At 34.5% G+C, this 72,089-nt stretch overlaps 4 protein-coding genes across 4 annotated transcripts in view; 2 read left to right on the top strand and 2 right to left on the bottom strand.

Annotated features, from left to right (window-relative positions):
- LOC128548839 (L-amino-acid oxidase-like) overlaps positions 1-6,371 on the top strand; it is a 7,383-nt gene extending 1,012 nt beyond the window's left edge. The window contains exons 2-6 of the mRNA XM_053524353.1: positions 3,277-3,474; positions 4,007-4,196; positions 4,370-4,453; positions 4,672-4,893; positions 6,045-6,371. Coding sequence (XP_053380328.1) covers positions 3,277-3,474; positions 4,007-4,196; positions 4,370-4,453; positions 4,672-4,893; positions 6,045-6,207 — 857 coding nt within the window. The 3' untranslated portion in view covers positions 6,208-6,371. The remainder of the gene's footprint in view (positions 1-3,276; positions 3,475-4,006; positions 4,197-4,369; positions 4,454-4,671; positions 4,894-6,044) is intronic.
- A 3,154-nt stretch (positions 6,372-9,525) lies between these two features.
- On the bottom strand, positions 9,526-18,749 carry LOC123553680 (L-amino-acid oxidase-like). Its single transcript, XM_053524351.1, has 8 exons — positions 18,617-18,749; positions 16,499-16,582; positions 13,920-14,138; positions 13,431-13,545; positions 12,865-12,993; positions 11,162-11,330; positions 10,476-10,630; positions 9,526-10,147 (listed from the first exon to the last, which is right to left on the bottom strand). The coding sequence occupies exons 1-8, from the start codon at positions 18,694-18,696 to the stop codon at positions 9,938-9,940; spliced, it is 1,161 nt and encodes a 386-aa protein (XP_053380326.1). The 5' UTR covers positions 18,697-18,749; the 3' UTR covers positions 9,526-9,937.
- Positions 18,750-38,769: 20,020 nt separating this feature from the next.
- LOC123528146 (uncharacterized) lies at positions 38,770-40,983 on the top strand. Its single transcript, XM_045307890.2, has 2 exons — positions 38,770-38,987; positions 39,398-40,983. Exons 1-2 carry the CDS (start codon positions 38,897-38,899, stop codon positions 40,021-40,023), a joined length of 717 nt encoding a protein of 238 aa, XP_045163825.2. The 5' UTR covers positions 38,770-38,896; the 3' UTR covers positions 40,024-40,983.
- A 23,165-nt stretch (positions 40,984-64,148) lies between these two features.
- Positions 64,149-67,604, bottom strand: LOC128549068 (uncharacterized). Its single transcript, XM_053525166.1, has 2 exons — positions 67,109-67,604; positions 64,149-66,238 (listed from the first exon to the last, which is right to left on the bottom strand). The coding sequence occupies exon 2, from the start codon at positions 65,762-65,764 to the stop codon at positions 64,259-64,261; it is 1,506 nt and encodes a 501-aa protein (XP_053381141.1). The 5' UTR covers positions 65,765-66,238; positions 67,109-67,604; the 3' UTR covers positions 64,149-64,258.
- Between the last annotated feature and the right edge of the window lie 4,485 nt (positions 67,605-72,089).

Here is a 72,089-nt window from a genome sequence, read left to right as displayed (position 1 = left end):
GTCATAGTATTATGACCTCCAGATCATAGTACTATGACTCCCCCACGTGAAGTAAACTGAACCTCACGAAGAATATTGACTCCCATAAAAAAAACGACCCCCGGTCATTTGGTCAAATTTAGTGATAACTCATGTATCTAAGGCCTAATTGCTGCATTTTATGTCCCCACTCGGGGGAGGGGGGCATATAGATTTGCCCTTGTCCGTCCGTCCGTCCGTCCTGCCGTTTGACCATTAGCTCCAGATACCATCACTTTACACAGAAATCAAAGCATTCCGCAACGGGGAAAGGGATTCTAGTTCTAGGCGCTGTATCTTGGTGTATACATTTTTTTTCAGGAAAATAACAATTCACAATACGTTCACAAAACACACCAGTGTCAATAATCCCTGCAAACTTCGGTAAGAAGTAATTCTTCAGAAAAAAACTGCAGAAGAAACTGCTAGCACAGAACTTAGTATTAATAGAAGTTGCAATACTTAGCAGTGGCAGTAAAGTACGGTAACGGCAATAATAGAAAGTAGTAGTAGTAGTAGTAGTAGTAGTAGTGGCAGTGGCAGTGGTAGTGGCAGTTGCAGTAGCAGCAGCAGCAGCAGCAGCAGCAGAGGAATAAGTGACAGCAACAACAGCAGCAGGAGAAGAAGGTAGATGTACAAGACGTATTAGTGGAAGCAGGTATAGTAGTATCAGTAGTAGCAGTTGTAGTAGTAGTAGTAGAAGTAGTAGTAGTAGTAGTAGTAGTAGTAGAAGAAGTACATGTAGGAATAGCAATAGAAGTAGCGGCACCAGTAGTAGTAGTAGTACAATCAAAATGTTAACTATTGGCAATGGGGGGTATTAGAGTTGTAGATCTAGTAAAATTGTCCGTTAGGTTTGGTGGGGATCACTTTTTAATAGATATTATCGTCGAAAGTCTTTTAAGGAGCCGATGTTTTACACGGAAAGAGTAACTTTTTTTAAATAGAATAATGTCCGGGAATCGATATTGTATGAGAGTTCGAATGTAGTAATTTCGGCAGTGAGTATTTTACATGGAAGGAGTCACTTTTTCTATAGAATAATAACCGGGGTCGTTATTCTGTGAGATTCGAAGGGAGTCATCTTTAGGGAGTCAGTATTTTACTTGGAGGGGTCAGTTTTTCTATAGAATAATGACCGGGGGTCGTTATTCTATAGAGTTTTCAAAGGGAGTCAGTTTTTTATAAGGGGAGTCAATATTTTACAGGAAAGGAGTCACATTTTCTATAGAGTAATGACCGGGGGGTCGTTATTCTATGGGGGTCGAAATACTTCATTACACCGGCTTTAGCGGAACTCTGTTAGACATAAGTTGATTGGACTCCATGATCCCAAAGGACCAGAAAATACTACAACACTGAATCCAAGACCAAAAAGCTCGTAGAACCCCCTTGGACCATCTTGCTTTATATATATGGTATATTTTTATTGTAAATGTCCCCCAAAACTGTATGACTTGTATACCACTGACATTAATTTTGTTTCCTCTCCTTTTTAACAATGGACCAGTCTAGTATACTATAATTGAGCCTCCTACAGTATTAATTATCTTCATACAAATCCCAGCTAAGGAGGTAGGTGACCTTTTGACCACGGTTTATTCAAATTAGTTGAACCGCAGCAATATTTTGTATTTCGTATAATTTAATATTTCAACTGCTACAATCTCAATTTTGTTTATCTCTGTCCCTTCAAGTACAATTTTTATTCAGGTTTGAAGTACATGACCCTCCAAAGATATTTTATATTGAAAGAAGAAGGAAAATACGGATATTTAACACTTTTCAGTTTATTTTGGTTTCATTGTTATCCGTAGAAGTATGCATAATAATAATTGATAATTTTACTAGTATGCGCGTTAGCTTTCTAATTTAAGCTTAAAATGTATAAGTCGCAGGGCTCGTGTTTCCATGGTAACGCTTTTTCTCTCATTTTTAAACAACTAGGTATGAAAACGGATTTTTCGACGGCTTCAGTGCCATTCTGTCAATAACCAACATAGATTATTTTGGTAATATTATTAGCAAAATACCAACTACTTTACATGGTACCCTTATATCTTGCTTTTTATCGTAATTTCTTATAAAAAAATATTAAATACAATTTTCGTTCATGTTAATGCAGCTTTAAAACATCTTATTTCTAACGTAAGTAATATTTTCGTGTTATTTGCAGTTATTTAAAAACAATTCACAACTTAAAATACTTACAGCAGTACCCTTCGTCTGACATTTTCTATGGAAAATCGTTCTGCATGCTGCTATTATTCTTATATAAAAGCCGAAGCTGTGTTCCTTAAATAGACCAGTGTCAACGCTTTTGAATTTTACATTTAGATATATAGGTCACGGGCTTCGTTTCCATGTTAACATCAATTTAATTCAAGAAACTACAATTTTCTACTTAAATTTGAAAAATTTTAGAGCTCAGTTTTATTATAAGTTATTGTAACAAATTATCAATGGAAACTGAAAAATAGGTACTACAAATCAAACTGCCCGATTTCTATTTGAAAATGGCCGTAATAAGTAACCTTTCACCCAGCTATATTCCGAAAAACATCAGTTACCGTCATCCATTTTTTCTTACATTCCGCATAACATTTCAATACAACTACATAAAAGAAGCAAAATATTGATCATTATTCAGAGCGAAAGACTCAAAAACTATTTCAGCAAATAATGGCTGTTAAAAATAGTTCAAATAAAAAACATGCACAGAATTACGTACTTTCAAAATAAAAGCTATTAATTTTGCGCGGTAACTGACACGTAACGTCATGACGTCAATAACGTCATTTTAAGGCAACAATGTTTTGAAGCGTTTCTGCGGCAATTTATTCATTATTTCTGCATTATTAAACCATTAAGCATCAGATCGGAGACAGGTTCATGATTTGTTTTCAGAAGAATGGATATACAAACACATTTATTTTGTCGTAAACGTTGTCGTAAATCGTCACGTTAGCTTCCGGTTGAACATGCGCACATATAAATATTAAGATAACCTACCTCCTTAATCCATGTTACTACCATAATATCATTTTACGTTGGTTTTTTTTACTTTATCATTAATTGATGGTCCTGGTCGGAAGTAAAATCAGTACTATCAATTGCAATTTAAAAATTAAATTTTACATAACATTGTAGTAAATAAAATCTGTAAAAAATAAAGGTTTTGTCTGGCACGGAAACAACATAAATATCAGAAACTATGTTTTTGCATTTATTACACTCCAATATATTATCTATATATAGGTGATCACTGTGACGACATCGCAATAATTGGAGCGGGGGTTACCGGAAGTTATGCTGCGTGGCGACTACGTGAGAGGAATCTGACAATATCAATGTACGAGTACTCGAATCGCATTGGTGGGCGCTGTTTCACAGTACAACTTCCGGGAATACCGGATGTTAATGTTGAAATGGGAGCAATGAGGTTTTTACCGGACGGTAAGTGTAATAAAACATGATTCAAAAAATGTTTGTTATTATTTTGCGGTGTTAGTGGAGATAAGAATAAATCTCAGATTATAACAAACAGAAAAAAACATTGGAGGTTGAATAATGGACCTCTGTTCTTGTTTTCATTCATGAAATGATAACATTGTTAACATTTCCAAACGTGTTGTCATCGTATACATTATTTGATTACTTACTTTGATATTCTGAAATTACATATGAGAGCAAATATTATATACTGTGAGGATCAGTCGGTTCATATAACGCAAAGACAAGAAGGAGAAACCTTATACAGAGGATTTCGACTAACTCTTACAACGCAAAGACAAGAAGCAGATACCTTCGACTAACTCTTATAACGCAAAGACAATAAGGAGATACCTTATACAGAGGAGTTCGAGTAACTCTTATAACGCAAAGACAAGAAGGAGCATATACAGAGAACAAAGAGTATATGCTCCTGAGAATACCTCTATTTCAATAAATATTTTATGAGAAGTCTATATTCTTCATTGTGTTTCAGAGCATCCTTTAGTGGTCAAGACCGTCCACCACTTAGGACTAGAAGTTGTAGATTTTGAACTTGGGGTGGGACCTAGTAACGATTCTTTGTACTATCTAAGAGGGAAGCACATGAAATACAGTGAGCTGCCGACACATGCACCTTATTACCTTCCCCCTGAAAACCGCATCGATCGTAAAACGCTTAATAGGTTTGTTCCTTAAATAATTGTAAGACGCATATTTCTCGGAATAACGACCTCATTATATTTCTATCAAATTTTCGGATATTTTTTGTATTTTGACATTCTGTTATAGTACGTCTTTTGCTTTTAAGACATGCTGAAATATTTTTCTTACTGTTTTGGTTCTTGAATCGTTGTAGATATTCGTATGAGAATTTCACTGTTTCTTCTCAAAATGGGGACGTCATTAAATCGCTTGATGGTGTGGACCTGCATATGCAAAGGTAAGTCTAAGATTATGCATTTTCGAGTGTGATAGTTTAAGGTGTAGGCGTGTATCATCAAAACACAGAAATATTTAATAAACGGACAACAACGTTATCTACAATCTACACTCTACCTGTATTGTTATTCATCTTGGTCGTATCGAATTCTCGAAGTGTCATCTTTAAGTGTTCTATCGATAATATGCCTCACTTGTACATCTCTGGTATTCTTTAAGTCGAGATCTATTTATGGCAAAATACCTGGACACGGAAACTGCACATTATCTCAGGGATAGTGCCAGTTTCCATGACGGGTTTGGACCAGATGTTGCAGCACTTAATAGTGGTCCGGTTGATCCGCTTTTGCCTTCGGGCAAAACAGTTGTGAAAACAGTGAAAAAAGGATACCAGTCTATTCCCGAGGGATTGGTTGGACAATTTCTCCAAGCCTGTGATAAGTAAGTTATTTTTGATTGGTTGTTAATATTATATTTGACTTGAAAGGAATGAAGGTAAAGATATATCATTTGTCATCGTGGGGAATTTTTGTTGTTTCAAGGAAATGGTATACTCTAAAGTTTGAATTTGTGCATGTCCAACCGGAAGCAGAGGTTAACTACTTACGACAGCATTTACGACAAACTAAATGTTTTTACATTCATCCTTCCTGGAAATTGCATTTACCTGTCTACATTTTGCTGTTAAATGGGGAATTATGCTGAACAAAATGGATAAAATACGTCGGTAAATTAAGTCATAATTGTGCTTATTTAACGCCATGACGTCACATTTTAGTTACAGCGCAAGATTAGTAGCTTTAATATGGAAATTACATTATTTTTGAACAGCCTATATTTGCTGAATATTCCCTTTTGAATGATGCCCCCAAAAAGTTGCAGCGCTTACGTGCTATTACTGAAATAGCATACTGAATTAAGGAAATGGCTGATGACAAATTTTGTGAGGATCACAGGCGGGTGTAAAATAAATGATCAAAACCTTTCTTCAAATTACATTTTCAGTTTTATTTGTTATACCTATTTTTCAATTTTTATTGATATTTCAATTATTGATAATTATTCTGATTATTAGTAAAATAGTCCATATCTTAGCAAATAATACTGATTGAAAAAACTATATAGATATTACGATAAAACCTTTAAAAATCTTCGCTCATACACGGGGGGGGGGGGGGGGGGGGGGGCATGATTTTGCGTTTTGAAAACGCAGCTGCTCATTTTAAACTGTATCCTTGAAAGTACAAGCACAATGAAGTTTTTAGTTTAATTACAAGAAGTACTATGAATATTATTGCTTGGTTTTAATAGATTTTGGTATACCCTGAAGAGAATGTAAACCACATCCTTTAATGACATTTTAACGACTATCTAGCAAAAAGGCACTAGTTCATTGCTAACTTCTTTTCTTGTTAAGCAAATTTCATTCTAAGAAGTTTATTACTGAAATTAATTGTAATCTATTCTAAAAGTCTTAGCTCATAGATATTAAAAAAAATACTGGGTCACTTAAGGTTTGTTCAGTAGTGTAAACAAAGTAATAACAAAACCACTCCGGTTTTCCTCTCTTCTTTAAGCGTACCTTTTTTCAGGCACAGTTTCTACTATAATCGTCATCTTAGAGCCATAAGGAGGAATGTTAACGGAAATTATATACTCACGTTTCAACCAACGAAGACAACAGCTGGAGTAACTACGGATGACAAGGTTAACTGGATATTTTCATGCCGTAGCATTTGTGATCTCTTCCTGTAGAATAGTTATGGTACTTTACAATACTGTATGTATAATGACATCGTAAGCAAACGATAAAAGATAAGGGTAGATTTCTCGGAAGCACAGATCACCACAAACCCAGCCACAGAGCCACATATTTGCAAAGGCCCACAACAAAAAGAAGCTGTAACGGAAAAATATTAAGAGCTCATTTAATTGCAAGATTATATCCGATACAATATAGTTACATAATACGAAGTGACTGTTTGTCCAACAAAAATTTCACTGTTGAAGAACGTGTAGGAAATTGTAAATTTAAGAGATAAATCCGTTTGATATCATGTCTTATCAGGTTATACCTTTACCCTGCTAAATTTCTAAAATGGACTTGTCCGTCATTCAATTTTGGCAATACCATTTATTATCCAAAGGGGTGTTCACTGAAAGTTTACAGACTGAATAGCGAACAGTGCAGACCATGATCAGGACTTACGGATGTGCAGGCTGATCTTGGCAGCAAAAAAGACAAATACTTTGCTGCATAAGATTTAAAAGTCAATGCCCTGGAGAAATCAACAGTTATTAGTTGTACGGGAGGTTTGAAGCTGGTCAGGAGAATATTGCTGATGGCTCGCGGCCCAGAAACCAAAAGACAATAACGTTCGATCACGTTTTAAATTGATACGGGTCGGTGCATTACAGTTCAATGCCCCATTTCATCAGTACGATAGTAATATTACATGAACAGTAATTATTCGTTCGCAGGAAAGTAGGAAATGCATTTAATGGCAAGAAAAACTTTTAACCATTTGTAATTATGAGTGATATGACAGCATCACAATGACGTTTCGCCGCTTTAGAGTTAGTGACTTTTCCATAGAGACGATAAGTAAATGATGGGAATGCTCCGAAATCTGTTATTTACATATAAACATTGATAAGTTCACATCACATTTTCAAATTTCAGCAAAATAGCGCAAGAAATAAAGATATAAGCACTTTTCCGGGTATTTTGAACATCCTTCGTATAATAGACGTTCGTCCACGTGTCTGTTTCTGTCTGATGCTCATTTTTTTTTGTTTAACCATCCGTTCGTTTGTCTGCCGGAAGGAAAAGTCACAGCGAAAATATATAATAGTATTATACATGTTAAATCAAGTTAAAAAAGCAAGCAAAGGCAAACCTTTGTGCATGCAAGACCTATTCACGGAGTACATGTACAGTCTACTGATGCAAGTAAAAGCTGCATAGATGAAGTATTTGATTTAAATGTAGCATTTCTCAAATTCAGGTAGAAGAGACAGATCGACCACAAGGGAAGGTGAGGGTGGGGGGGGGGGGGAAGGGGAACGGGACATTCCGTCTGCAATAAATCCATTATCAAGCAATCCATTACAGCCATTCGACTGTGGATACTAAGTACCAAAGGTGTACAAAGAGGGTCGCATATACAGGAAAGATAGATAAAGATGTTAAGATATAACGTTAAACTATTTGCATATTTTAATTATTATATTAAGATGCATCAGTAACAGTGTATTTTGTTAGCAAATTTTCATTTAATAATTATATGATATCTTTAAAAATTATATCTATTTTCGTGCGCTTTTTTATACAATAATAATAATAATAATAATGATAATAATAATAATAAGAAGAAGAAGAAGAAAAGAAGAAGATGAAGAATAAACTTATTTTGGAATATAATCTAAATTAACCATATTTTAGTATCAAGTTATGTTTTAACTTTTCAAGTTCTATTGGTCTATGTTGACTTAAAACTTATATATGTAATCTGGTGAACTTTTGTTTGAGATGTGCACAAATTCATATTGGATTTTTAGGAGAAATGTGACATTCAAACATGAATTTCCTAACATGTTATGAAGTTAAGCATGAAAAGGGTACACTTTATGAAACTTATTCTTGAAATTGAAACCTCAATACATAATTTAAACAACAAAATTTGATTTTATCCCTTAATGTTAAATATAGGAATGGTTGTAAATATACATTTTTGCCATGTATTGTATATGAACATAAGAACACTTCCATTTGTATGTCACTTTTTTTGTTAGAATGATATTGGCAGATAATGTTTGTCAATAAAATCAAATTATCGAGATCTCAGTACACCTGTGATTCACATTATTATTCATTAAGATTATAAATAATTATACTAATTCTACTACTAATGATAAAAAATAATGCACAGTAGTAATAATTATAATAATTATTATTGTTACTTTTTTATCATTATTATTATTATTATTACTCCATTGAACATGCTGATAAGCAGCCTAGTTTTTTAGGCTGGGGTTGTTTATTGGACTTCGAAGGGTGAACACTTAATTACATTGTTGGATCTAGCCCTTTAAAGTAACCATTTGGTTAAAAATGTTTGTCCTGAGAACTCGAAACTATGACCGCCTGGACACAAGTTAGGCACAGTAAATACTGTGCAGTTACCAGGCTGCCTTTTCAGTTGTCCCTGACCTATCAATATATTCAAAAACACCTACAGACGAATACGGTCAAGAAGCAAGGCATCATCCATTCTAACAGAATATTCTTAACTGAAGTGTAAACCTACATGTACTTAAGGTAGTGGACCCGCAATGACGATCGACTGTTTCCGTGCAATTACGTATTCTTTGTATACGACTGCGGCATCCTTCGGCCATAATAGAAACATTTTTCGTAATAACCGAAGAATTCCGAATATGAATTATATACGGAGAATACGTAAACGTACGGAAACTGCCGATTGTCATTACGGGTACACTACCTTAATTTGATGTGTTTTTAGACTGCTATCTTACGGAAAGTATTATTAGAAAGTCAGCTAAATAGAAAGAACTTGGGCCGAACTCATTGGCTAACATTGTATCGTATTTATTTTATTTCTTAAAATTTGAGCGTCACTGTGCTAAAACAAACATAAGCGTTATGTGATCAGAAAGGATCCAGACCAGTGTACATAAAAACTGTTCGTTTATTCTCATATCCATACTTTTGCTTATCAGTTTCAACTCTTGTGTATTAATATATATTGGTCACAAAGACTAGCGTTTGTTTTCGCACAGCGGTGGTCATTTACATATCAATAATAAAACTTGAAAATAAAATATACATTAATTATTGGCGCCAATAATGTATGACTCGATCGTACATGAAATTTAAAGAAACACTTATGGTAAGATGAAGTAGCCTTTGTGTGAAAATTTGCACGCACCGTTTTATCAAATATATATTATAATTACATCTAAAAGAAGAAACAGAACAGACGTTTTATTTTATCTTTATTCAGCAATCAATCAACAATTAAAAAATCAATTTATGCTACACAATTAAAATTCAGATAACATAATGTTCTAGTTTGCAAATTTGAATAAGTAGCAGGCGGTACAATGTGATTAAATTTGTCACACAATTACAAATGCATCGACATGTTCAATGTTCACATGCTTGATCTTTTTGCAACAGATTAAGACATTTGCATGTCAATTACCATCTATGAAATGAATTATGATAAGAAACGGAAGTTGTATTCTTAAACAGTTACAAAACGACTGAGTTTATAAAATTTGCATATTTGATTTATATTTATTACATGTATGTTTAGTTGGTGCATTACAGTAGCATTTCTAAATAAAAATGCCTCTTGATATGGAATTACAATCGTATTATCTGTTTCAGCAATAAAGTAAAGTTCTTTTATTGTTGGTTTAGCGGTGACAGTTGTATACTGGTCAGTGGAGACGGATGTTAAAGACGTTTGAGAACTTTCTCCACAATTTCCATTCCGCCCTGTATCCATTCATAGTGTTCACTACTTGAGAAAACATTTGACGTGATGTATACGTCATCGCTCGTGGACGGTTTGATCATGCGTGATTCTACTTCGTCGCTCTTGTATCCTGGTGCCCGCGGGGACCACGAAGCACCAATTGGATACTGGTCCCAGACGACCATTACCTTCAATAGAAAACTGGAGGTACGTATATCGGACAAGTCAAACTCGAATAAACTGGTTATGTACAAAAATTGATTGAACTTGTCATGTACAAAAATCGAATAAACTGGAAATATACAAAAATCGATTAAATTAGTTATGTACAAAAAACGATTAAATTTTCATGTACGACAGGTTGAGCTGAACATTATGGAGTCCGTTAGTTTAACAGCAATGTTAGTCAACTCGTTAGTTCTTTATTCTGAATATATATTACAATATTATAAACTATCATGACAGGGTATATGCAACAAATTATATGTGTATTTTATTCTAGACATATAGTCTTACAGCAGAATTTGGTTCCGGAACATAGGTCACGTTTAATATTTCCGCATAATATTTCCGTGCCAGATACACGCTAACATTGGTCATAGCAATAGAGTTATCACCGATTCCTGGAACAAGTTCATCAAAACTTTGTGCTTCCCGCCATATTCTGGTATCTATAGATATAGAACTTTGATTTTACCATATTTATACAGGAATATGGACATTGAAAATGCGTACTGTTTAAACATTAATAAACACATTCACTGGCCGACCGAGCATCAAAATGTGCGACATTGTAGCACATGTCATTAAAATAATATCACAAATGAATTTCTAAGTTTGAACTGCATTTCTGTTTGTTTATAGCAAAATTAAATAAATAAAAGATCCTCATGACATTTTAATTGTATGCATATTTACCAAGAAATCATTATTACTATTATACAAGATTTATGTAGCGCCCTTTTTATGATAAACACATTCAGAGGCGCTTTACATAACGCAAAGGCAGCCACTGAAGGTGCCAAATTCATCCTCTACTAGTACAGACACAGAGAGATCTGACCAGAGGGACAGAGTGAGACAAATGTTTTCACCAGAAAAATGACATAAACAAGGTTTCCTGATTTGCTTTTCGTCCCTACTTGCAGAAACTGAAGCATTTCTCAACACGAGAACTATTTTCCAGCAGTTTTCATGCATACCTCCATCTGAGTATCCCGTATTTAAAACACCTTTTGACGTTTTCTTCGACACACCAAAATCGTATGTTTGTCTCAATGGAGTTATCGACACAGCATAGTTCGTTGCCATAGTAATGTTTCGCCACCAAGCATTATCGTAACCAAAATAAATTTTACTAGCATGGATTTCCTGCGAAAGGTAACCATTTTGTAATACATCTTTTTCTAAATACATTTTCGTAACTCTTTCGGGCAAGTAAAATTTTATATTGATAACAAATAGCTAAAATTGTGAAATAAGATATATATATCTGCTAACACGTGCATCAAACCATTTAATATTCACTTTGCTTCAGCATTCGTAATGATAAAAGTGTATGACCCGTGCGTATAAAATTTCTATTGAGCATTAAGTAAAGGAGAAAAGCCTAACTGTCCGTTATGTGAAAGTATGGACAAACCGATGCGCATCGTGCCGAAATTGTCCATTCTTTCACATAATAGTTAGTTTGAGGCTTTTCTCTGACTTAAAACATGGTCTTCGAGAACACTTCAAGATTGTCGTGATATCATAGAACTTCCCAGTTTTATACAGGTCAAGTAATATGACGTATTTATGTAAAGATATTCAAAATCGTATGTATATATTTTTCAAATAGTACTCAGCATTTCCTAATAAAACAATGAAAATACCCAGAAACTTTTACTTTACCATAAAATCAAAATTTGTCTCTATAAGTATTAAATTATGAAAATAACATTTAATTCAATTTTATCTCTGGTTTTGAAATTATGTTTTAATATGTTGGGGAGCAAAACTTTACGCTTGATTAAACAACCTTCAATAGGTTTTATGCGTTTTTGTGCCTTCGATTTTTTAGTGGATAGTGGGCACTTAGAGTTAATCTTGTCGTCAATCGGTCAATCCGTCCCTCCGAATTTGTATCTCAAAAAGTATTTGACCCAGAGTCTTTAATCCTCACAAGATTGTTATTCAGCATGTGAAGTTGTTCGCCTGGTCTCATACAGCAAGACCAGACTTATGGCCATTGACTTACTCAAAAGTACAGATAAAAGGGCCTTAAAGTTTTTCTTGCATATTCGTCAACATTACACATGTTAGCATTTTGCAATATCATAGGTAATACATGATTTGACAATGATACATAATTAAACGTAACGCGACGTCGTATCACACTCTTAATTTAGCAACGTCAGAACGCTCAACGATGGCTCTTACGTCTTACCTTAATAAATAAATCTGAGCAAACACTAACTGTATCACAAGACTTTCTGCCTTAATGTCTCAGTTATTTATGCAGATATGATCAATTTTAAAATTCGCAAAGACATGCAGGGCAAAATTATATCCGATATAATGCATTACGTCTTCATCTCGTACATACAGCTGAACATAGATATCTCTCATTCAAAAGGATCGAGGTAACGAAAATTTAACTTAAATACGACTTAAAAGGATTTTTTGCGCACGTGTTTTCGGGACGGCACTTAAAATGTCTCCGAGATAGCCGGAATTTTGAGATAAGCGAGTTCGAGATATAAAGTTTCAACTGTCCTCACTACTCTTACACGTGAAAAATACAGCTGCTATATGCTAATAAAAGGCATATAGACCAACTGATCAAATTACTTATGTATCCTGAAACGCCCATTGATTGTGATGCACAAAAAGTCTAAACTAAAGTCGATCATGCATGCATTACCTTCATCGAATGTTTCAAGTAATCTCGAACAGTGTCTTGTCTAAGTCCCTCCCAGTCCAGATATTCTAATGCCAGTCTAGGAATCGAAAGTAACACCTTCTTGGCACAAGCTGTAATGACCGGACGTTCCTAAGGAAAACAGCAATGTACATATATGATTTAAAATATTAGTACTTTAAAAAGATATTACCGTAGTCTTTGCATTTCTTTTGTTCAACATACTTTTTAAATTATGTACAAACGGAAATTTAACCTTGAATAAAATTCATAAAATATTTTACAGTGACGTCTACAAATGTTTAATATAACTCGATAAGACAAGAAATAAAATTTAACGTACATATATCTCTTTCATTCTTCGATCGTGTTTTACATGTAAAATTATTGATGGACGTATGGTGTTACAATCATAACGTATATGTAAAGGTTGGAAATGATCCTGTCACTAAACGAGCTCTGAAATTAAGTTTGATGTCTTGCATACTATATCACTATTATTTTATACGTAATTGCAAGGTATCATAACTGATCCTACATTGCTACGGTAATAATGATTTCTACTTTACCTTGATATCAGTAGTTACTCCAGCTGTTGTCCTCGTTGGCTGAAACGTCAGTATATAACTTCCGTTAATGGACCTCCTTATGGCTTTAAGATGACGATTATAGTAGAAACTGTGCCTGGAAGATTGTTTGTTTATAGTGAAAAAGAAGCACAGCTAGAATGTTTTTGCTGCTATCATAGCTTTTGTTTATGCTACTGAACAAAACTCAAGGGACAAAATAAACCTCGAATACACATGTTCTCAGACTTAGAATTGTATGCTATTCATTTCTGTTATAAACTTCTGGGGACAATGTTTCCTTAACTACAAAAGAAATCAGTGCCACTAACAATTCAGGAAAAAGGCCTGTTTTGCTAGACTAGGTACACTATTAAATCGTAACATTTGATACAACAAAGGCTAACTTTTCTTCTCCAGCGGTATAAAGCAATATAGCCCTACCTCCAAGTCAAGCGTAACATTAAAGAAAAAAAAAATAGAATACCCTACTTATCACTAGCTTGAAGGAATTGTCCTATCAACCCTTCAGGAAGAGCCTGGAGTCCTTTTTTCACGGTTTTCACAGCTTTACGACCTGACTGCATGGGCGGATTAATCGGACCACTACCTGCAGCAACATCTGGGCCATATCCGCTGAGGAAACTGGCACTGTCTCTGATATAATGTGTAGTTTCCGTGTCCAGATATTTTGCCATAAATATATCTCGACTGAAAGAATGAATTACAAGTGAATCAAAACGGTGTGTTTGCACCTTGTTAAGATTAATAAAGCATTTTGAAAAGGAAAAATAATTAGTCCATCTAAAAATCATCTTGTGAGAAATGAAAGTTCTTAAAATAATGCAAAAGAAGTTAATGTAAAAACTACCGATTTCGAGGTAATAAATATGCCAGTTAATAACTTATTACTGACTGATATCATGATGGATTAACACTATTTATTAAGAGCTTTTGTTTAACCTCACCATGATTCTACAATTTTCATTGGTTAAAAGGTGGTCACGTGGTGATCCCTATTATTTCTGTGGAGGGTCAGTAGATTTGAGGCTAAAATTAAGAGGTCGATAAAACAATCAATAATAGAGTTTGTTAGTGTCTCTCCATGGAAAATGTGGAGTCAGTATGATAAATGGGGGCAAGACGTTAGCTGAGTCCCCATATTTATCATACTGACCCCACATATTTCCGTTGATGTGCCACTAACAAACCCGATAATTAATAACAGAGTTTGAGGGACCAACAGGTCCTGCTAAAAGGGCAATTTCCAAGACCATTATTGTCGGAAAACCTTTCATATAAGAAAGCTTTTGCAAAAGAAATCTACCATTTACGGAATAAGTGTATTTAAAATAAGGTACTATCAAATTCTCATACTCATTAGAAACAAAAATTGTAACAAATAAATAGATAATTATGTGTTTTGTATGAAAGTGTAGAGATAACACATCTCTGACTTAGGAATAAGTTCATACTTTACATGTGTTACGTTACCATTTTTGTAAACTTTATTCATTTACCAATATGGTTTTAGAAAGAGTATAACATAATTCCTTGAAAAGCACTTTCAAGGTATATTGTCTGTGTTACTTGTTGATACACCTTTCAAATTGATTAATTGTGTAACAAACGTCATTTTTTTATCTTTAATTTATGTCTTCATATCAATTAATTCGTTGGAAAATACTTTTATTGAATTGTCTTGTGTCGTACATGTAAGTTGCAATACTTTATTTAAAATGTGAAACAATATTACTGTTATATTCGATTATCTTCCTGCCAATTACAATTTACACAAATCAAAAGCAAATATGTCATTTGACAGACTGACAGATCGGCAGATCGAGAAGATGACCGGTCGACAGGTCAACATGTTGGCAGGTTGTCATGCTGTCCTGCTAAAGGGAACATGAATTCCAGAAATCCAAGATATAAAGCGGCTTACAAGAGTAACTTTGAATAAACGTGTTTTTATATCGTGTTAGACTGATTATCTAACAACATTTCCTCTATCCTGTGGACAGGTCTACTGGTCAAAGATTTAACCTGCTAACTTCTGTCCTTTGTCAATGTTTGATAGCCTAAGAGACCTTTGTGACAAGTATATTCTTCAGAGTAGGTTATAAAGCAATATGTAACTCATGAAAGCTAACTAATGTTTGAGCTAATTCAGCAAGCGGTTGACGAACTTAAGTTTGGACAAGATAGACTATATGTATAAAAATCAGTTGGTTATAAGTTCAACTTAAAACTCATTGAAGGAATCATTCACCCGTATGCATGTATATATGTAACTTAACTTGCTACTGATCTCTTATGAAATACCAGATCCCAGGAATAGCACAGGGGAAGTAGTCCGGTCAAATCTGATTCAAAAATGACATTGACGGTGCAAAATTTCTGCACAAATTATTTCAAGCGGGACGTGCAAACGAAATGCACAACTATGCTTCACGTCAATTACTCCTTTGAAGTGTTACTGAAATCCGGCCAGATGCGCAGACGAGGATCTCTGTAGTACAGTATAGGAAAGTAGCCCGGAAAATGTTTATTCAAAAGCTATATTTAAAGGATCATAACTCAATATTCCGAGCGGGACGTACCGACATATGCACAACTAGGGCTCCTAATCCGGTGGGAGGTATTTTAAGATAAAGCGTGGACAAGCTGATTTCCAACGGACCGGAAAGACAGTGCGAAGACGCATACAATCTATAAAAAAAAAGATACACAAATGTAAAACGCAACCAAATAAAATAATAGCGGAGTCGCTTTGATCGAGTCTGTTCACGAGAATAAATAAAATTTGCAACACCCCTCGTGCCGCTAACACCGGCTTAAGCGGAATTCTATTACGTAGTAGAATTGAATGTATACTATGAACCAAAAGACCAGAAAATATAACAACACTGAGTCAGAAGGCAAATATAAAATGTCTCACATGAAACGGCGAGGCATAGTTGGTCATTTGAGCGAGCCGTAACATATGCTTACGGGTAAAATTCGTGTTTGAACAACACGGGGTACCTGGGTATTAAATCACATTTAAATATGCAAATTTTCATGCATACCTTTGCCTATATAAGTCAACTCCATCAAGCGATTTAACGACGTCTCCACTTTGTGATGAATCAGTGAAATTCTCAAACACAATTCTGTAACGATTTGAGAAACAAAATAGTGACAAAAATATTTAAAAATATCTTATATATCTAAAACTAAAACAGAAACTATATTGGAATATCAAAATAAATAATACCTTAAGTATGGTGGCATATTTCTGCCATAAGATAGCTAGGTAGTGATCGCGATACATTTTTGTAATTAAAAGAATTATCGTGAACAAGAGGGCCAAGATGGCCCTAGGTCGCTCTCCTGAGAAACACACCATAACAGTGTAAACATGTTTGATCTAGTGATTTCATGGAAACAAATATTCTGACAAATTTCCATTAATATTGGACAAAAAATGTGGTCTCCTAAGTTTAAACAAGCATTTTCTTCAATTTGACCAAGTGACCTATTTTTTGAGCTAAGATGACCTACATTCGAATTTGACCCAGATTTGATCAAGGCAATCATTCTGACTAACTTTCATCAACATCAACAGAAAAATACAGCCTCTATCGCATACACAATATTTTTCTTTGATTTGAACTAGTGACCTAGTTTTTGATCCCGGATGACTCATTTTCGAACTTTTCCTAGATTTTATCAAGGTAATCATTCTGACTAAATTTCATGAAGATCAATTGAAAAATACAGCCTCTATCGCATACACAGGTGTTTTCTTTGATTTGACCTAGTGACCTAGTTTTTGACCTCAGATGACCCATTTTCAAACTTTTTCTAGATATTATTAAGATAATCATTCTGGTCAAATTTCATTAAAATCAATTGAAAAATACAGCCTCTATCATATACACAATGTTTTTCTTTGATTTGACCTAGTGACCTAGTTTTTGACCTCTGATGACCCATTTTCTAATTTTGCCTAGATTTTATCAAGGTAATCATTCTGACCAAAATTCATGAAGATCAATTGAAAAATACAGCCTCTATCGCATACACAATGTTTTTATTTGATTTGACCTAGTGACCTAGTTTTTGACCTCAGATAACCCATTTTCAAACTCTACCTAGATTTCATAAAGGTATTTATTCTGACCAAAATTCATGAAGATTAATTGAAAAATACAGCCTCTATCGCATACACAATGTTTTTATTTGATTTGACCTAGTGACCTAGTTTTTGACCTCAGATAAACCATTTTCAAACTCGGCCTAGATTTTATCAAGGTTATCATTCTGACCAAATTTCATGAAGATCAGTTGAAAAATAAAGCCTCTATCGCATACACAAGCTAAATGTTGACGGACAGACGACAGACGGACGCCGGACATTGAGCGATCAGAAAAACTCACCTGAGCATTGCTCAGGTGAGCTAAAAAGCGAAGATTTCTGAAAAGATTATCTCAATAGTCGATTATTATCTCGATACGCTTTGCGTCAGTGCCCACAATTGCCATTTATTAGATAGAAAAAGAAAACTTAATATTTCGAACTTTTCTGAAAAGTTTCCTGGAAATATTTTTGACCATATTTGTTTTGCATTTAGTGCCCAGAGCTGCCATTTTGATATCTATGAATAGAACCCTACTGAATGAATGGAACACTGTTGAACCCCTGTAATTTAACACTGAACTTACCAGCATCATGCAGTATGAGATACTGTGGACTACGAACCTAAAAGTCTGGCGCCAATGATTGATATCATCGTGTTCTATTTATAGCCATCTAGCAGCTGTGGCGTTGCAGTAACGGAATTTTGCACTTAAAAGTTTTCAGAAAACAATAAATGTATCTGGAAATAAAGAATCATTGCGATAATATTTTCAGAAAATTGCACAACATTCCTGGAAAGTTTAGAATATTATGGTGATTGCTACCAAGCATCTCGTGGCAGTTTCGAGCATTAACGCGAAATTTTGCCCTGGAATATTTTCACAAAATATCATTTATTGCGGATTTTTTTTTTCAGAAAAAATAAAACACACATTTCCTCGAAAGTTTACATTATTATCGCGGTAGCTACCTATCTATCTAGTGGCAGAAATATGCCACCATACTTAAGATTTAATAAAAATACAATGGAGTCATTTTTCCGAGAGTATGACTTTTACACAACCTGTCAAGTTCTTTAGGATCAATGCGGTTTTCTGACGGAAGATTATAAGGTGCTTGTGTCGGGAGCTCGTTGTATTTCATGTGCTTTCCTCTAAGATAGTACAACGGATCGTTACACGGTCCTACCCCTAGTTCAAAATCTAGTCCTATGTCGTGAATGGCCTTGTTCGTTAATGGATGCGCTGAAACATAAGGAGAATAATTCAAAGAGTAATAAATTGAAATTTAGGACATTTCTAACGTCTTCTTTTGTCTTTGCGTTATGTGAACCGCTAGAACGTGAGTGTGCTAGATATTCCATTGCGTTATATGAGTCGCTCGATCTCTACTTTGTAAGACTTACCTTTTTGCCTTTGCGTTATATGAGAGGCTGGATCTTATTTGTATAAAGTATTTGTTTCTTGTGTTTGCGTTATATGAACCGCTCAACCTCTACTGTATAATGCATTTTTTTCTTATCTTTGCCTTTTATGAGCCGCTTGGTGTCCTCTGTATAAGCATTTCCATCTTGTCTTTGCCTTATATAAGAATGAGGCACTCGAACTCCTTTGTATCTCTGTCTTGTCTTAGCGTTATAAAATGTGCTTAATCTCATCTGTATAAGTTATTTTTGTTCTGGTCTTTGCGTTATATGTTGCGTTCAATCGCATCTTTACAAGTTATACCTTTCTGGTCTTTGCGTTACATGATGCGTTCAATCGCATCTTTACAAGTTATACCTTTCTGGTGTTTGCGTTACATGATGCGTTCAATTGCATCTTTATAAGTTATTTCTTTCTAGTCTTTGCGTTATATGATGCGTTCAATCGCATCTTTATAAGTTATACCTTTCTGGTCTTTGCGTTATATGATGCGTTCAATCGCATCTTTATAAGTTATACCTTTCTGGTCTTTTAGAGACCGTACCGGAGCTTTTTTCCTACTTTGATTTTTCAAAATATAGTGGTTTTAACAAGTGCACCGGTTACGATTAAAAATATAAACAACGGACTCTGTCTATGAATCATTGGAATGAATGAATGACAGTCGATCTTAGTCATAATACTGATTGACAGTGCATGCTAATGACTTCGTGTGTTGCAGAAAGGTATTTAGTTTGTAACTGTAATTTCCTATCTATTGAAATTCTCTTGAAACTGGTACATGTAAAATGATTGCTTAAATTTGGACAAGGCTCACTGTCTTTGCCGTTCGCCAGCTGCTAAAAGGGCAAATATAAAAGATTCAGTATATGTTATATTTCACCGGTACTACCAGTTATTAAGTTCTTACTCCTAAACACGTCAGAGAAATTTGGGCAGTTTTGACGGATTAAATTGTTGGCAAAATTAGATTATATTTTTTCTTTACACGAAAATTGCCAGCGAATACGCTGATTATCACATGTTATTGTAACAAAATTGTTCAAGTTCACGTAATAAAATCGGGAGGAGAATTGGGGTGCACTTAAACAACTGCCTAGCTATAGCTAATGCTGTTATAGGAAAGTGGTAAAGTGTCTGCCTTAGGTGTGAGAGGTCCTGGGTTCGAATCCCGGTCAGAGCTTTTAAATATTTGCATTCTGTTACAGCATTTTTTTTTGCTGTTATCAGACTGTTCAAGATATTCTATAATTTTAGCGAACAGTATCATGGATCATTATTCAGCAATCCAGATCTCAGCTGAATGTTAAATCAAATGCACCCAAATAGAAAATATTCAATATATATTGTCCCTTTGGGGTTTCTGCTCTCCATGTTCCAGAAGAGTTACATTTACTTGATCACAAAATTTTCTTTTATATGAAAATACTAAATGCTCATAACTCTACGCTTCTGGTTAAAATATTATCAATATTTCTATTTTTGAGAAATATATGGACATTTGCCTTCATTTCAAAGCTTTTTAACTTCATACCTATGATTTGAAAAATATTAGGTACTATCTCTAGGTCTTTGCGTTATATGATGCGTTCAATCTCATCTAATAATTTCTTTCTTTCTTGTCATTCTAAGAACTCAGCCTCCTCAACCCGCAAATATATGACAGTGTCTGACTGTATAAAAGTTACTTTAAGTTTCAACGCACGGAATACACTTTTAGTTTATTTTTTCTACAAATGACTTAATACTTGTTATTTGTTTAAACAGAATATTCTGAACCAAAACAATATAACATTTTTTAGTCTATTATTGTTTTTGTTTGTAATTGATACGCAAAGATTGTTCATGCACCATATCTATACAAATCAAATTTATGTATTTCATTACCTACTGCTTAACCTGCTTTAATCGACAACATTTTCCTATTCAAATTTTATTTGCTTTCCTTTTACAGTGAGTAATTCTATACAAAGGCTAACACACGTCCAAACGTAAATACTGAAGAATTAATCCTGATACTTTGAAAGAATTTTGAGGTTTATTTCAACAATATGTTTGTTCCGACATTTATTGTTCCTTCTCTTGAGAAGGAACACTTAGGGTGGGTAAGTCACACTTGACTGATGAATGACCTCGAAAGCTGTTGTCGTTACAAGCTGGCCAATCAAACTCCGTGACCTTAGAAATAACCTCTGACGTTTAACGTCATTGTTCTTTCCTAATTGAGGCGACTCTCTGACTGAACGCGCTCCGTGGATTACATATTACTAAACCCGAATGCATGGTCAATATGTGAAAATAAACCCCATTGCGACCATCTTCAATGATTATGTGCATTAAATTTACGCACAGAATGTAACACTACTGACCGGGTGAACGTGTTTAGCCAGTGTAATTCTTATTGCCGTATGTACTCAACTGAAAGTGGTAACGGATTTACCTTGTTGTTGGATTTAACAGTTTATGTTAGCGTAAATAGCTATTTACTTGACATTGTTAGGCATATATAAAACAACATAGTTCTTTTCCAGAATGTTAGCTTTTTTTTGTATTTAAAGCACCCTTGGTGTAAAATGTAACGCCCGCAGGGGCGCTTAAAAATAAGTAAAGTTTCTTGTTTAACGTGGGTAGTCGACAACTTATTTCCAGCCGAGCCCACTGCAGGCGTCATATTTACCTCCCCAGCATCTAGTCTAGACCGATACTGTTGGAAAGAGTACCAATTAAAGTAAATGACCCAGCACTGAACACTAGTCGGGATATCAGACCTAACCGGGAATCAATCCGGGTTCGGGAATCGAACTCGGATTGGTCCGGGAATCGAACCCGGATTGCTGACGTTGTAGTCCAACCTGCTAACCATAGCGCCACCGACTCCCTGATTAAACGGGGGGATACGGAATATCAGTAATGTAGAATGGTCTTGTCTTGTGTCCGACCCTTGGGTTCCACACACTGATGATCAATATTTAAAACAAATATTGCAACCAAAATTTTACAAGATGATCAATATATATTTATATAGATGTGCCCTAGAAGGAACTTTTGTTACGCTTTAACTTGTCATACTATTATTTTTGTCATGCAGGCAGCTAAAGTAATAAAAATAAGGATAGATATCAAACAGGGTTTAAGTTGCATTTAAGTTTTAAAGGTGATTGAGGACTAGGGTACCTATATATGTATTATTCTCGAACCATTTATAATTTACGAGTCAGTTTTGTTGGAGTCAATTTATCATTACCAATGGTCACATTTACATATCATAACTTTTACTCAAATTTTGAAAGAAATTAGTTTTTGTTAGATATAGGACGTGTTTCTTTAATCTATGTTTTTCGGTTAAAACAGTATATATTTCAGGCGAACCTATTATGGTTATAAACTGGTGTTCTTCCTGATCAATATCTATCTTTATTGTCGAATCATAAGTATCTTTTTTTTTAAAAAAAATGGTTGAACATGTTTGTAGGGCTACACTATCTTACTTAACTAAAGAGGGTATACTGCAGATGTTGCAATGACTATATTACTTATTATTGCATTGCGCTCTCTCGTACAAGACGCAGATACCGACAACATGCGTTATAAAATCAGTTCTGTTTATTCAGAAATCAATTTCATTTTTATATTGAAACCTTAAAAATTAGGATAGATTTCACGGAAGCACAGAGCATATCAAACACAGCCTGAATGATAGGCATCGCAAAGTAGGCCCGCAACAAAAATAAACTTTAATGGAAAGATTTAGCAGACGGGTTTCTCTCAAAGTCCTACAGCAAGTACATTTTAATTATATGCAAGATGCAAGAATGGGTAAGGAGCAGAGAAAGGAGTGGAGGAGTGGTGGGGGGGGGGGGGGGATGGGAGTGGAAAAAACAATGTTGAATACTCAAAAGGGAAAGCCAAGCTCCAAAATCGCAATATTCTAAGACCGCAAACCACAGCAGCGGCAAACTCAGATGCACACGAGACCAACACACAAACAAAAACGCATAAATACACACTCACAGACAAAACAAACAAAACAGACAAGCAGAAAAGAAAGTGTGATTCCGTCTTGGAAAGGCGGTGGTAAAATAATGGTTGGAATATAATCCAAATCGTATTAAAACGAGAGAAGGCATAAAAGCAAGTTGGGTGGGATGTAAGGGGGGTAAGGAAAGAAACACCAATAAACAAGGCAATATACGAAACATAAGATACAAAGCGGACAAAAATGAAGTTGAACATAGGGACACCGCCTTAGAACGTTCAGTAACCTTTAAAAAGGAAACTCTAGTTTAAACGCATTTCGGGCATGCCAGGCTCGAATTTACCGTACTTTTTCAAGACATTAGATAAGACAGTGTAAATATAATAATTACCCGCTGAGAAAGGCTGTAAGATTAATAACAAAACACCAGACTGTATAAAGTAAAACATATAAATAGGGTTAATCTAAGATATACGTCCCGCAATGTACTCAACAACTTTTCTGCAGTCAGATCATCAATAGCCTAACTTTTAAGGGCATGACTGAGAAAGTTGTAAGACAAAACTCTATCTATTCCTTCCGCCCATTTTTGTAGGATTTAGGAGAATTTTAAGCATCACGGAGTCATCGCACTGAGAATTGTTTATTTTATTGAATTACCATTTGATTTCTTCGTGTAATATTTCATACACGTAAAACTTTGGATAAGAACTAAAATTTCTCCTTGTCATTAAATAATGTATCGATAAGTAATAGCATTAATTCAAGTTTTCAACGACAAGGAGTTGGGACATGATATTTGCTCTAACGTACGTTCTTGGTTAAAATAGAAAAAGTGGAAATTTCACAGGTCGCTCAACACGACATAAACGAAAATAATGCAGGCTCGGTTTGACTGAGCCTGTTTATGGACGGTAGTGGAAATGCATGCTACCGTCCACGCCCTCTAGCCCCGGGTTGAGCAGAACTCAACATTTACACATGCTACAAGTATAAAAATAATTTAGAGATATCCGCAGATGTGTTCTAAACCGAGTCCTCTATCATTTTGCTTGGTTTCGTTCTGTGCTTTAAAAGAATCTTCGTCTAGAATTTACTAACCTACACAACAGCAGTCTTTATGGGTCGTGATGTCTTCTGCCGGAATCAGTTTTTTAGATCTTTGGTATAAGTCTATAAATAATTGAGTTTTGCTCAAACCAGTGATAGGGGACATGAAGATATTACACGTTACATTACTCAGTCAAAGTGAATCTGCTAATGTTCTGTTTAGTTGTGTTCTGTGCATTCAAAAGATTTATTCCTAACATTGGTATCAGCGCTATATAAAATGCATAACGTAAATTACTGTATAATATAGTATCATACCATTCTCCTGTATAAAATAGTATATACTGTCAGTTTCAAAGAAGGTAATAGTTACAATGTATATTCCATTCTTTATTTTTATTACGTTGATAACATTGCATGTTAAATTGATTGCAATTGATTTCCTGTATCTTTTCTAAAGTGGTATGAGAAATAACTGGCGCAATTCAGTTGGTCTTTTTCTCTATATTTTTGAGAATAAGTTAATGCTTTAGAATTGCCACTCATCGCTGTGAGTTCGAAACCTCGTTTGGTGTGTACAGTACGACATGGGAGGAAGTGTGGAAGGTCGGTGGTTCTACACAAGTACTTCCACCCCGTGCCTAAACTGTTACGTTACATGGACATAAAATGGTAACGAAACCTTTTTTTTTTAAACAATAAGCATATGGAATAGGCGCTTTAAGAACAACCTGGAGACTTTGCTATTTCTTTTGTAAAAAATGCCACAATAACATCTAGTTAGTCAAAAGGTGTTAAGGATAAACATCTTGCCATTCAAAACTTGTTTACATTTTTACCAGAGGTGAAAACACCATGTTTTTACAATGAGATATAGAGATATAGCATAGAAAGAAAATCATTTTCTATTCTTTCAGTCAGAGTTATCGCGGTCATCAACAGAATGCCCACAGTATAGACGTTTCAACCTGATCAATATCTAAGCGTTATTCATTGTTACAAATTTGCAGGGACTAAATATTACACTCATGTAAATCAGGGTATACTACATATATTAAATGGTCCATGTATGTATCAATAATTTATATTACATCATGGTCACTACGTACACTGAAACACAGATCTGATAAATAATTATGGATTTTAACATGTTTGAAATTTATTGAAGTGTTGTAATACCGGTATACTTCTATCTAACGAACAAAGTATGCGTGCGCCTAATCTAATTAAGTAAAATATCGTTAATCGCTTTTGGTATATTATTTTTACTATTTACCCACAGAAATGTGCATGCTAATTTACCTCATATATTATGTAGAGCAATTAAACGTATATTATTTACAAATTAACCATGCCCTTTATTGTTATTTCAACGTACCGTTAGAGTCATACAATAAATGATATTTAAAGATTCAGACAGGGCATTTGACTTACTATTCTTAGTTACTAATGAAAACTTTTCAAATTGTTATTTTGAAATAAAAGTTCTATACTTTTTAACTACATGCTTGTTTTTTTCTCTCTTGTGTTTCAAGATGTAAATTCTTTAATAAGGAAGTTTTGCGTAGATATATAGGTTTACACAAGATAGTTTTAGCAGTCGTCATTGGCCTACATTCTAGTTTCATAACCTCTTCACATTTTATCTCCATTCCATCAGAAAACATTGTCAAATGTTTTCTGCTTTACAAAATGTTTGTTTTAAAACTTTAAATTGACAAAAGCATCGACATTACAACAATGTGTGTCCTATTTTACAAATATTAAAGGTATACTACACTTCGGGCCCGTCCACTTACTGTAAAATCATTTAATTTCGTGGGCACGAAATTTCGTGGTTTTGGTCAAAACGGCAATTTCGTGGGGATATGAATTCGTGGATTTCAACTTTTGAACATAAAATGAATGGGATTTTTACCTGTTCGTTGGGATTAAATTTTATGGATTGACTCAACCACGAAATCCAGGAAAATTAGTCCCCCACGAATATTAATGATTTCACAATAGTTCAATAGGGAGAGCGCAGATCTACGGATCACGGGGTTCCAAGTTCGAGACCTGGGCGAGGCGTATGTTCTCCGTGACGATTTGAAATAAAAAGACATTATGTCTCTAATCATTCGTCCTCCACCTCTGATTCATGTGGGGAAGTTGTCAGTTACTTGCGAAGAACACATTAGTACTGTACCAGAATCCAGGAACACTGGTAAGGTTAACTGCCCGCCGTTACATACCTGAAATACTGTTGAATTGTTATGACGCCTTTACCACCGCCCAATTATTAAACAAACCAGTAAGGCCAGTGGTTTGCAATAATGATTGGCGGAATTAATAAGAATAATGATGTGGATTTTTGATAGTTATATTTCTTATAATAGTAGCTTAACATATTTGTTATTACCAATACTGTTAAAAATAGACGTGAAACAGACTGCGGCATATTTTACCTAAACAAAATTGCTTTACTTCTGCAGCACTTTCATGCAATACAATGTTGCTTAATGTCCATTTACCAACTGTAATATGAACAGTGTGCTATGTACTATGTACTATGGCATTTGACAGATTACGTGATTATTATAGAACACATATTATAGGGTAGCAATCAACGACATGTAACTTAGATAAAAACGCTCACGTCATTCTCCCCTGCTGAATCAACACAGTATTACTTCTTCTTATAACACAAGCCCTACAGAAATGCGTGCTTGTGTATGTGTATGAATGTAAGAATGTATGTGTACATTATTATATTAAACACAAAAAATCATAGACAAAGTAAAATAAACAGACAACGAGTACGAAACTTAAAAAAGGGAGCAGTAAGGCATCACTGGGAACTTTAAACCTGTAAACAGTAGATCATAAAAAGCAAGGATGACTATCCAACCGCATCGTTACGCTTCAAAAACACAGCCTACCTAAAGCTCAACCCACAGTACACGGACGTGCACAAGACCAATCACACATAGAAAAACACACATAGAATCAAAGTCAAAGCAAGCACGTAAGGGCAAAACGAACAAATATAGGAACATAGGGGGACACAGTCTTGGTACGGTCAGTGGCAAAACCACAAATTGGGAACTTTAACCAGTTGGGACCAGTTTATAGTGCGCACATAGCCTCTGTTTTATCCCAGCAATCCCTGCCAGGTGAATCACTAGCAAAAGTCATGGCAACAGTAGACATGACATGTAACACACAAAAATGCTCTTGTGAATTTATATAACAAGCAAACGTTAAGAACCAAAAACGCGTTTACTCAATGCCTTTGCAGAAGACAGAGCATTCAGAGAAACACCCTTAAGGACAGACGAAACAGGTCAGAAAGCAAATATCAAAACAGCTGAGTCGTCGGATGTAAAAACTGCCTTTCATAGAGTCCTCCGCTTGTTTCATTAGAAACAATCAAAGAGGGAAACGCACATCCCCTTGAAAATCAGGTTTTGACATACCTCTTTAAATTACTATTGAATTCCAAAACCAAATCTGAATTACGGTAGTAAAATGTAACAACATATTTACGAAATTTATAAAAACGGTGGCCTTGCTGAAGAAGTTTATTTGTATTATATAGATTACGTTCATTGAAATACTCAACATGACTACACGCAAACCGAATTAATTGAGAAGTAGATATCCCATAAGATATTGCATGGGATACATTCTTATCCAAATGGGACGAATTAACAATACTAAATAGTGAAATTCATCCCTCTTACAATGACTTTTATTAAGTAAAATACTGTCATAAATAGGGAGATGCAAATCTAAAAATAAAGCAGTACTTCCGAAATTGGAAATCGTTTGTTTTATCTAACTGGAGCTCCCGGCGGTATGTGGTATCCAACAATTGAACAGAAAATGGATTATCCAAGCCTCATTTCTAGCTTCAACCATGTCACCATGGAGAGTCTCCGTATGACCTTTAATTGTGTTGGTGTGACGTTAACTGCCCCCACCCCATAAAAAGATAAATAATAATCTTTAAAGAATAAACATTCAAGCTCGGTTATATATAATGATAAGAATTCGAATGAACAAATGTGCATAACCTTAGGACTGCTGGCACATTTTATGCAGGCTAAACTTGGAAACGAAAATCGCATTTGCATTGGTCTATAATCAGGAGTCACGCACAGGGGCACCCCGTTTAAATGTATGCGCGTGAACTTCTTCTTCTTTTTTTCTGCTAATGGGTGTCAATTTTCAGCACTCTCTAACGATTTGAAAATAGGTCTACCTGGACTTTAGCAAATATTTGAATGAGTTGCTTTAATGGTTATTTCCCTTAAGATGTTTACATTTTATTCATTGGTTGTGACTTGTTGATCGAGGTTGTTGATACTGAATAATACAATCATTGTTCGAAAGAGGAAAATAGTTCAACAATATACATTTAAAGATATGACGATAACACCTTTCCTATTAAAGGTGGCCTGTCTTAATAGGTTTAGCTGAAAAGATATGCTTGTCAAGATTCGGGCAATACAACACTTTAGCACAAGAAAAAGTAATGTTCAAATGTAACAAATAAGAATTATAATGGTTCATATCTAGTTTCTTATCTTTAGCTCAGTATGATGAGATCTTAAGATAAAGATTTGACTAAGTACCTTTAGCATGTCCTCAAAAATGATACAAATATCTGCCACAAGAGTTTAGCATATATTTTTGACACAAGAGTTGTAACCGAAATTCGGAATGTAAATTGAAATACAAACACAAAGTAATGTCAACTGTTGTGCTTTTTGTTTGCACTTGGTCTCTTCATACAATTATGAATGATAAGCTTATATATTTGTCAAAGATGTCGGCTAATTGTTAGAACACGGTAAGATAAAGATAGGAAGAGATTGTTACTACCCCGACCCAGCTTATATGTACATATATTTGATTTTTAAAACATGAATAGCATAAAAGTATGATATGTAAGAAAGTAATTCTCATACCATTTTACAGAAATGACTTTTGAGGGGTGTTGCACTTTCCATTATAGTCTGCTATAATTTTGCTAAGTTGCATTCTGTGCTTCCACAGGGGGTTCTTATAGATTACATTTGAATGATATGAAGGGTGGGAGCTTATAAATAGTAGAATCATATTAGTTACGGACATGCTGTTAAGTTTTAGAAAACTAGTTGAAATTGCTATATGCACCCTTCTATACGGCCATAACGAAAGATAATAGGTAAAGGTAGATTTCTCGGAAGCACAGAGCACCAAAACCACAGCCTCAGAGTCACGCATTTGCAAAGTAGGCCCACAACATAAAAGAAGATGCAATGGAAAACTATTACAGACGGGTTGCTTCAAACATCTAACAAGTACATGTTAATTTATGCCAAATATAGAAAGAGGGGGAAGTGGTAAGGGGTAAAATGTGGGGGGGGGGGGTCTAAATAATTTTGTCACGATACAGACGATGACACATCTGAGAATGTCTAAATCTAAGTAGTTTTGATAATTTTGGAAGATTATATATCAATGTTATTGCTCAAACATGACAGATCTCTTGATATTTATCATTACAATTAAGCTAAAGGCTTGCACAATGAAAACATTGTATAGTTATTTGTACTTTCAGGTTTCAGAACGGGTCTAAATTGTAATGAATGTCTTATAAAACTGTCATTCTTTCCAGATACAAGGGTGATTATTGAAACATTAAACCATATTCAGGCTTCTGATTCTACGTAAGAATCACACACCAATAGTTACGATGGACTTGCTGCGGGGTCGCTAAACACTAAAACCGAAGCTGCAAATGTCTTTTGCTTGCCTAAAGATCCAGCCAGAAACTCAAACTGTATTCGAATCAGTTAAAGCAACACAGTATGACAAACATAATATAGGAATCCTATTCTAAAGAAGTCCCATGTTTCGAAAACAAATATCATCATGGTCCCTAATGAGAATGTGCGTCACCAATAGTACAAAATAAGAATATAAAGAATATAAATAATAATGTTTGGGTTTCCTTCTCATTGAGCAGCACCAGAATAAGTTGGTCTCGACGGTGGCCCTGAACGCTCAAATATCTCAACAGCTACAGATCATAACAGACCCCATTTCTACTGTGTCCGAGTAATATCACTGAAATAAAAGTAAAAAGGGGAAAGACTTTATCTGCGCTATGTCTTCTTTATTTTTGTTTTCTAAATGCGATAATATTTGTTTCGATACAGTATAAGCGCCTTTGAACGTATATTACATATGAAAAGGGCGCTCAACAAATCTGGTATAATAATAATAAAAACTGAATAAATAAATTCTTCATATAACCAGTAATCGATTTTCTAATAAATAAGATCCGCTTTTACATAAAAGTTTAAATATTCTTTGCTGGTATGAAAGTATATACTGGACTTTTACTTTCATGTAACACACTACAATTAGGAAAATTAAAGTAAATTTAGTTGTCATGATAGATTTAAGATGACATTTTTATTATAAAACATTCATTGCTCATTCTTCAAAATGCACCGGCGCTGATTCACAATTCAGATTTAAAGAGTAGCGTATTCTCAGACCACCATTAACATATTTCCTGCGCTTCTATTTTACGTAGTACGAAATTCAATTTTATGGCAATAGCTATTTATAATGTGCTAAAATATTATGTAAATGAGGATATGTATATACATATAAGTAGAATTTATTCTAATATGCTTGTTAAAGTAAAGCCAAAGTAATGTCGATTTCCATCACGCCTGTTATATATTGAATGAAGTCAGTTTACAGCTTAAATGATACATACACATACGTGCATTCTGTTTAACTATAAAAATTACAAGCAAGGTGGTTCCTTTAAACTTTGACTAGCAATCTACTACATACTACCAATAGTAATGAGTGAGAGAAGCTTTGCTGTTTATGAAATCAATATCCTCCTTGCTAATTTTACTCTTGAACATGTGCTTGATAGTACTTTAAAATTTATATTTGCATACGTTCTTTCTATTAGGGAAACCAGACGCACAATCGAGTGCAAAATGGATTTTTAATATTACGTGGTGTTAATATTTCAGAAATGCAAAAGAATCTATTCTGTCGCCGATAATTAAGAACTATATTTTTCGAAACTATATACAAATATACGATATTGGCTGTAAGCAAATGCGCCGAATACTCGTCTTCACCATATCGGGTCATGCCAAATGTTTGGATAAAGTCAGATTATAACCTGATTAGTTAGAATTCCTTAACTGTGTGAAAGCCAGTTATCAATACCTTGTGTTAGATAGTTTCAGCGCTATCGCTGAAATTAGATGTATGAAAAGGTTCAGTTTTGTAGTCTTCCTCTTTGTTTGATACTGCTTTTTTCAATCTGATTCTCTGTTCCAGACTAGTAACATCTGACTGCGAGTATATGATGATATTTCATACATGTTTGAAGGAATAGCTTGAATGGTATAGCCGTTAAAGATTGTTGTATTTTGTTTGTTGTGAAGATAATATATACAGACACTGAAACATGAAAATACTGTTAGGGAGAGAGAAATATTTTAACAACACGGGGGTTAAATTATAAAGAAAACACCCTTGCTACTAAAGGTAGCCTATCTTAATATTTACAATCCAAAGTATAAACTTCTAAAAATGTCGGATAATACGAATCTTTTGTACATTTTTCAAACAGTATGTTGAAATGTAGGATACAACGCCAAACAAAGCAGATAACCTATACTGGGTCGTAGGAATTAGATTTTTATAACAGTTTTCCTTTCATAATTAACTCTGAAAAACGATGGCTTAGAAGTCTTACAATTTCATAAAGTACCTTTACAGTGTCCTAAGCTTACTACAAATACCCATCTTACGACTTGACGTTCCATTTGAGAAACATTCGAAGTCACTGAAGCTTCATTTATTACGAAACAAAATGTTTCGTTTTGTAGTGCTGACTTTTCTTGGGCTCTTTACATGTACCTGTTCTCATCAGGAGACTATGGATGGTAAGTTAAAATCTTTCTTCGACGTTGAAGGACGATTGCTAGATCATGATAAGAAATTTGATAAACAAAGGGAAATGATTGCTTCTCTCATGAAACAGCTTCAAGGTAATCGATATGATTGCATTAGTAGCAGGTTTATAAGAAAGTCTCATATTATCTGACATAAATATTTTACAAAATATCACGAGATCTTGTAACGGAGCCGGGGAGATTCTTTATGTAGTGTGAAGAAATTAGTGAGGCATAAATAACTAATGATTAGACATGTAATCAAACATATTCAGTAGCGTACCGCGTTACTGAAAATAGTACAAATATTTTCGTTTATTGTCTCAATACCAAACATATTTGGTCTGTTTCCTGCATACGTTAGATCCGACTGTAAACACAGTACATAATTACTTTCGAATGAAGATCGAAGGCTAGTTGTTTTGCTACTTCTGATGTTTATAGGAAGTACTAATCAAAACATAGAACAAGATGTATTAGATACAGCAATTAAGTTTTCTGACTGTATATGCTTTCCTTTTCAAAGGCAAAGGCAATTACTGAAACAGTGAATAAATCTGATATGTCTACAGATTTTTCTACACAAAACACAGTCCTGAGCTACGCTGCTAATAGTTACACTCGCTGGGGTCGTTCTACATGCCCAGATAACGCCACTCTTGTTTACGAAGGGTCTGCTGCTGGATCATATTTTTCACATAAAGGGGCTGCTGGTAATCACCTTTGCCTTCCTAGAGATCCAAACTGGGAAAACAACACGGAAACACCACATTCGTTGGCCTTTATCTACGGAGGAGAGTACGAGACATATCAGGGCAGCTTTAACACTTTGAATAACCATGATGTTCCATGTGCGGTATGTCGTGTCCCGAGGACCAATATCATCATGGTACCCGGAAAGAATATCTGTTACAGAAGTTACAGTTTGGAGTATAAGGGTTATCTAATGGCAGGCTACCATGATCATCCCGCTGCTACAGAGTATGTCTGCGTTGATGGCGAAGCTGAACAAGCGAGAAATTCCAGTGTTTCTAATCACAATGGAGTGATGTTCTATTTCGTTCGAGCAAAATCTGGCTCTTTGAAATGTCCACCATATAAAGAAAGCGATGACCTTACATGCGTCGTGTGTTCATTTTCTCCATAGATTATGACTTTTTGTATTTGCTGTTTACTTAAAACTTTTAATTAACAAACGTTTTGTCAGTTGGATTCAACATAGTTCAAAAATGTGGTAGGTATTAATGTATTGTCGCTAAATATAGTAATACATTTCACTTGGATGATATTATTAATTTTTAAATGATGGAAATCCGTTTCATCTGTATGTATTCGCTTGCATAGTTTGTTACATTCACTTTAATCTGCAAGCGCCCCCTCAGGCCCTAGCCTTCCCCCAACACACATGTACGCACAGTGGTATTTCTTAACAACACCAAAGTGATTCTATGTTTACAAAGGTCTATGTGAACAAAGGACTATAGAGAAACACAAAGAGTCTAAGATCAAAAGTTATGTCATTACTAAATAGATCTGTAGATCCTGATCATAATTCATTACATCTGTAACGAATCACCATGTTAAATGAACCATAAAGACATCTGGACTGAATTCTGAGCAATAAGTGATGCGTAAAGATGTATTAATAAATCATTACCTCTCATACAATTGCTTGAAGAAGTATACATTGAAAGTAAAAGTTATCATTTGTATGAAAAAAATAAACAACTACAACCAATGTTTTATTTCTTGTACGTTAATTATTCGTCTCTTATTAATTCGTCTCTGATACCTATATTCTATATCTAATATTCAATTAGCATGATATGATGTATAGGTCTTTTTCATATATATGACATCAAACTTTACATGTAACCATATAACGACATGTGAACTTATCTCAAATTGTTGATGCAAACAGTATTTCAATGACAATTAAATTAAATGATTCTTTTTTACATTTGAATGTTTTACATTTGTTTTGAAAACATGATATTTTCATTGAAATAAAAAGTGTCTTTAGACAATTCCAAGCAAGTTTCTAAAATGTCTATTATTCTTGAGCAAGTCCCAATATGTTCAAAATATAAACATCCTGCCACTGTAGTTTGACTAATGCATATATATATCTATTGCATATTTTATGAAAACAAAGAGTAACATTTTAACATTATTTATATTGTCTTAGTTGCATCGGAAAGAAATTTATAATAAATGAGGTCATAAATGCTTTAGAATGCAGCACATTTGTCGTTTGTAAGTAGTAGTTTGGACAGGATGAAGAAGTACACTAAAATAAGATGGAGCAGTGCCTTGCAAATTTAGTAACTCGAAAAACCAACACTAGAACTTTGAACACCACTTTTGCATTTACAAGGAGCCAATGTAGTTGTTTCAAGATGTTAGTAACTGGTTCATTAAATGAAGCATTGTCACCAACTCGTGCAACATGATTTTGAATTTAATCTGATATGCAGGTATGTCGGTAAAAAGACCATTGCAGAAATCAATATGAGAATGAATTAAACCATGCACTAGAACTTCCGTTGATTTTTCTGAAAGGTGTTTTCGAATTCCTGTCAGATACTTCAGCTGACCATATGCAATTTGACATTTATTTCTAATGCTAATGTGTAAGTCAAAATTCAGAGTATTCCACATGCACACCAAGATCTCTTACATGATCAACGCATTTCACTTCATAACCACCAACATTTACACTCGTGATATTAACTTTAGTAAGCTGATTCTTAGTTCTACAGATGTTAATTTACGTTTTTGAATTATTCATCTTCAGTTTGAATTTCGTCATCCACGTAATAAATTGTTTAATTAAATTAGCTTGAGGCTGTAGAAACATTTGAAACACAACATGTTATAAAGCATGTGTTGTTTAGTGTGATATTTCCTTCACGAACACATGTCTTGCTTGAACTCAGAATGACTGGCGTTACATATTTGCCTGGAGTGCAAAATCTGAATCTAATAATACCGTTTATCTGTATGGTATAAAATGTAATGTATCCGTATACATGATATATTATGTGTTTGCTATTGTCACAAACTGACATACGGGCCTCATAGATTAAATGCAGGTATTGCATCATCTTTTTGTAAATTTTTGAGTTATTGAGGTTAATGTCTGATTTTTCACCTCTCATGTTTTTCTGTATTTCATAACTTAAATTTCCATGTAAATTTTATTCAATTCGGTTCAGTAATAAGAAAGTTGATATTTTATAAACTTCAGTAATTCATGTTTTTATCCCCAAAACCACTATAACGGGCCTTAAATTGTTCTATTCAAATCCGCGCCAAAGTAGTCCAATTTCCCGTCTATATCGTGAATCCCGTGAAAATAAAAATAGTCAAAGTACACGCATTAGCCGTGATTCCAAGAAATTTAGTATTTGGCGGGACATTACCCTACAAATAGACTGGGCTAGATAAGCCAAGCGCACACCACATTTCGACATTTGACGAATCTACGTCAGATTTATTTTTCTTGGTAGAAATTTATGCTCGATCGAGGTAAGAAATTTATTTGTTAGATTTTTGTATGATTTTTAAATTACGATTTTTATTTAGTAAATTTTTGTTCACTCTGCATAATTTTGCAACATTTACTTTTCGGCATGTGATTTTGGCTAGTTTTGGTATGTCAGGATGATTTATTTAATTTTTCAGATTTTTGTAAATTATTTCGAAAGAGGAGTCTAAAATGTTTCTTTTTTATAAGCTATAAGATTTGTACTGAAATTTGTGTAACATGATAATTGTAAAGTACTCTTTGTCATAAACATAATTATGTCAAGCATTTCGTTGTTAATTATGGAACGCCGATACTGCACTGCATTGTAATGTTACATCTATATGGCAAGTCTAAGACCTTATATGTAACATGTTATTGTAATTTGAAATTATTTTGTGCCAGTCTATAGCACATCTAAACAGTGTCCGTTTGGTTGTATGGCATTTGATATTATATTGATACCAGCTATTTTATAACGTATAACGAACGTTTGAATTACAATGAATTTTGTTAATTTGTAGCTGTAAATAATAGCTGCAGTTTATCATTTCCATATCTATATTTTTTCATTATATACTTTTCATATATATTCCATACTTTAAATTTAGACTTTTAAGTAATTAATTTTAAAAATAATGGAAGTAATAAGTGACGTATTTTAATCACGTGACGTATGAACTTAGTAGCACATATATTTTGTATAAGATGCACATATTATTTATGGGAGCCTACGGTATGGTGTACCCAAAGGAGCAGTTTTATGCCCTGACTTTTGTTTTGCTATGGTGCTTACCATATGTTATATATTTTAGCTTCTTCCGCCAGACGACTTTTACCTGGTGATGATGTCATAACCCGGAAGTACAATACGCGAGGTTCACTTGTCTTCACTCGCCTGGATGTGATTTTCCCAGCGCAGAGCTTTCGTCCCATGGTTGTGCCGTAAACCGCAAAGACGATGATTTTTGTTATCCTCTGAAGTCAGCTCAGGGATGCAACAACGTATTTACGGTTTAAAGGGACTTTACTTGAAGATATGTTGTATTTCTGTGCTACTTAAAGTTCGAAATGAACGGAAACAACTGTGCCACGTCACGTTAAAACGGAACTGTCAGTGTAAGAACTTTATGTTTAGAGATACTGAGCTCAGATTTTCCTTTCTTTCTTTCTTATAATCTGATTTTTTTTCATTCATCATTTATTCATTGTAAATAATCATTTTCTGTAAATAAATTTGTAAATATTGTAATGGGTGTTGATTTGTTCTGATGGTTATTGTCCCCGGTACGTCCATCCTTACACAGCTATGTACTTATGTAACGACGATTCACATACTAATTTACTTCAGTTCTAGGGAGAGAAATAAAGCATATTTAAGCCCTTTAGTTTAGTTAATGTTAAGAATACGCTTGAAAAGCATAGAGAATGCCAACTTTTCATTACAATAAGTATTAGACGGTCAAAGTGTTCCTATTCCTATTATCAATATGCAAGCTACAGCTACAAATGAATAAAAAGTAATCAATTTCTGTCAGTTTTAACCTTAAATGTTGTACCTGATGCGAAGCCAATGTGTGGGGAAATCACCTCAGAAATCAGGATTAAGTCTACTTTCCGAAATAATGTCACTTTTGCCCACAATACGCAAGTGATATATATCAATTTTGTCTTAAAATTCTGATCAGAAAATACCAGTTTAACCTGGATTCATGCAATTATTAAGCATCAAAGGTACTAATGCATCCGTTACTTTTTTCTATGTAAAAAAGCAATCCTGTATAACAGATTCTTTTCAGCATTTCACTTCCTTCGAGACTTGTCCTGAAGGGCTGTCCTTGACCAACCAAACATCATCACAAAATATGGAGTTGACCATCATCATGCAATGAAATCATGGTCAAGTGATTGAAACCTATGATGAAATCGTTAATATTGCCTAGGTAGACATCAGGCAATATCGACTTTCACTTTCATTTTACTCAACAGGTTCGACACAAACTTGGAAACATATAATATAGCTTAAATTCTCCACTGGGCATTCCTGTTTACAATCACGCATCAGCAAAGCTTATATATGACATGAAAATGACCTTTACTAGGCAGAAAAATGGCACTATATACTAATATACGGACTACAGTTGAGTGAACAGCCGGTGCATAGCCGGTGCATAGCCGGCTAATTTCTACAATAATGATTGTGCCTTAAGTATTTCATTAAATGCTTAAATGATATTTTGTCGCCGAATCACAGACTTATTCTAGTACGTGCATTCTCTCTCGCTATAAAAATTACACGAAGGTTCCTTTAAACATTGCCTAACAATCTAGTGAAAGGAGCTTTGCTGCATATGAAATCAATATCTTTCTTGCTAATATTACTCATTAAAGTGTGTTTGATAGTACTTTTATATTTGCATGCTTTCTTTCTGTTAGGGAAACCGGGCGCACAATCGAGTCCAAGGTGCTATTTTTATATTAGTTTTATAAACATTTCAGAAAATGTAAAGGAATCTTTTCCGTCGCTGATAATTGACAATTATATTTTTCGAAACTATATACAAATATACGATATTGGCTGTAAACAAATACTCCGATTTCTCGTCTTCACCATATCAGGTCATGTCGAATGTTTGGATAAAGTCAGGTTATCAACTGATTAATTAGAATTCCTCAATTGTGTGAAAGCCGGTTATCAATACCTTGTGTCAGATAGTTCCAGCGCTATCGCTGTAATTTAGATATATGAAAAGGTTCAGTTTTGTAGTCTTAGCAAAATCACCATTCTCTTTGTTTGATATTGTTTTTTTTTTCGTTCTGGTTCTCTGTTTCAGAATCTGACTGCAAGTATATGAAGATATTTCATACATGTTTGAAGGAACTGCTTTAATGGTATATCAGTTAATTGTTGTCTTTGTTTATTGAAGATTACAGATACAGACACTGAAATATGAAATTACTGTAAGGAAGAGGGAAAATATTTTAACAAGATAAGGAAAACACCCTTGCTACTAAAGGTAGCATGTCTTAATATTTTCAATCAAATGTATAAATTTGTAAAAGAAGGGCGAATGATACGAATCTCTTGTACATTTTTCAAACGGTATACAGAGCAGATAACCTATACCGGGTCGCAGGAATTAGATTTTTATAGTTTTTTTTCCATTTCATAATTAACTCTGAAAAACGAGGCCTTAGAAGTCTTACAATTTCATAAAGTACCTTTACAGTGTCCTATGCTAACTACAAATATATACCCATCATACAACTAGACCTACCATTTAAGACACAATTAAAGTCACTGAAGAATCATTTAATGCAAAACAAAATGTTTCGTTTTGTAGTGCTGACTATTCTTGGGCTCTTTACATGTACTTAGTCTCATCAGGAGACTATGGATGATAAGTTAAAGTCTTTCTTCGACGTTGTAGGACGATTGCTAGATCATGATAAAAAGATTGCTTCTCTCATGGAACAGCTTCAAGGTAATCGATATGATTGTAAAAGTAATAGATTTATAAGAAATATCTTAATATTTTATTTTACACAAGTATTTTACAAAATACTACGAGATCTTTAAGTAAGATTCTGATGTAGTTTAAAGAACTAAGTGCAGTAAGGCACAAATAACTAGTATTCAGACATGTAATCAGACATATTTAATAACTTATCGCGATATTAAAAATGATACAAATATTTTCGTTATCGTCTAAATATCAACATATTTGGTCATATGGTATGTTTGTGATACTGTCAAAGCAAAACACAGAACTTGAATTATTAAGGCTTGGTGTTTCTACGTCTGATGTTTACAGAACATATAACAAAATATAGTCGATACAGTAATTAATTATTCTATTGCTCTCTACACAAATGTATACGTCTTCCTTTTTAGATGCAAAAGCGATTATTGAAACAATGAATAGATCTCAGTCTGATTTGTCTGCAAAAGGGTCACAAACCTCAGTCCTGAGCTACGCTGCCAATACTTACACTCGCTGGGGTCGTTCTACATGCCCAGGTAACGCCACTCTTGTTTACGAAGGTTTTGCTGCTGGGTCAGATCATTCACATAAAGGGGCTGCTGTAAATCACCTTTGCCTTCCTAGGGATCCAAACTGGAATAACAACACTAAAACACCCAGTGCGTTGGCCTTAATCTATGGAGGAGAATACGAGACATTTAATGGCATCTTTCACACTTTGCATGACCATGATGTTCCATGTGCGGTTTGCCGCGTCCCAAGAACCAATATCATCATGGTGCCTGGAAAAAATGCCTGTTACCAAAATTACGTTTTGGAGTATAAGGGTTATCTAATGGCAGGTCACTATGGTCATCCAGCTTCTACAGAGTATGTTTGTGTTGATGGCGAACCTGAAAAAGCGAGAAATTCCATTGTTTCTAATCACAATGGAGTGCTCTTCTATTTTGTTCGAGCAAAATGTGGCTCTTTGAAGTGTCCTCCATATAAAGAAGACGATGACCTTACATGCGTCGTGTGTTCATTTTCTCCATAGAATTAACATCGTGTATTTGCATTTCAGTTACAAATCATAGTTAAGAAATGTGTTGACAATTGGATTCCACATAGTGCCGTTAAAGGTAGTCATAAGTTTCAAATGGTTTATAGTATCAACCTTTAAATGACGGATTTCCGTTTCATCTATATGTATTCGCTAGTATAGTTTGTTGTTACATTCAATTTAATCTACACGCACTTCTATTGGAATCATGAAATAAAAGATAGTGGGAAATGATAACAACCTTGGTAAGATTTAGTCTATTCATTAGAGGTAGATAAAGTATTCTTAACGGCGCCCCCCCCCCCCCCCCCCACACACACACACACCCTCTACCTCCATCACGCATTCGCTCTCTCCTAAATCGATTACATGTCCACGAAGTACTGCAGCGAAACACACAGAGTACAAACATTACGAAATAGATCCATAGACCCTGATCATAACCCATTACATCTGTAACGAATCATCCTGTTTACTGAACCATGCAGACAACAAGACGAATTCTGTGCAAAAAAATAAATTGATTTCAGACGTTTACATTTAAAGTGAAAGTGATTATAATTTGCATGAAAAAAAATAAGTACAACCAATGGTTTATTTTGCTTACATAATATTGAATTCGTAAGATGCATAGGCCCTTTTGATCTTTATGACTCCGTATTTAACCACATGACGTCATGTATATTAATGTACATTTGTTGATGTAAATAGTATTTTTATGACAATAAAATCAAATGATTTACTTACGTTTGTTTTATACATCTGATAATTACATTGAAAAATAAAAAGAATGCACTTAGACAATTCCGAACAAGTTTCTAATATGTCTATCTTTATTGAGCGAAGCTCTAGAAACTTAAAATACAAAGTTAACATTTTGAAACTATAGCTTGACTATTGTACATTAATATTTCTGTGAAATGTTTTATATAAATAAAAGATCATTTCTTGGCATTGTTATGTTGTCTTAATTATAGTTGCCTCGGAAAGATATTGGTGATGAATAGGCATGAATGAGATTTGGAGCCTGTTGTCTAAATTAGTAGAATTTGTTTCAGGATTCACCTTAAATTAATTAGTATAGAAATAGTAATTTTGTATCGGATATAGGATTCGATATGCTATTTTCGTGCTGATTATACATGTAAAGAGGGGCAACGTACTGTAAATATCGTATTATACTGCAAGAATGTCTGTAAAAGAAAGGTTGTTGATTTTATTTTAGAAGCCTGTTTAACGTCTGATCATCTCACCGTTTTTCGATTCGATCTAAAAATGATATTTGTTTCATACAGAGTTTCAGACAATGACATTAAACATGATAGTGGCGCATTTGCTGTTTTTGATATAGCGAACACTTCATGAAACTATTTTACACGGTTGCCAAACTGCAGATCATCTCTATAATTATACCAAGTAAATATCTGCTCTATCTAAATGTTTTTTTCCCTTAAAAGTCAGTATGAATCTAACATTAATGCTGTCCGAGATGTAACTGTTACCTTGTTCATTGTCACAGTAATTACTCAAAAGTCAGAATAAACTGTATTTAAGTACTAAACGTTTATCGCAACTAAATGGTATATTTGTTTCATGTGAAAGTGTACGATACGTAAACTTATCCATCTTTGAAGCAAGTAAAACGCAGGCCCGGATCCAAAAATTGTTGAAGGAGGGGGTGGGTTGTGGTGGGGTGGGGGCACCAGTCTAGAACGAAGACATCCCTGCCGGGGCGCATAGCGAGGTATTGGAGGGGGGTGCCTTTACCCATGTTATGGGGTCTTTCCTTGGAATTCTTTTTGAAATACAGGTATGAAATGGAATCCTCAGGTGCATTTATTGGTGGGTGTATTCCTCTTATTTTAGGGGATACGGGTTCTCCCCCTGGGAAAATATTGAAAAACAGGCATGAAATGGTGGCCTCTGGTGCAATTAAGGTATACATTTTGAGGTAATGGAGGGGTTACTCCTCTCTTGATGGGGAGGAGTCAGGAGGCTACCGGGCCTGATACGTAAACTTTTATTTGCGACAAGTTTGAATATTCACTTTAGGCCGAACGGTTTATTCCGCCTTCAGTTGTTTTCTGGCACGGCTTTTGTATGTCATTTGATTGCAAACAAGTGTATAAGGGCCATGATGGCCCTGTATCGCTCACCCGTGTACCATTGCTCAAAATGATATGATCAAATTTTGACATAGGGCACATAGGCATATACATTTTAACAACATTTGAACAAATTTTGTAGAGGTCCACTAGGCAATGCTACCTGTCAAATATCTAAGATCTAGGCCTTCTGGTTTATTTTTAGAAAATTTTTGAAGATTTTTCTATCTACAATCAAGAAACCCCATGGGGCGGGTTCAATTTGACCCCGGGGATCATGATTTGAATAAATTTTGTAGAAGTCTACTAGGCAATGCTACAGGTCAAATATCTAAGATCTAGGCCTTCTGGTTTATTTTTAGAAAATTTTTGAAGATTTTCCTATGTAAAATCAAGTGACCCCTGGGGCGGGTGTCAATCTTGACCCTGGGGGTCAAGATTTGAATGAATTTTGTAGAGGTCCACTACGCAATGCTACATGTCAAATATCTAAGCTCTAGGCCTTCTGGTTTATTTTTAGAAACTTTTTGAAGATTTTTCTCTGTAAAATCAAGTGACCCCTGGGGCGGGGGTCAAGATTTGAATGAATTTTGTAGAGGTCCACTACGCAATGCTACATGTCAAATATCTAAGCTCTAGGCCTTCTGGTTTATTTTTAGAATTTTTTTGAAGATTTTCCTATATAATATCAAGTGACCCCTGGGGCGGGGTCAATTTTGATTCCGGGGATCAAAATTTGAATAAATTTTGTAGAGGTCTACTACGCAATGCTACATGTCAAATATCTAAGCTCTAGGCCTTCTGGTTTATTTTTAGAAATTTTTTGAAGATCTTCTATGTAAAATTAAGTGACCCCTGGGGCGGAGTCATTTATGACCCCGGGGTCATAATTTAAACAAATTTTGTAGAGTTCCACTAGGCAATGCTACATGTGAAATATCTAAGCTCTAGGTCTTCTGGTTTATTTTTAGAAATATTTTGAAGATCTTCTATGTAAAATGAGGTGACCCCTGGGGCGGGGTCAATTTTGACTCTGGAGGTCATGATTTGAACAGATTTTGTAGAGGTCAACTAGGCAATGCTACATGTCAAATATCTAAGATTTTCCTAAGTAAAATCAAATGACCCTTGGGGCGGGGTCAATTTTGATCCCAGAGTCATGATTTGAACAACTTTAGTAGAGGTCCACTAGGCAATGCTACATGTCAAATATCTAAGCTCTAGGGCTTCTGGTTTTTGAGAAGAAGATTTTTTAAGATTTTCCTATGTAAAATAAGTGACCCCTGGGGCGGGGTCAATTTTGACTCCGGGGTCATGATTTGAATAAAATTGGTAGAGATCCACTAGGCAATGCCTCATACCAAATATCTAAGCTCTAAGGCTTCTGGTTTTTGAGAAGAAGATTTTTAAAGTTTTTCCTTTCGGTTGCCATGGCAACCAGAGTTCTGCATGGAATTCAATTCTTTGAATAATTTTTAAAGAAGATCATCCAAGAAACATCCCTGTGAAGTTTCATCAAAATTGGCCTGTTGGTTTAGGAGGAGATGTTGTTTAAAGGAAAGTGTGGACGGACGACGGACGTACAACGGACGGACGGACGGACGGACGCCGGACGGTGAGCGATCACAATACCTCACCCTGAGCACTTGTGCTCAGGTGAGCTAAAAACACATGTATTTTAACAATTTATAAATGTGAGTTTTTAAACGTTGAAAACTTTTCAGCAAAAATAAGACTCGTTGGCGCTAGAAAAAAAAACACCTTCTTATCCATGAATTCTTTTGATATATGTCTTTTTTGCCAGCAAGTGATGAATAGAGGAAGATTTAAGTCATCCGCTGATTAACAAGGTCATTCAGCAAGTCAGTCATTGTTTGGTATTTATTGCCTGACAGGTGACGAATATTTACCAGAAATGAGACTAGTGATAAAATGACAATTTAAAATCAATAAGCGAACTTTCAGATGGCAGCAAATGTTTCACCAAATGCCAAGTGTTATTCCTGCATTATGAGATTTAAACGTGTTGCTGGATAATTTGCATCATACATTAGTAATAGCAATGTTTGATACTTGGTGTAAGAGCGGTCCACCAATTTGACTTGATTTCAATACCTAAGATGTAACTGTATCAATTTCACACGGAAATTTCATAGTAATAACTACTCTTTTGGCAGGTATATCTGATAAATACAAATGAAATACAAATACAGTTATTAATTTTACTTGATAAAACACTGACGAGACAGGAATTCACTTATTGCGTTGTGTTACGATCCAGACATAGTCAAACCTTTAAAATAAAACACAAACCTCATTATTCAGTCTGCCATAAAACAAACTCTTGATGATAAATATTATATCACCCTATTAATCTGGCTATAGAATGAGCTTGTCATAGTTGATACGAACGTTCAGTATTCATTGCTACCTTTGAATAATTATAGATGTTAAAAGAATATACCTTACGAAACATGATAAAGTTGCAAACAGGTTACCAGCTAGACAACATCGGATACATAATTTCATATACGAATAATTTGACTGAGTGCGACTATAATTCAACATCAATTAGTGAGGCGTGACTTATCCGTTATCCTCGGTGTTAACCGCAGTATTGTTATGAGCTAAAAGTGCAGATACGTTTCCATGCATAAAGTTGATCTATAAACAGGTATTGTCGGGTGGTTTTATATGCTAAATCGTGGTTTAAAGCGTCGAAGTGTAAAACTTAACAAAAGTACAATTGTTCAAGTTTTAAATATACATTTGTAACAGGCTGAAAGTACTTCAGGCCTGACCGGGAATCGAACCCGGGACCTCTCACACCGGACACTCTACCACGTCGCTATAAATGCTAGCTCAATAGCAAGGAAGTATAAGTGCACCCTTATGCTAATAATACTTTACCCTACTACATACACCTCCTCCATTTTAGAATTCGTCCTAGAATTCTAAGAGTTCGAATTTCTGTGGGATGTTCCGAGGCGTCCATTCATATCTTTTCGTGAGTTATTTATGTTGGGTGCCAAATGTAACAGGCTGAAAATAATTCAGTCCTGACAGGAAATCGAACCGAGACCTCTCAAACCTAAGGCGGACACTCTACACGTCGCTATAAAAGCTAGCTCAATAGCAAGGAAGTGTAGGTACACCCTTATTTTCTACCCTGATACACATCAGTATCTTATACTGATATTCTTCATTGAGTACGGAACATATGGATTCTTTTAATGTAGTTATAAATGTATCAAAAACTATTTTAAACATTGCATTAAACTATATTAAATTAAGAAAAAACAACATCATAACTTACACAAACGTATTGTTTATTGAAAGATTATACAGGTTTCACTGTGAAACAATAGTGTCAATTTTAGTGACATTATAAATTTTTGATTTAAAGTCGATACATAGGATTTTACATAGTTATAGTTTATCCTTAGGTATATATCGCCTTGTGGAACAATTATTTTCAAGCTGCACTTATTTTCAATACATACTATTATAATAATCTATTTCTAACACCATAACTAATTTTGATATGGCACTGAGGCTTATAATTTATCTTTTTTATCGTAATTAAAACGATCGATATTAATGTTCAAGTTCACACCTATGTTGTTGTAAGACAACCATGCCCGTTCATATTTCTGTAAAATATCTAAGCTACTGAAAGGTGTTTCATTTATTTTCTATATACGTGCACATGGTGCACCGAGGATTAGTTTTGTACCATTTTTGCAACATAAATTGGTGTTTGTAATGTTTAGATTAAACAAAATATTGATAAGGATAAGGACAGTAAACATATAACTTAGTACAGGGATGAACGTTCTAGAATGGCCAATTTCGAGTATGATTCTTTGGCGTTTTTATATGTTAGGACACTGATTTCAACTATGGTTCTGGCGAAAATAAATATCATAATAATGATTAACAGATAAATGCATATTTAATTTCAGCAGTCCATTTATTCCTACACATATGTCTTGTTTTTATCAGCCTTCATATATTTTTGATCAACAGTTCTATTCAAATTAATGGTTTTGCAACATGTGTTTTTTTTCGTAAGCGCTGCATTACCTATTCGCCTGTTTGAATAATGCTTTTGATGCTTAGCTTTCAACCGAAATGTAAATACTAGCGATAAAACTAATGTATTGAGGTGTTTGAAAGATTAAATGTTCATTATAATAGCTGTTTGTTAAAACACGAACAAAAGTTGAGTTGAAAAAGTCAATTTCTAAGGAAGGAAAGTGGAATATACAATAGCGCAGGTATTATCATCAAAGAATATAAAAATCTATCGTCAAAATAAAGCATACATTCAGTACGATTCAAATAATGGAGCTCTGCGTGGCGCAGTTTTGAAACTCTCAGTGGCACAGACAACACAGGGACGTTGACACCAGTACATAATGTTTTCAAACATCATTCTTCAGTATCACTATGCTCCTAAGTTACAGGAAGTGTGATGTTATTTATTACATCAGAAATTCCCCTGATAAAACAACTGTAACACAAATGCATGATATGTAGAGCAATAAAATGCTCAAGTATCTACAATATAAGAAGAACTACAGAAGGCAGAGCAACAAAATGTGTTTTGATGCTTTCACAGTTTTGTTATATATTTATTTTATATTTTAATTGTAGATTTAATAGCCCGTGAGATTTTATGAAACTTAGGATACAGAAAAGTTATTCAATAATATAATCTGATCAAATTTAAGCTAACTTACAAAAGACTGGCATCGCCTCGTGTTCGAAATAATACTTACAGGGATTCTTATGCCAATAACTGATCAAAAGATAATAGGTAAGGGTAAATTTCTCGGAACCACAGAGAACAACAAACAGCCTCAGAGTCACGCATGAAGATTTGAAAATCAAGGTCAAGATCAAGATCAAGATTTGAAATCAGACATTTAATACTTCTAATAGATACAAGGTAAGGGTAGATCTCCCGTAAGCACTGGGCACCCAAAACACAGCTATAGAGCCATAGTAAAATCGCACTGTCCGTCCGCGCGTGTGCGTCCATGCGTGCGTCCGTGTAAATTTTTGTCCGGGCTGTAATTCTGCCACCCAAGAAGGGATTTTGAAATAACTTAGCATAAATGTTCACCATAATAAGATAACGTGTCATACGGGAGACTCAGCCCCTAACTTCAAGGTCAAGTGAAACTTAGAGGTCAACGTTTAAAACAGGGTGTGTTTAGTGTCTAGCCAATAACTCTGCCATTCATTAAGGGATTTTATAATGACTTGTCATAAATGTCCACCATAATGAGACAATGTGTCAAGCGTAAGACCTAGACTCCTAGCTCCAAGGTTAAGGTCACATCTAGAAGTCAAAAGTTAACAAGGTATGTTTTGTGTCCGATCCATAACTCATCCGTGAAGAGATTTTTAAATAACTTGGCATAAATGTTTACCATAATGAGACAAAAAGACCCAGTCCCCTAGCTCCAAGGTCAAGGTCAGAAGTCAAAGGTTAACAGGATCTGTTTCGTGTCCGGTTCATAACTCTGCCATTCTGGCTAGACATTTTGACATCCTACTTGCTTCAGCATATGTTATAATGATCCTGCTTATTTCTAAAATGAATTATTGTTCGAGCAAACCATGGCTCATTGCAATGCCCGTCACACAAGAGAGACGATCTGAATGGCGTCGTGTGTTTATGTTTTTCGTAGATGTCAAAACGTCATATGTGTTCAATCAAATGTCATTAGAAACAGATAACTTTTTAACTCCGCCGTAATTAAAAGAAGAACGTTAAACAACTCAATTAATACTGCATTTAACATATTTTTTGTTAAGATATCAACATATATCTGCGGATGTCTCTAAATTATATTCAGGTACTTATAACATGTGTAAAATGTTGAGTTCTGCTCAACCCGGGGCTAGAGGCCGTGGACGGTAGATTGCATTTCCACTACCGTCCATAAACAGGTTTAATCAAATCAAACCTGCAACATTCTCTGAATATTATTATATAACAATATCTTTTCGTACTATTTACTTATATATACTTAACTAAAATAGAGATGATATCTCGTATCTCAAAAGACCACCGTGTTCTTTAAAGAGTTTCAAAAACATTGAACTGTAATTCAAATTAAACTTGTTTGATTTAAATGTTTTGTTTCATTCTGTTTATTGCATAATTTGTAATTCTTCGTATATAATACTACCAGTTTAACATTATTGGCGTTTAATTAAGTATATTATAATGAATAAATCTCGTTAAGAAGCTATAAAATTTATTTTAATATTTACGTCATTCTATTATTTTAAACAAGGGATATAACATGTCATAGATTTTTCTTCCTTTGAATATTTCTCTGCGGTGCTTGTCAAAGGGTACATGCTAAAGAAAATTTTATATAAATGAATATTCAGATACATCTAGAGTAGCATGCTGAAAGTGCGTAAAATATTAAATATATACAATATAACTTTTGTAAGCCACGTTTGTGCGGAATGGAGTATTACAGTTTTGTTTAAGAAATGTAGCTCAATGTTCATTTGCGGAAAACAATTTGCATGTAATTATTTTGTCTATTATTTGTTTTTGAAATATGTTTAAACATAGTTTATCAACTGACTTTGAAGATACTGTCACGAAGGAAGAAGAATGAAAAATAAACTTAAAATGTTCAAACTAGGCGAACACACCCATGTGTTGAAACAGGATATTGTTGTAGTTAAAAGGGTTTGTCAACCCTTATGCGCTTCAAGGTGACTTGTCTGATTAACATAGAAAACAACTAAATATAAAATTGTTTGCACTATCCTTAAAGTTTATACCATAGAACAGCGTGAAGCTATATATAATAACTTTAAAATTTTCACGAATTTTATCTATTTCAGGTTGTCTTAATATTACTTTTTTACAAGTGGGCCTAAAATGGTAAGACAAATATTTCCTAGTTACAATCAAGCCATACCGATAAGATTCCTAATAGTTCAAACTAATGTTAAATTAAAGACGTCGTCAAGTCACCTTTAAATTACTTTATATACACTGTTTCAACCTATATTCTTACTGACGTTACAAACCACTCTGGTTTCGCATTTGTCTAAATTTGAGACTGAAATAATGACTGTCCTTAACGTGATAGTTGTTTGTGGAATATTGGTTGTAGCCAGAGCGCATGAGGATACATGTTATGACAAATTTGAATATGTTTTCAAAGCGATGGGACGTCTGTCAGACCTAGAGAAGAAACTGGAAATTTAAGAAGAGAAAATCGCGTCCCTGCGTCAAGGTAATACATGTACTAAATAATTGTTGACTGATTTCGTAAAAAAATACCTCACCAATTATAGAAACAATATACAGTTTGCATAGCAGGTAACCGTTTTATAGAACAGAACAGATAGTTTATTATGACTTATACATATGTACATCATCAAAATACATTTTTATATACAATGTTGTCAAGTGTCAATATTTAACAATGTATCTGTTACAAGAACAAATTACAGTTCAAATTAAGCGAACAAGAAATTTCTAAACACAAAACAAAGCAGATAATGCAGTGTTTAAAAGTAGTAGTTAAAGATTTATTTCAAAGGCATTAGGGATATAAATATTAATTTTCATTGATAATGTTATTAATGATCGAAGTTCTTATGTTAAGAGCTTCCTTTATATATTTACAAACATAAACAATTTCAAGTTTGCATGTTGAGATCAGTAAGGAATGATACTTAACAACAGATGGATTGACGTAGTATACACTTCTGATATATTTTTGTCTTATCTGACAGAAGCAAGGACATATACAAGTAAAATGAAATTCGTCTTCTATGTCCCTTTGATTACAACATAAACAGTAACGTTCGTCTCGACGAATATTTTTTCGTGAATATCGTCCGGTTTGAATCCTCAAAGGGTGGCAAGAAACCCTTCATTTTACAAAATATAATCGTAAAGTCGTTGGTATCAAATCTGAGTATGTTTCATATTCAAAAGAAGTTTTAAACACTCTATACATATCTAAAACAGATCTACTATTCATTTTACTATACCATTCTTGTTTAAATGTGTCATTAACTCTACACTTAAATTCACTGATAAAAGCATTTGCACAAACTGTTTCTTCTTTTTTGTTGGATTTAACGTCGCACCGACACATGATAGATTATATGGCGACTTTCCAGCTTTAATGGTGGAGGAAGACCCCAGGTGCCCCTCCACTGTATTTGGATTATTTAATTTTTACTCGTTTAACAATTTTTGTAACATTTGTGACCCAGTTTTTATAAGCTTTATTACAATCATTCAAAGCCTGATTATACACAGTTTTTATAATAATATTATTACTGTCATTAATTTTCAACCAATATTTTATAATACGGACATATCTTATTATATATAAAGGTTATCTACTTAACTCACCGTATACGGTAGCATTACATGAATTTGTATTAAAATTTAACAACCGTTTGCAAAATTTTTAATGGATGCGTTCAATCTCTTTTGCTTTATTAAAACCCCATATTTCAGAGGCATAACTTAAAAAGGAACCAACAAGATAATCAAACAATTGGCAAAGCAATTTTGGTTTTAGATTCCTTACATTTGTATAGTAAAGTATTCGTAGCCTTAAGGTATGAAGTATAATTTATTACAGCGCCCATATAGTTGAAATTATCAACGACTTCTATATTTTGTCCATTATATGTCCATTTCTCCTCTTGGCGAATTCTACCCCTTTTGCGAAAAACCATTCTTTTTGTTTTTGAAGTATTTACGTTAAGCCCCCAAAAATAACAACATAAGTAGATGTTGTCTAAGTTTTTGGCGTTTTACCTAAAATTGCCATATCATCTGCAAAAAGCAATAAAATTAAGATTATATCGTCAATATTTAAACCGGAGTGTATGTTATCTTGTAAAAGCAATTCCAAATCTTCTACAAACAGAGAAAAGAGAATCGGGGACATTACCTCCCCTTGTCTTAAACCGACAGCATAAATAAAGTATTCAGAATATGTTGTACATGATTTGACTCAAGATTTAACATTTTCATACATATTTTTACAATTCTTAATAATTTACCTTGTATTACTGATTTATACATTTTAAACCATAAAGCACTGCGATATATATTATCAAAGCATTTAAGCATAGCAACGTAAACAACATACAAACGTTTGTTTTCATTTAAAAACATGTTGTACAACAGACATCAATATATATATATATGGCATCAACAGTTGAACATTCTTTTCTAAATCCTAAATGTGCATTCAAAACAGTAGCATTATATTCACTAAAAGACTCAATACGTTTATTTAAAATGGTTGCAAATATCTTAGAAAAACAACTAACAAGAATTATGCCTCTATAATTATTAACATCATTGACAGAACCTTTTTTGTGGAGAGGGATAATAATCCCTTCCACTTATCTAGAAAATAACCAGAGGTTAAAATACTATTAAAAACACCACATAAATGGTTCGATAATATGTCAATACATAATTGTGTAAGTTCCATAAGGCAATGGTCATTAGATTTTCTCAAATAATTTGAGACTTGCATAACAGCTTACTTACTGTAGCAGAAAATATACCGGCTTGATATTGATACTAGTACATACATGTATTATCCATCTAACTATTGACCGTGTTTGCACTAGGATCAATTTGGAGAGTACAAAGAAATTCTACCGATTTTATCCGTGAATTTTGCAAAAATGGGACGCCTTGAGTCATCTGTTCTCAACATTACGTGGTAAAAAAGTTTGTTAACTGCGGAAAATTGTAAAAATTTAATACGGAACTTTCTGTACAGTGGTAAAGGATGTTAATACTTGTATGTGATTAAAATGACAAAGGCAGATATTTATTTGAAATAAATACATAACTTTGTTTCTTTCTATTTTTTAGAAATGATATCAGGCTCACAATTAGTCGTTGACACCTACACAAAGTGGGGGAGGACGTCGTGTCCCAATGGGTCAGTGATCATTTTATGATAATTTCGCTGCTGGAATATCATATATAAGTCCTGGCGCAGCAGCTAATTACATTTGCTTGACAAAACAGCCCAAACGGAGTGACACAACTGTGGACTAATCTTATTTACGGAGCCGTATATGAAACCGTTGAGGGGCTTTTGGGTTTTGCGCATGCGTGAGTTTGTAAACGCGATATTTTTTTGCTCCAAAATGTGTTAGATTTAATAAAAGTTATAGTGGATATATTAGGTTAAAAGTTGTTGGAAATATTGGAAAAGTGATGCCGAATATGTATGTATAAAGTTTATGAATCAAACGTGTGAGAATATCTAGAAAACGTCATTTTTACTTATTTTCTTTGTCTCGATTATACACATAACAGTCTGATAGAACTATATTGTAATTACTTTTCAGAATGTGTTCACATTCACAAACAAACTCTGGATATTTATCCTCTATAACTGAAATTATAGGCAAAGCGGTATTTGCGTTTTTCCGTAGATGGCTAACAATGGGGATTATACTGAACTTGAACCCGTTAGATTGTCGGACAATACACATGTTAAGGTACCAATCACGGTATCAAGATCTGATCTATTGACCAGTGGTGATCAAATGATTATCTCACCTGTGCTTAACGGCAATAAGTTCACTCAAAAAGAAAAGGTTACAGATACTTGGACTCAAAATGTATTTATTATCAAATATCGACGAATAGAGTCGTCGCACTTCCCCTGTTGCTGCCAAATCACGATCCCAAGATTACCAAAATTCTGACTCAGATGTGTTGGAGTACAAAAGTTGAAGTACAAAAAGCTGGCAGATAACTTCAATTCCACAGAGGTTGTTTACTAACCAAATTATTACTGACTACTCCAACAGTGAAACTGAGTTGGATTGAGTACGATATTTCTTGTTTGAAATTGTTCGTTCTAATGCTGATTGTCCATTTGATAACAGTTTTGAACTAAAACTCAGAGTACATACAAGAAATGGTGATTCCGTTTCCCTTAAACTGGCTAAAGATATACATGCGATTCTTTTTGTCACTGAAGGCTCTGAAGAGTATTCTACAATCAAAGACATTGTAAATTCACGAAAACAACGTCCAAGATCGAAATCGATGTCAAGTCACGCGAGAACTGCGAACATCGGAAACAACAACTCTACATGTGCTTGCAAACAAGAGCTAGATGTTCTTGTAGGTAAAATTGGAACGTAAGAATCTGATGTTTTGTTAATTAAGCAAAGACAGATTGCTGTCGAAAACATACGATCATCAGAAATCCGAAGCCTACTTTCTACAATTCAAACAATAGGTCAATATGTTGAAACTGTTTCCAGTGAGCTAGCTAAATGGTGTAGCAGTATCAAAGACAGTTATGGTAAAATTATTGATACGAGGATATTCTACCAAGATTTACTAAAACAAATGCAAGAATTTGAGGAAATGCAACGTCATTTGCTTGAAATGATACAATTTGCAAACAATGTTAGTTCAGATGGTAATATTCAGTTAAATCCTAGTACTGATAATAGTGTTCCGGCTGTATCAAAGTCACATGTAACTGTCAATTCCTCGCTACTCGCATATACTACTACGCCGCCAACTACTCGAGTAACCCCAGAGTTAACACAAGTAATTGGTACTGACAAGGTTACAATCGCACAAAGTGTAATTGCAACATCTGAATCAGATAGCACGGTGGGTGCTAATCTTGTCCATAGTTTTGGTAACGTAAATGATTCGTTACCGTCCCAGGCACAAATCACTTCCTGTCCCCCAAAGGCCCCATCAGTATATGTTTAGGCCACCAATGAACATCACCTGATTCAATTCGATCAGACCTGGTCTGCTCAAGTGCTTAGAACAACCTGTCCTTTGGTAATGTCAAAATTCTTGTCAGAGCTCCTGTAGCAATGTACAAAGCAAGGCCTGTGACTAATAACGTAACATTCGCCAAAATTATTTCCGAAATTGGCTCACGCTCAAATACTTTTCCTGTACATGTATCCGGTAGAACACACACACCTCATGTCAAAAAGGTCGGACACAAATCCTTCTGTTGAAAAGGATAATGACATTAGCTCAGACTTAGATTTTCATTTGCATGTTAGGAACAATGCGAAAAGGTTCTATCTAGGCAGATTTAAATCTTCTATAACAGAAGGTAAGATTACATCTTTTGTGTCAAAAAAGGTCCAAAAGTCTCTAAAGTTACCATTTTTCGTACTCACAAGCGAAATACGGCGGTAATCAGGTTGAATATTATCAAAAATGCAGATATGGTATTAAACCCAAACTTCTGGCCCCGCAAAGTTGTTTGTAAGCCTTGGATGACTCGCAATCAGCTAGAGAAATTGAAAAATTCTAATGCACAGAACAGTGGCAATCACGCGGAACCAAACAACAATTTTGGTCAACAACATAATTTTGAATCATTTAATGGGTACAATGTTCTTCACTGTGATGTTGATTAGTAATTCTGTATTAAATATATGCACTTGGAACGCCACAGGTCTTATGTCCAGTTGTTCTTATTTGTGCGAAATGTTGCTCAGAGAATCCATAGATATATGTGGTATCTCAGAAAAGCGGTACAGTGAAATTATATCAAGCTTAACGTTAGATAATGAAGATCGCATTGTTGCCATACAGGTAAGAATTGACCCGAACATTTTTTTGTTTGTGTTTCAAGTTTACCTCCCTTGTTCTAACCATAGTATAGTCCTGTATAGGGATTATATTGACAGAATCTGGTAAATAAGCGTATACGCTTATAATAATTATAGTGACACTTCCGTGCGCCTATTTTTGATATGCGCTTTTACTTAAGCTCAAAACTATGCGCTTATATTTGATATGCGCTTAAAGACAAGCCGTATGCCTTGTTATTCTCTTCGCATGTGCGGTACTGACTCCAACATCTTTTGTAAACGTCAACAATTTCTAATTTCTTTTCCCTAAACTGAAACTGAAACCTAGAATAAGATTTGCGTTTACGAGGTGTTTTATCCATAATTTGGCACAGATTATACAAGTATGACAAACTGTAATGACAATGCAAACAATTTTTCTGGTATTCAAATTCACTGCAAACATGTTTTTATATTGTGAACGATTAACGTTTTACCAAACAATAGACGTTACTATTAGATGCTAAAATCTTTTAACACCCATCGGCTAATCAGCAGGTAAAATCACATGTCACCTGCGTTCCTAATTAACAACTACTAGTATCACAGTATAATACTACATGTGGTAACGCTGTCTGTTGCATCTGTTGTTTGTTTGCTATTAATCGGCTATGCGCTTACTTTCGAGACAAAATGACAGTAAGAAAAGGACATGCGCTTATTATTCCATACAGAATAATAGTAAGGCCGTATACGCTTACTTTTCATACGCGCTTATATTCAAATAGTCGCTTATTTACCAGATTCTACAGTATTTCAGAAAGTTCTAGCCGTTCTGAGTATCTTTGTTCTCTTCTACAGAGGTTAAATCTTAGTTCAGTTAATACACAGAGTATTTGTAATGGCGCAAAGTACACAAATGTTAATTATAATGGTGCCTGAGAATCCCTTATTGATCATGTACTTTTGCCTGTAGAATAAGTAGATCTCGTTACCCGATGTAAAATCCTTGAGGATAATGCTTTGAATGTTTCCAGCCACAGAGCTATTGTCTGTAGTTTACATGTGCAGATGTGTTATTTACAGACACCGTCCTGTCCTGTGCATGTAATAAACTGGAAAAAGGTCAGTGAAACCCAAAAAAGAGGGTTACACAAATCGATTAAAAGAACATGAAACTCTCCTTTCGTTGTTAGACTCTGAAAGTCAAAAAAAGATATTGACTTACCCTGAAATCCCGAAAATAAGCCGCGGCTTATTTTAAATTTTCCTAAGGATATGGTGGCTTATTACCGAGACCGGCTTATTTTTGAGTCCGGCGAACTTTTGAGTACATATATTCAGTAACGGTTTAAAAACCGGCGTATTTTCGAGTACCGAAATACTGAAGATACGGATGTCATATTTTTGCTTTTTAGTAAAAACATCGACGTCGGTAAATACTTATACTTCTGACATACATGTATCTGTTTTGTTACAATTTGTTACAATTTGTTACAATTTCTTACTGAAAATAATCCGAAGCTAACATATAATTACCCATTAAAAAGTTTTGTCTGGCCTAACAAACAAAATACGCCTATGATTTTAATCTCCCAACAAGTATGAATAACTTACGCAATATGTGATAAACACTGCATTGTGTTATAAAGAACGGGCATTTTAATTAATAGAAGAAGCGTGTGTTTGTTTGTTTTGTGTTTAACGTCGTTTTTCAACAGTATTTCAGTCATGCAACGGCAGGCAGTTAACCTAACCAGTGTTCCTGGATTCTATACCAGTACAAACCTGTTCTCCGAAAGTAACTGTCAACTTCCCCACATGAAACAGAAAATAGAAACTAATGATTTCAGACACAATGTCGTTTATCAAATAGTCACAAGAAGTGTTTGAGACAGGAATTTTATTGCTTTTAAAGTTTTAATTTGTCCAGGGTTTAAAAAATCAGCACAACTTGCATTGTTTTACGGGTTTTTATTCCAAAGTATAATGTTTTATTGCTATTACATTTGGAAACAAATCTGCTATGTACACGTTGGTAATTTTTGCTATCTTATATGATTCCCTAACAAAGTCATTGATACAAAATAGTGATACAAAAAATTGGACGGCTGATTTTTGAGTGCGGCTAATTTATGAGCCCTTTTTGCCTGTAGTGAAATGGTGGCTTAGTTTCAAGACCGGCTTATTTTCAAAACCGGCTTATTTTCGGAATTGCAGGGTATATTACAAAAGTGTTGTTGAAACTTTTATTTAAAGATATCAATAAAGTTTGTTTTCCAAAATCTAAATTCAAAATTTTTTGAAGCCTTATTGGGACAATGACCTTAAGGAAGCTAACAAGCTCTGCAAACTAAAACAGTGGTCTTGGATTCTAGCTGGGGGCGATAGATACGGTAATGAGTTCACAGAGTATAAAGCCGCTAAAAAGCATTTCCGATATTTGCATTAAAACTAATCAATATTCAGAACAGTTGTTAATTTACTTTGTATTTTATATAATATACAAAAATGTATTATTGTGAGAAGAGTTTACGTAAGTAAATGCTAAGAGCACGACTGTTAATATCCTTAAAGCTTATGCTTAATATTCTACCCTGCTAAATTTTTATAATGGACTGGTCTATCATTCAATTTTGGCAGTACCACATATTATTCAAAGGGGTGTTCACTGAAAAATTACTGACTGAATAGCAAACAGTGCATGATCAGTTTACATTGTATTATCATATAACGTATGATAGCGAGTGGAGTTTGCGTAAGTAAGACGACAACTATTAACATCCTTAAAGCTTATGCTTAATATCCTTAAAACTGATCCATATTCAAAGCCATGGTCAATTTACATTGTATTATCATATAACATATTATTTAAATTACATTTTATATTCCTTTTACAAAATCTTTTATACGAAAAACGTATTACATGAAATAATTGTTTTGGTAATTATTCATTTAGATTCTACCGATGTACTTCATAAACTAGATGTCGAAGCCACTTTAGCTCAAAGAATATTACGATTTTTACAGGTATTTGAATATCATATTAAGTTGTTTAGAAAGAATATACTTACTATGTGTTTTTCTTTTAAATAGGCATTGGGATTCGGGACAGCCTAACAATTTTGCCGCACATGATGAGGACTGTGCAGTTATGTATTCAAACGGAAAATGGCACGACTTTAAATGTAGTCACAATTTTGCATTTGTTTGCAAGAAAATGGTAACGTGATTTCAAAGACATAGACAGGGTGTTTCAAACATGTTCTAACGTTAGTTTTGACGGCCGAATTTCAGATTTAGTAGATAAAAATGTTTTGTTCAGCGTGTTTTGAGCTTATTTACTCATGTCACTGAACATCTTTTTCATTTGCAATAAACTATTGAAATCTATGCACAGTTAGTGTACATATTGTCAACTGAAGTTTTAAACAAAGCAATAGTTATATAAATGGTATTGTAAAATAAATGAACTGTGCTATTTTATACAAGTACACAAAATTCAGAAGATCCCAGTGATTCCTAAATATTAACAGTACATTAAATTTATAGTGTATATAGTATCATTCTTTAAACAGCACTACTTAACTTTTTTCTATTAAAAGGAACAAACATTTCATTGTGTTGCCTCCTAATATTGTTGATTTCATCTAATAAACCAATTGTACCTAATACATTTGATAAAAAAAATTAGATTTTGCATGACCCCTGGAATAAAACCTGTCAAATATGCAATTGTTAATATACCCCGCTTGCTATAAAGATATGTAAAACTGAACATTACTTGTCAATAATATTGGATAATATCATCTCTTGTATATTTTGTCTTGTTTGTTTCTCTTTAGTACAAATTAATGCACTGTCTGTTATCACTTGCTCAGCATTCTCAAAAGAAGGGTACATTGAATTTTGTATGTACTTACTTACTTATTCTTAACTCATTTGATGCTTTTAAATTTATTCCTAAGAATCGTTTACTTTGATGGCAATGTATACATTGTTTTGAAACACTCTGTAAATAAAACTTGCAAGAAAATACATCTAGCATTAATTGCACTAGATGGAATCATGGGGTTCAGTTTTCGACTTGTTTTATCAGCATCAGTGTCATTTTTATAACCGAGACTGTTTTGTTTGTGTTGCTAAGAAGGTTCGAGGGTTATACAAATCCTCTTGCCTATACAACATGATTGATAAATCGTCATTAATATTGATGACTGTGTCTTCTACCGTAAAAGTTTGACAAAGAAAGACTGCTTAAAACTATAAAAAAAGCCCGTGGAATGGGATCTCGACCTGCAAATGCAACATGATTACCCTATCAAGGAAGAGGTCAACTTATACCCATCAGTACTGCATAAATATAAAATACACCAACTGTAAATTTCAATTAAAAACAAATTGTAGTAATAAACATTACAAATGAATTCACAACTGGAATAAACAGATTTTGGAAACTCGTAACACATCCCTAAGAACTTCAAGGTTTTTTGAATATGTGTTCTTGTCCTCAAGAAGGTAAATTAAAAGCATATCGTGAATTCATCAGACCAGTTTTTAAACACGCAAATGCTGTGTGGAATCCCATTCAGTTGTACCTTCAAGAAACGCATGAAACCGTCCAAAACGATTGCGAGATTTGAAGAAAATTATGAGTGACAGTCCGTCTTTTTTTTATTCTGTAAAGGTTAAAAATACCGCGTCAGTGCCTGCCATTTACCTTGTTAGTCCTACACGTATTTCTAAGAACAAACAAGATGGACATTTTAACCATTTATACGAACGGACAGATGTGCTCAGTCCAACACATCAGCAGATCGAGATCTGAATTCAATATCTCGTTACCTAATTCAGTGCTATTGGAATTCTTTAGATCCAGTGAACACATTCATTACTCAGATTAAGAAATTGGATTAATAGTCTATAACATTTGACGTATATTCTTGTGAATAGAAAGTTTATTGACTTAATATTATTCACGGGGTTAACAACATCAATAGATATTTATACCGCTATGTTATGGTAGATTATTACATTCGACGAAATCGTATTTGCCAAACTGTTCAAATAAAAACTGTGTCGGTGTTGTATTTCCGTGTAAGTAGATCAGAGTTCCAATCTTAAAGAAGGAAGAGGTTTTTTGTTTCACACCGCTTATTATTCTTATACCTGGTGCAACTGTGTTGGCATTCTTTGAACTCCTTTAAATTTAACATGACTTATATACCTATAAAAGCAATGGTTCTTGTTTTTTTCGAATAGACGTAAAAATCTTTAGTCTAACACGACTAAATTTGTTTTCCTATTAATCGAAAAAGGCTGATAACTGTGTATTATTATACATCAATTTATTTTTTGACGTCACATTTATTACGCCATAGCGTCAAATGGCATAGCGGCGCGCTGGAAAAGAAACTAACAGAAAATAGGCATATATTTAATTGATGCCGTCAATGATGTACATCAAAATTCTTGATAACGTGTTAGAATCGAAATAACATAATATTATCTCAAACGGGGCTTTGCTCTTGAATAAAATCATATGCGTATTATTATCTCACTGCGCCCTCGTGATATAATTCCTTCGCATCTAAACTCCAAACAATGATTTTATTCTACGACAAGTCATTAATATTTCTTAAATACAAACATTCGAAGACTAGAATTTTTTTTTTCAAGTATGTTTTATTTACAATTATTTTGGAATAAACATGCAGGTTTTCTTTCATTAAATTTATAATAATAAATGCAAATAAAACACAAAATATGCCGTTGTTTGCCATTCCACATACATTTTATTTTGTAAATAATAATTTATTATAATGGTATGAGACGATTTATTTTAATTGCTATTGATTGTACGCATTGCTTTGTGCCAGGATCATCGCTATATAATAAAGAGAACAATGTCAGATGATATAAAAACATGGATAAACCGGGATACATATGCATATATAATATACAGTAGGTTGCATTGAAGGTTGCTCATATATATATGGATACTAGACTGATGGAATATTAAAAAGGAGGCAAATTACACCTAATGCCTTTGGTGCTCAAGTGTAAGATTTGGAAGACACGTTGGGTGAACATTACTAGAACTAGAATTACACCTTATATATATAACAAGAAGCCCATGAGGTCTTAAGAGAAACACTCCCTATAACGTTTCCATTATGCAGAACAGATCAAATGCGTTCACATATCCGCAAAAATGCTATTGTTCTTATTGTTTCTAGAGAAAGAACAACATAAAGCCATGTAAATCCGCGAGATGGCAGACACTTTGCCTTAATCCATGACGTCGCTTCCACTATTGGCTTAATTTGGTGAACGGCGCAAACAATATAGAATAGAGCAGACGCTGTAGTCCAGTGGTTGATTTCGAGTTCCCACTCCTCCTACTAAAAACCATGTCTAACACTGGAATAAGAGTCCCGTGTATTGGTGCTTTACACCTCTCACGCTAAAGAATCTGGGAAGCTTCTGAAGTTTCTTTCACTATCCTCCAACTAACAGTACTAACAGACTTCTGGAGGAGTCACCCATATGGGTTACCGGTGGCGACTATGAATTAGCTTACATACAGATCGGTTCACGCGGAAAACCCACTTTCTATTCCTGGAAGGGAAAATATTGCAAAGCTAGGAATTGCTCAGAGTACTGCATAATTCCGTCTCGAACTGCCGACTACTGTAGATACTTAAGCGGAATTTCGAGTAAATACTTGTCGGAACTCTCAGGTCGAAATTATACACGCCAGGTAACGCCATTAAATATATAGCGGTATTTATGGCTACGTCTTGCGTGTCCGAGTCTTTAATAAACAAATAATAACCGAGTGCCATGAGGTGATCTCCCGAAACTTCGGCCTGAATTGAAGTTTTATGTAAATTGCTTGTTCTTTTTTCTTCTTCTTTTTTTTTGGTCAGTTAACCATGATTTTGAAATAGTTTCTGCTGTGTGAATTAAATATAGAAATAAAGTTATTTCACATGGACTAAATTAAAAATCATATTAATTTAGATAAAATTTAGAATAATGACCGGTAGTGCACAGTGTCTTTTATAATGAAATCATGGGAAAATTGATTATTTTTCGTAACCAAAATGGTCGTTCTTTAAAATAGTTCCTAAAGAATAAGTAGATGTACGATTCAGTTTAACACAAGAAATGGAACTTATACTTAGCGTATACATTGTAGCATGCAACACTGCGCATCATCCTGTTAATACGGAATTAATAAAATGATCATAATTATACACTCTGTTAATGAAATGGAATATTTACGTAACAATAGATAGAAAACTGCATTATAAGGTGATTTAATATTTATTTAAATTAAAATTAGTTGTTTATATATTTAATGATTATAATCAAAGTACGTTTTTGTACAGCACACATTTCCAAAATAAAGAATACAGTAAAAGAAAAAAGAAAGATGAAAGGACATCACAACCGAAATAGGATGATAAATGTTTTCATTGCATGTAATCAAGATGATAAGAAATTTCGGATATTCCAGTTCTTGTTTGAGGTAAATGTTTAGGTTATGACTACAAAACCGACCTATGTTTCCTTTGTGCCATGTCCAGGATCAATTATCGATAATATAAAATACACCTTATTATAGGCTTATCCCTTACCATGCTAAATTTCTGTAATTATGGACTGGCCCATCTTCCAGTTTGGCATACCATTTATCATTTAAATCCTTTTGTTTTGTTTTGTTTTATTCATTTTTATTTGTTTACGCTGTGCTGCGTAATTTTTGGCCGTTTCCGGATAAACTAATCAGTCGTACATGTAGGCCCAGCGAGATTTGAATTCTGAGACCTGATGTCAAATACAGGTCGGTGCCTGGATATGTTGCAAGCTGTATTAAAGATATTATGTATAAAAGGGGCCTTAATTCAAGGCCCAGATATTATTTTGCTTTAAATTACTGAAATTTGATTGACTGAATAGCGAACATTGCAGATCATGATCAGACTGCACGGATGTGCAGGCTGATCATGATCTACACTGGTCGCAAAGGCAGAACCAATCGTGTCAAGCATGATAAGGATTATAACAAAGTATCAAAATTATGTTTGGATAAATTATTGATTTCGGGCTACGAGATCTGGAGTTTCAAGGTAGCCCGGCGGGCACGCTTTGAAATAAATTAGTAGCCCAACAGAATTTTCTGGTAGCCCCCGGTCTCCGGAAATGGGATTTCTGAAACCCTGACATAAGGTCAGCAAACGAACATACACTCGGGCATATCATCATTTTTCAACAATAAAAATAAAAGCATGAACAAAATCGATAAATACAATGGCTGAATGGGTGATCTTTGAGTTGAAATGTAGATTCAGACATACATTTGGCTCACGTTTAATAAAAATATATAGTCTATTGAACTATGATAGAGGTATACAGTAAATCTTTTTGTTTTTGTTTTATTCATTTTTATTTGTTTACGCTGCGCTGCGTAATTTTTGGCCGTTTCCGGCTAAACTAACTAATCGTACATGTAGGCCCAGCGAGATTTGAATTCTAAGACCTGATGTCAAATACAGGTCGATGCCTGGATATGTTGCAAGCTGTATTAAATATATTATGTATAAAAGGGGCCTTAATTCAAGGCCCAGATGTTATTTTTGAACATGTCTGGGTGCTGGTGTCGTGTTACATTGTCGCGCGTCGCGAACAGCAAAAATGTCAGACCGCGACGCACGACAAGCTTTCAAATTTTGTCATTTTCTATCAAAAATAGTTTTTATTTGCAGTAATTTACCAAAAATAAATATTTTAAGTTCAACAAATGTTCCCGACGGCGTTTCCGTCGGAGACGAAATTTGTTTTTCATATACATTTAGACAATATTTCCAACTACTTAACAAAAGGAATTTCAGTTTGGTATCCTTCTCCAAACGCTTTCTATAATGAAATGAAATTGATGATTTTTTCAAGAAAAACGCGACCAAAATTAGCGCTATGCGGCCCTTATAACAAGTCTACAAATCGTGCAGACGAAAAAAACTTACCTAAAACTATTTATTTCTATAGATTAATTGATATACACCAAAACGTGTTACTTTAGAGCCTTTGGTCTGGCTGTGTGAGCTCCTACTTAAAAGGTGCAAAACTTTCGGTGCTGAATAACAATCCTGTGAGGTTTAGTAACTGTGGGCCAAGTACGTTTTGAGATATGCATTACTAGTATACAAATTCGGATTGACGTACTGGCGGACAGACAGACGGACGGACGAGGGCAACTCTAAATGCCGCCCCCAGCCCCAAAAAAGATTAGGGGGTGGGGGCACAAAGATCGTCTCTGCTAGAAATGTTTATATTTAATGTGTTTGTTGTTCTAAAGTAAAATAAATATACACGAAAACAACAAAATATCAATGTCAAATATTATAAAACATCTGCCTTTTGAGATGATAGGGTGAGTTTTGCACTATATTAGCCCATTACAATATTTTGTTACAACTAAATCACGAATGTGCTTGTCACAAGATCTTGCAGGCTTTTGTTTTTCTATAGACGTTTCTGATGTTCGTTAGCCTGTTCAGCTTTTCAGCAGTTAAATAGTCCATCAAGCTAGCATGACTTGGGGCATCTCCACCTAAAGTATCCAAATATTTGAACCAAGTAACATTTCTTGAATCATTCCTGTCTAAAGCATCTATATGTTGTCTTAATACAGACTTCATTCTGGTATTCTTATATTTATAGCTATCTTTTGATATCTGCAATGATCTTAATGTTTGTGTTAGTGTTAAAAGATTAGGCAACAGACAAAACTTTTCAGCAGGGAGAAGACCAAGAAAGAAAGATTGATACAATTTTGGAAAATCGTCAGTGTTATCGTATTTACCCATATTCTCTAGCACCTGTAATACACAAGGTCCTACATTTTCTGTGTCTGGATTTATGCATTCATCATGATGATATATCATCATTGTTTTTATCTTGTATGTTGAATAGCATGCAATGAATACCATTTGTTCTTTTAGATATTGTCCATAGATATCTCCGTCGCCATGTCCATTAATAAGATACTTCAAGATCCTGTACACTTTCACATGTTTCTTTGATAAAACATTCCTCATAAAATGTACCTCAGTCTCAGTAAATGTTATTCTGTCAGACACATATAAACACTTTCCAACTGACAGGACTTCATCTCGGAATGATCTGGGTTTCACATGTTCATTTACATACTCGTCATACCATTCCCGGTTACTTTCTTCTATCATGTAAGCAGGAACGAGATCAACATAGATACATCGTTCTTTGCCTGAAACGTTATTAGAGTAAATGAATTGTAACATAGATGCTGGACCATGTTCATCCACATATCCATCAAAACGAAGTAGCCTTCTCTTTTGCCGATTTTCATTATGAGAAATATACCATAAATTCTCCTTGTTACTTTCAGTTACACTTCGAATAACAGCACGTGCAATGCCGTCTGTGTTGACATCCACATCTAAATCTGGTTTCTGTTTCGCATTAAAAAGTAGGAAAATGAAGTCAAACTCGTCTGGGAAATAGTTCTTCGTTTCTTCATAAAAGCTTCCGACTTTAATGATGGAACGTTTTGAAGTTTTCACGTCTGAAATTTCTTTTAGTCTACATTTTATTGGGAAATAAACTTCGACCAGAGACTTTTGAAGCTCTTTTACTTCTTTGTTGTTATAGTTTAATAAAAGGTTTTCAATTTTTTTATTTACAGAAAAGTCCTCAAGTGCAAGATGAACTATTCTCTGAACAAGAGTTTCTATTCCTTTCTTAATGAACTCTATTTCCTCTTTTTCTGCTTTCATCACACACTCCTGTTCATATACATCATTCAAATATAATTCAAGATTATTTTTTGTGTAGTAATTCTGTCTTTCAACCTCTTGAAGATGGTCGTCAAATTTGTCAGTCATGCCATCAATCCTTTTATCTGTACTTTTTATTTCAGTATTGGTTCTCGGTCCTGCAAAACATCTTAATATATTTCCCATCGTTAATCCACGGCCGTTTCTAGTTTCGGAAAGAATGGTTTATATCCTAACAATTAAGTCATTCTACAATTCATAATCAGATACCTTAACTGAGCTTTTAACTATCATACTTTTAAGGAGACAGATCTTCGTCATCTTTGATGTTTACATTAAATCCAGAGTATTATTTAATACATGTGCGTATTTAGGTGATTGTCCCAAGTTTTACAAATCTAAGCATTGCTTCAAAGGATTTAGTAGAAACCTTTTAGCTGTTTCCCGTGCAACTATGTGCAAAGTTTACATTGCCCGTTAGAATGATAATAAAGATAAAACAGTGCCCGGATAATCGTGTAGAAAAGTCGGCCATATCTGTATCTGCATCTGTATCTAAGTCATGCCTCCTATAAAGGAAAACCGTCTATGTACTAGACGTCGTTGTATTTCCTTCCGATATGGAATAATATATAGACCCTTATCATCAGAGACAAACTCCTGTAATAAAAGTTAGTCATTAATCGAAACAGTCCCTATTTCAATGCTGTAGTAGAAAGTAGCAAAACTAATATGTAGTTCGGTCTCACAACGTCAGCGTTTGGTGTCTGTACACTTTAAAAAGTAACTAGAGCTATCACTAAAGGTGATGATTGTATCCCCGCATGCACTGACACAGTACATTGCAATTTGACGCACACAAGATTGCATAATTATGTGGACTGCATGTACATAGACTGTATGTATACAGTATAGTAACAAAAACAAAGTCCCATAACTATCCAGAATATTTATCTAAAAGAACGTAACATGCACCTGGTTAGTATTGATCACTTGTGTGAAGTTTCATTAGATAGTGTGCAAGGGTTCGGAAGATTAGGCGCGCACAAGATTGCATATGCAGACTGTATGTAGATAGTATGTTAACAAGAAACAAATCCCATAACTCTGCAATTTTTGCTGTTGAAAGAACCTAACATGCCCCATGCACAACTACTGTTGTTACTGAAAACTTGTGTGAAGTTTCATTAAATTGTGTCAAGGGGATGAGGAGAGATGGTGCGCACAAGATTGTGTCTATGTATATAGTATAGTAACAAAAAAAAAAAAAACAAAGTCCCGTAACTCTGCATTTTTTTTCTGAAAGAACCTAACATGCCCATGCACAACTACTGTTGTTACTGATCACTTGTGTGAAGTTTCATTAAATTGTGTCAAGGGGATGAGGGGAGATGGTGGGCACAAGATTGTGTATACGGACAGACAGACAGACAACCTGAAACCAGTATACACCTCCCCGCCCCCCCCCCCCCCCCCCTTTACAACTTTGTTGTCGGGGGTACAAAAAGATCGGCAGTTCAATATGGCCACCTTGTCTCACAGCTTGACGTTCGTAGTTCCTAACCAGTAAACGAACAGGTAACTGAATAATAATGTTTCCTCGAGAGTCACTTAGTTATAATCACATTCATCATGATAGAAAACAGTGTCATTTGTGTTCCAAGTTTAAATTTTTAAGAAAAATCTAAGTAAAAAGGAATTCCTCATATCACCGAGTTCCGCCTTCCACCAAGCCTTGAATATTATTGAATATTACTCTTCTGTTAATTTTTAAACCATTTAAAGTTAAACCAGTTTAAAGCAGTTTAATTTTATAGAATTTATAAAATTCCCTCTGCCACAAAATCACGTCAGCTCTTCCTTCGCCTAACTAATATTATACATAGCCTTTACCAGAGCGTAGCAATCCTTTGTTATCTAAAGTAAACTGTGCGTTTCATCGTCGTAATACAATTAAAATGGATGATTCAAGTGATATGACTAATGTCTATATATGCATTGAAAATATTTTCACCGTGGTTTACCTACTCGGAATTTTTTCGATCAAATCAGCGTACTACGACTATTTATGATCAAGCGACGAATTCCTTTTGATTTCTATTTAACTGAACATTTGACAATGTGTTGAAAAACGAAAACCTAATTAACCTAGTGTAAGTTTGCGAAATGTGTAAAATAGAGAAAAGTGGAAACTTCACAGGTCGCTCAACACGACAAAAACGAAAATGTTGCAGGCTCGGTTTAATTGAGCCTGTTCATGGACGTAGTGGAAATGCATGCTACCGTCCACGCCCTAGCCCCGGGTTGAGCAGAACTCAACATTTACACATGCTAAAAGTACAAAAAGCAATTTAGAGACATTCGCAGATGTATTCAAACGGCGGTGAACATGGAACCTTCAATGATACACGTGTTGAGGCGTGTAATTCCATGAAGAGCGGCGTTTGGTCCCCAGATAAAATAAAGGGTTTGCTCCAAACGAGAAAAAAATGGGCAGAACTTAACAAACTGGAATTTAGGAAGGGGACCTGAGGTTATGGAGCCTGCGTATCACAGGAACTGTCAAAAGACAAAATTAAAATGCAGTCACCATATCCAAGGGGTGATTATACAATACCCAAGGCTATGAAAGCGGGAGTATTGGAACCACCCAGGCCGAAATGGTCATGTTGAGAAACTAAGCAGTACCAATAACACGACATAAAAGTCGTGCTGAACGATCTGAGATCGAAATATAAGTCATGGAATGATGAAATATATCAGCAATTTGTACATGCCATGATATACTGTTTTAGTTGAAGAATGAATGTATGATTCTTTGAAAAGGAAGATAGGTTTCAGTAATGTGTGGCAAGTGTGTCGACATTTCCCTCCATTGCATCAATACTAGGACGATTTTCAAGGTTTTAACTATATTGTGCTGTACAAATGTTTCATAACTTTGCCTCAGTAACTGTGTAAGCTACCGACCTAAAATAACTGTTTTGGTCATCGCATCAGCTTTTACTGAAAAAGGACTATTTATGAATATACGTTTTAACTTATTTTTCGGGCACAGGACAAATTTTGATCAAATATCACAGGACTGCATTACAATAAAAAGAAAGTCCATATAAAATTTATTGCATATTACTTAAAGAACGTAGTGTGAGGATGGGAATTACAAGATGTAAATTTAATGAGTTTGGAATGATAAGTTTACTATTTCTTTGTATAAATAGATAATGGATGATAAAACGTTGTCCTGTCTTTGTACTAACATTGTGAACAGACTGTTATAATTGTGCTCATACTTTTTCAGGACGTGTGTTTGGGAAGAAAATCTTCCGGTTGATGAGAAAGCTGAACAATTAGATCAACGTCTGCTACAGAAATACAAACTCCATGTCGATAAGGAAGTTATATCAGGTCCATTTTCATTGTCAGTCGGTTGGAAGGAAGAGAAAACTGATATGATTTTGTGGCCTCTAGTGTATATCACAGATATCTCGACATATCTGAACTGCTTTACTCCAAAACGAAGCATGCCGTCATACCTTAAACGAGTACAGACAGGGAAAATCATTTTCTAGGTACTTTAAAAAGTGGGTAAAAGATATGTTTGTAAATGAAATTTGAGATAATAGTGACAACTGTATATTAAAAACCACGTTGACTTCTTTTATGTCATTTTAATAAAAAAAAGCAAGGCGTATGATGTATGGGCTGTTAAAAGGAAAAACATGTTGAAAACACCTGGTGGGGAAATACTGTCAGCATATTGTGCATGCACTGCCGGAATGTTGCAGGAATGCTTTCCAAAGTTTAACATTCGACAAACAGCCGAACTGTCAAAGACATGTACATACCATGACCATGATGAGCGACTAAATTAAATTTATAACCGGAAGTAAAATAAACTTGACCTTCACGGTCACGTGTACTTCCATTAGAAGCACAATGCTCCAGTTTTCTACAAACAAGTCGAACGTTTTCGTATTCGCTCTTATTTTTATTTTTATTTATTGTTAGGTGTTTGCAGATTGCAAGTGTTAGTGTTTCGTGTCTGAGGATGACTGAGTTATAGCTCAAACATTCTAGGATGTATATTTTCTCCGAAGATGAACATATTTCGTCCTTTCAGTAATTTAAACAGTAATATTGCTAAGGTCAACAAGACTGTTGAAGGTCTAGTAGATTTGATTAAGGGTTTGAAATCTGACCAATCACACATACGGTCAGTGTCTCCAGTTTCTTTTCCGTTACGCAGACAGGATGATTTCTCGTGACACAGACAGAAAAGCAGTCTCTGTCACACAGTCAGAAAAAGAAAGTTTCGTCACACAGACAGAAACAATTTTCAGATCGCTCTGAAGACAGTGATTTTTATGTTTCATTAAATAACTCCTCGGAAACTGATACGCTGTCGGTACGGTATAAAAAATGACAATATGCTCACAGAAGAATTTTCTAATGACAATCAGCAGTTGTCACGAACAACTAAACTGTGTTTGTATGACTTGTTTGGCGAAAATGCTACGGTCAAGGATAATGTCAAACAAAAGGGCATTTCACTTGATGCTTCTCAAAAGGAAGTTATAGAAAACAGCTGTTTGTCAAAGACACCTAGATGTTTATCTTCATTTGCAGAAGAAAACTATGAACTGTTTCTAGTTGTCGAAGAAACAAAATGAATTTCTTCGCGTGCTTCCTCTAGATTCCCTTATTGAAAGTTGTTTAGTTAAGAGGTGTGGACCTAAGGTTTCAGTAAATCTGAGTTTCGAGATGATTTCTTTGGCAAAGAAAAAGCTATGAAATAAGTCAATAAAATAATCGCAACGACAACTATATCCCTAAATCAGATAGGCAGGTATTGTGCTTTCCACCATGTTATTCGTCGTACTGTAGCCATGACGGATTCTGCTTTCTTTGAATTAAAAGATTCAAATGAGCTGGCAAATCTTCCTCTGTCAGGAAAATGTGTTTTTGGTCTAGAGTTCGAATCCTTTCTGAAAAGTAGAAAGGAGAAAAAGGAAGAAATGGAAGACATTGCTCTAGATATAAAAAGGACATACCTTTTCATGAACATGCTTTTAAAAGGCCTAATGTGGAACAACGTCAAAATACTGCAGCAACATATAGCACTGCAAACCGTACTTTTAACAGCTTTTGGATCCCTAAGGTATCCAGAGATAAAGACAAGTTCAGTCACAAACTTGCCCCCACTATAAGAAATCTTCCCAGAGTACCTCAGCTTTAAGAAGACTTGGAAAAACAGATAAAACGGTTACAAGCTGGCATTTTTAAAGAAACCTTCTTTTCTGGGCATCGAAACAACATAGTTGCCTTCAAACTATATTCCCTTCGTAAAAGAAGAAACAGACAATTTTTTACAACAAAAATGTCATTAAAAGAGTAAAAATGAAGAACCTTGCTGACCAAACGGATATTGGGATAAACGAACAATATGAATGTGCGATAGTCCGGATATTTGCTGACCAAACGTATATGGGTATGAACCAAAAATATGGATGATTATGCATTGATCTGGCTTCTTGCTGACCAAATGGATTTCGAGATAAACAAACAATATAGAGGTGAGATGATCTGGATCCTTGCTGACCAAATAGATATAGCGATAAACGAACAGTATGAATATGGGGATAAAGGAATAGAATGGATATAGAGGTAAACAAACAATATGGTTGGACACTGATCTAGCAAATGGATACTGGGATAAACGAACAAAATGGATATGTACTGACCTAGATTCTTGCTAGCCAAATGGATACTGGGATAAACGCACTAAATGGATATGCACTGATCTAGATCCTTGCCTTGCTAGCCAAATGGATACTGGGATAAACGCACAATTCTGATAAATTTAATTATTTGTTTTTCCTGCAATAGCTACCACAACCTAATTTTAAGACATTTTTGGAATTAATTCTCGTGATATCATTTTTATTATTTTGTTTCATTTTAAGAATGATGGTGACGTTTTCGGTGGGTTTTTTTTTTGTAAATTTACTTATGAATTGCCAATTATTTGTAGTTTTTTTTCAGTATCATATATCTGTTCCAAACCGCCTTCTATGTTATCCGTATAACTGATTATAACCGCCGTTACTGCATTACCAAACGTGCATAATAACTTTTAGTTCTTTAATTAAGAAATAGTTAATAGCAATTTATCATAGCGTTGTAATGATTAAAGCATTGCTGGTCATATTAGAATTCAAATTCTAATATGACTAGCAATGCTTATACATGTTTATCATCACAACGATATTATGCTGACGTTACGCCATACATGTATAATGTATGCTACTAGAAATAGCGCTTCCAGATTTGATCAAATACTATTTACTTAATAACATGTTTAAAACGAAATGTCAAATTGCACAACTGTCTTAATTAGTTTACACATATACCGACTTAGTTATTCGTTTTGAGGAATAATTCGCTATTATTTTCGCACAATTGAACTCTTCCCCAACACGTACAGTGCAACCTCTGTAGAGCAACACCT

Source organism: Mercenaria mercenaria, chromosome 15, assembly GCF_021730395.1.
Source record: "Mercenaria mercenaria strain notata chromosome 15, MADL_Memer_1, whole genome shotgun sequence".
Taxonomy (NCBI): domain Eukaryota; kingdom Metazoa; phylum Mollusca; class Bivalvia; order Venerida; family Veneridae; genus Mercenaria; species Mercenaria mercenaria.
Note: the sequence above shows the minus strand (reverse complement) of the source record. Positions and strands in the feature narration are given on the sequence as shown.

Coding starts and splice junctions, on each gene's coding strand:
- LOC123553680 (XM_053524351.1), bottom strand. CDS start 18,696: ATGAAATACAACGAGCTCCCGACACAAGCACCTTATAATCTTCCGTCA. Junction 13,546..13,919: donor TTCCTTCAAGCTAGTGATAA/GTAGGGTATTCT, acceptor ACAATCTTCCAG/GCACAGTTTCTACTATAATC. Junction 10,148..10,475: donor TTCCGGAACCAAATTCTGCT/GTAAGACTATAT, acceptor TTTCTATTGAAG/GTAATGGTCGTCTGGGACCA.
- LOC123528146 (XM_045307890.2), top strand. CDS start 38,897: ATGGATGATAAGTTAAAGTCTTTCTTCGACGTTGTAGGACGATTGCTA. Junction 38,988..39,397: donor TCTCATGGAACAGCTTCAAG/GTAATCGATATG, acceptor CTTCCTTTTTAG/ATGCAAAAGCGATTATTGAA.
- LOC128549068 (XM_053525166.1), bottom strand. CDS start 65,764: ATGGGAAATATATTAAGATGTTTTGCAGGACCGAGAACCAATACTGAA.